This window comes from Diadema antillarum, unplaced genomic scaffold (assembly GCF_040938485.1).
Source record: "Diadema antillarum isolate AM-2024a unplaced genomic scaffold, OU_Dant_1.0 seq00000024_RagTag, whole genome shotgun sequence".
Taxonomy (NCBI): domain Eukaryota; kingdom Metazoa; phylum Echinodermata; class Echinoidea; order Diadematoida; family Diadematidae; genus Diadema; species Diadema antillarum.
Genome location: NW_027271142.1, coordinates 94,964 through 167,052, shown reverse-complemented (window position 1 = coordinate 167,052; position 72,089 = coordinate 94,964). Strand labels below are relative to the sequence as shown.

The following is a 72,089-nucleotide window of genomic DNA, read 5'->3' as shown; positions in this document are numbered from 1 at the left end:
TTAGATTTCTGATACTTAAAATGTCCCGTTTTCTATGCCTGTTTTACTGTCTAAATTGACGTTTAATGTGATATAACAAAAAATCCGCCCATTGAATGAACTCAATGTTATCTATACTATCTCTCACACTTATTCTTTTCAAGAAAATATATTAAGATAAGGAGGCAAATCTGAATTACTTTTATCATCAAAGCTCAAATATCAAAAGTGGAAAAGGGAATAGTTATTGTGGGATTGCCCATATGTGTATCGCAAATCTGATCTGTTGATGCAGGCAGCTTAAGTCATGTATTCCGTATGCAATCCAATTCCCTATTAATTGCATTCATGCATTACTGATTTAACCCATTGAGGACAGACAGATTTTGCTACAACACGCACTTCGCACAACACTTGCCCGAGTATCCTCGGGACTCATCCTCAATTTATTAATTAAATAATGTATTATTAATTTGATTGGGATTGATTTTACCAGTACCTCTCACATTGCCAAATGTGCAAATATGATATCATTCAGCGAGTATACAGTTTATTGAATACAAGATACAGTGTACTTTCTTCCTTATCAGCATACAAAGACGCACACACATACAGTATGTGTTCACAGAGGCAGAGAGCTCTAAAGAGCAGAAAGCTTGTATTTCAAATGAAATTTATAGCTATATATTTCAGAAAGTTTATTCAGTAAAATTCTAGCAAATACTTGTAGTACAGAATGCAGAATTGTTCATATGTGGTTTTATCAATTTTGCTTTGTTAATTATCAATGTGTACAATCTCTTTTGAAGTATTTTTGTTGATGTTTTTGCACCTTTTCATACTTTATATTCATTTTATGTTTTTGTTTCAGGTCAAATGTGCCTTTTCTTGCTCAATAGTTGATAAAGTTATAGCGTCATATCATATTACCGTTGTATTTCTCTTTAAAAGTGAAGAAATAGGTTGAGGTTTAGAATGAAGTACAGGGGAGCTTTGTTATAAGGAGCTGTTTGGGACCACTTGAATTTCCTTGTTATATCAGGAATCTCATTTAAGCAGGGCTTAAAAACAAAGAATTAAAGAGGATTGGGGCCTACAAAAATTACCTTGTTATGTCAGGTATTTCACTATATCCAACCTTGTTAAACCAGGTTCCATAGTACTACTGAATTAACCCTTTCATTACCAGTGTAATTCCAGTTTGTGCATTTAGTGTCGGTGGCTTATTGAGATGTTGGTTGGTTTGCATTGTAATGATTAATTAGCAATTTCTATGGTGGCATTAAAAATCGCCCCCTCAGACACATGCAAAGTGTGTGTACGTCTTACTGTTGAAGCAGGATAAGAAAATTACCGAGAGAAAATGATAAAAATAGCCCAAAGTGTAGACCACACGTTGCCCTACCTGATGCAGAAAGCTGAATACTTTGAAAATTCCTTTTATTATCTTTTATACTCTTTTGTGTGTTACTGAACATGAATGCCTCAGCTACTTGTGAAATGTACTACGTGAATTTGGGTGTACACCAACAATGAAACACTGTTTGTGCAAGCAGCCATGCCTTGCGATACAATGGAGCAAGAACCTTGTTGTTTAAAACTGAAGTCAACTCTTGCAAGTTAAAGGAGACCTCCGGATGATTTTCAGACTTTTACATTGGAACAACTATAAATTAGTTCTACCGAGTACAGAGTTTCAAAATTCATAGGGATTGGGATGAAGAATAAGAATGTTTTCACAATTTTGCAATGAACAAGTATGGTGACATGGTAGCCTCACCATAAGAATGCATGAGTTGGGGCTCAAGGAAGCAGAACAAAAGAAGAAGGTGCAGTTTATGCATAGATTCTACACAGGTGAACTTGTCAATCAAGCCATATTGTAATGGAATTGCACTGCTACATTTCTAAAAATAGTGAGCCTCCTTTGTCATCATCATTGTTTAGTGTACTTTTTCAAAGTACCGGGTATTGATTTCTGTGCCCAAGGACCACAATAAATTCCACAAATCAATACATGGAGCTGTCAATTTATGTACTACATGATGTGAAATTATGAAAATCATCTGGAATGCCCCTTTAAGGTTGATTTAAAGAAATGCAAACAGCTGCATCTCCCCCCCCCCCCCCCCATAAAATCTGCCATCGCATTCCCACTTTCCACAGAGAACAATGCATGTTGTGGGTTATAGCCTGCAGTGCTGTGTATTAAACACCTGTGGTTGGATTGTCCTTGGGGAGGATGATGCAAGGCCACCAGTTGTCATCAGTTGCTGGTTTTTTTTCTTTCTTTTTAGAATCTGTCCTATTGTTTCATTGATTTTTTTTTCCCCTTTCATTTCTGGCAGGATAGCGTTTTGTATTGTATTGCTTCTAAGCTGGCTGCAAGGATGGCCTAGTAGCATTCATCATTTTTTTTTTTCCAGATTAGAATGATTCACAACAACTACAACAAAAGGGGGATGTCTTTCAATCTGGTTCTGTTTTGTTTCATTTTGTTTTTCTGATATAGACGAGCAGATTATGGATTTAGTGTAGTGCAATTCTACCTTTAACACTCTCCATACCCCTGGTGTCCACACTGGTGTCCACAATGGGATGTCAACATTGTCTTAAAGCTGTGTGGTGTGGAATGACGGTTAACCACAGAGAGATAACATTGGGCCCCTCCATGTATAATATGCAGACTTACATGGGCTTATTGTGAGGATTGCCTGCTTAAATGGGATTATAAATTGTGAGGATCGGCAGCATTCTATTTATCATATGAAGGGGTTGGTGCAATATAGTGCTAACCCACACTTTTGTCAAAATTGAGTTACATGCATTTTCATGATCCTTATCCTTCACTCTAACCTCCGTGAAAATATCATATTTGAATTCAACCAATAAGATGGTAAAAAATGCACACATTCATGTTTTATTAATGTACAATGTATGGACTTTCCAAACATTCAACAGCGATTATCTCAAAATGACCATTGTGTGGGTTAGCACTATATTGCACCGACCCCTTCATATATCACTGCAGCTCATTCATCCAAAGGTTACCTCAAGAAAAGTCCTTTGACCTTGATGAGAGAATTCCATTGAAACACGTTCAGGCATGTTTCTCTCGGGAGAAGGAATGCAAAATTATTTAGTGTTTTTTTCTTATGTGTGTGTGCGTTATGCTTTACTGCATGATGAATGCACAAACACACTCCTGTTTCGGCACCAACTAATCTCTAGATTTCATTCATTCCAAAAACAAACAACAGGATTCAGTTATCATAATCCCTTACTAGTAAGTAGCTGTGAACTGCTACACCAAATCCATGTGATACGTTCTTGAGTGCGTATGTACTTGGTCCAGTAATTTGCAATCTGTTTATGATTATTAGTTAGCCCCCAAAATGTCCTGCTATGTGATTTCTTGCTTCATTTAATACAAACACTAACATCTGCCTTTGTGAGTTGCCATGTAGCATGAATGAAACTCAAACTTGAAACACTCAACCACACACTTTTACTTTTATAGAAATTATTATTTAGCATATTGTATTAGAATTCAATTGAAAGTATGACAGTTAATGGCTGGTCTGGAAAAGACAAGGTAGTGTTTGGGGGTATTTGGTTGGAGGTACAAAATGTATTGTCCTAGTAGGCTCTTTTGATTTTTATACCGTTTGTATTGTATGTTCTGTAAACATATATGTTTAAAAAAATAAGATTGATATTATATATATTAAAACTGTGGTACATTGTATTTATACTCTGAATCCTTAACCAAGTGTAAATGTGCAGAGAAGTAATTGAAGTCTATGATCTGTATGTGAAACTGATGATGAGATGGTTGCTGCGATTGGGTGACATAATTATTCATCAAAAATTTAGTCTACACTTATTATCACAAAATTACTCAGATACGTTGTGCACTAATATATTTTATTTTTATACCATCCCAGCAAGGCTGGTGTAATTTTGGAATATGGGATTTTATTCCTGGTGTGAAATAGTATTTATACTTTATTTGCAAATTAGGTTGTGTGGTGTCTGGTTATGGTGTTTGTTCAAAACATGTTCACCCATGATGGCAATAATGTACGATAATGTGAACAGGGCTGGATACTCATCTCTTACAATGTGGTTGACAGAAACAGAAAGAAAAGCACAGACCAGGAAATTGCCACTTCATTTTGCCACTGACTTTGATGAGAAGGAAAAAAAAATCAAACTGAGACTCGATAACAATGGAAATAATGGAACTTTTAAAGGTACACCTACACAGATTTGAAGAGGGCACTGGTGGATGCTGGTGTGATGCAGTGCTGTTTATAAAGAGAGCCTGGCCAACTGCTGACAATGGGCGCCATGTTGTTACTTTAATTAGCGTATTACTGGTTAGAGGGATAGCGTGTATGCTCAGACGTCAAAATTAAAACAAGCTAAGGATAAGGAGAGCATAGTTAAAAATATGCACTCTGTTTGGTAACAACATGGCTGCACATAGATCATGAGACCCGCTGTTGACCAATAGCAGGCTCCAAAGTTCATTAGCCGAAAACCGAGTTGGTCAGACTCTCTTAGTATACGACACTGGTGTGATGATCGATGAGAAAGGTCAACTAGGTCAAGCTATATGATTTCAATTGTCAATCAAATTAGATCACATATTTACATACAAGTTTCCACTGCCAGCTAGCTAGTGAGGAAACTGTATGTCTTATGAAGGATACATAATTATGTATGTAGGCGGAGCAAGCCTGGAACAAATGGCCAAATCAAAGAGATGAACTGATCGAGACAGACATAAGTTTTTTTTTCAAACCATTTTCAGCACGTTCACCGTGCAAATCACTGATCAGTGGTGCAAAATCAGTTTATTGAGATGTTTGGAACATGGCAGGTGCCTAAAGATTGGGTCCATGCAATAGCGCCCTCTTGGATGCCCTGTCCATGCTAATGTGCCTTGTTAAAGGGATGCTATAGTTTTGGTTGAGATGAGGATTCTGTTTTGAACTTTTTTGTGAGATAATTAGAAACCATTTATGTGACATGTTAGAGAGCATACAATTCAAGAGGAATTTAAAGTTTCTTTGATGAAAATTGGTTATGAAATGGCTGAGATATATAAAAACAAAGAAGTCCTATTAAAACTTGGGTCCCACCTTTCATCGAGATAACTTTGTTTTGCTTTGTTTTTGATATCTCGGCCATTTCAAAGCCAATTTTCATCAAATTAACTTTGAATTCCTCTTAACATTGTATGCACTTTTATATTTCATATAAGCAGTTTCTAGTTACCTGGCAAAGAGTTAAGATATCAATCGTCATCTCAACCGAAACTATACCATCCCTTTAATGTTTTGGATAGAAGTGGAGCAGCCACAATCACGTGTGTAGGTCAGATAGGGTGATGATGTCATATGAGCTCACAAGTCTATCAATTAGTGCAATATACATAGCTTGCAATATTTTAGCGTGCAATATTTTAGCATGCAATATTTTAGCATGCAATATTTAATCTGTGAAGGTGAACTCTTCCTGAAAGGAAATTGAGCATTCCTCCATTCCAGTATTGAATTAACAACATTGAACAACAACAACAATAACAACAACAAATCAATAGATGTCTAAATGAACAATATCAATACATGGTTTGTGGTATATACTTGTACTCTCAATACCAAACATGAAACATGATGATTAATGTTTAAAATTTATTGAACATTGTTCTGTATTGTTCCTGAATGCATTCTTTTTTATTCGTCTGCAATGTGATAAAAAAGAGAAGAAGGTTGACCTGAATCAGTGGCATTTGAAGGAGTTTAAGGTGAGCTGAGGACATAACATAAAACGAGATGCTGGTAGTAGGCCTACAACTTGCATCACATGCGGAATATAAACATGTTTGAAGTAGTCTTACAATTGAACACTATGCCACTCGCTGCATCTCTGTTTTATTTGTTTGAGACTTGATTACTTAAACAGGGGTGACCTTAATACCTGCCTTTTAATGAGTTCAAGGTTATGGCATATGATTTGCTGGTATCAAAGCTTAAACACAAAAATGCATCCATGTGAAGTACATGAATTGTATCAGACATGTTTAGGGTATAGACTTGAGCATGCAAGGGTTGAAGAGTTCACCTTCCTTGACAAGACACTGGGGCGGGTAGGATTCAAGGTTGCCTAGCAACCAAAAGGTCCTATTATCACAAGGACATTTATTAACTTATTATTTTTTTGTACATAGCAATCATAGTAATGTGTCAACTGCTTAAAAGAATATATTCCTGTCCTCCAACAGTGTAATGATGGTGATTCTTTTTTTGTTATGCACATGAACTTGGTATAGATCCTAAACTTTGGTGAATAAATTCACATTCAAATTACAGTATTTCTATTTTCAAACAGTAATTAGTTTTGTAAGGGAATTACAATACAATCTCAACTAATTTGGAGGACCGTGTGTCGTGTGGAATTGTGACTTTAATACAGCTGTATGCCACTATCTGTATCCATGGTGTGACTATGATAAATCATGGCTGGTGCAATACTTTTTTTTTTTACTTTTTTTTGCTTAAAATATAGGGTCTGACTTGATTTTGTTTGTGCTGCTTCTCAGGCGATGTTGGTAAAGGGTTGCCAGCAAAAACTGTGCAGACCTTTTTTATTTTCTTATTTATTTATCGTTATTATTATTATTATTATCTATTTATTCATTTTTGCTTTTCAGCTGTTGAAAAACCTAGTGCCGCCCCTGCATCATTCTAATGCAACTTATGTTGTTCTCTAACATTTTGCGTGACTACCAACGAGAACACAAAGTCGGATGTCCCTTTAAAATAGCATTCTGAACTTGGCTCCTATCCAATGGTCGTATACATGAGTGTTGACTGCAACTCCTGTCAGCTGCAGCTGCTGCAGAACTTGGGTACCAGCAGATCTGTGGAATAGCGCCAGCTATTGACGGGCAACCAAAGAATGAAACAAGGCTATGTTACTATTTTCGCGGAACATTAATTTTCGCGTATTTCGCGCTATTTCTTGTTAGCGCGAATTCTAAAATCCGCGAAAATATCTTCACAATAATTTATCTGCACATTGTGAACGGGTTGGCGCACAGCGTGAATTCAAGAAATTTTGAGCAGCTCAGCGCGAAAAAAAAAAAAATTAATCACGCGAAAATATTGACGTTTACAGCACATCCAAGGGCAAAATGTAGGCCTATAGGCACTTTGCTGTCAAGTAGAAATGCACTTTAGTATTGCTGCATTAAATTGCTTCCCACCACAGTCCCCCCCCCCCCCCCCACACACACACACACACAGAGTCACATGTCACACATCACCCGTGATGATTATGGTTGGTCACGTGACCGATCAAGAGGCAGAAAGTGAAAGAGGGATAAGAGAGGGAGGGAGAGAGAGAGAGAGATAATTTTTTCTTCTTCATGTGTGTGTGTCTGTCTGTGTGTGTGTGTGTGTGTGTGTGTGTGTGTGTGTCTGTCTGTCTGTCTCTCTGTCTGTCCTTGTCCTATGGTGGCGAACACTGTGTGAGCGAGGGAAGGAGAGAGGGGGAGAGAGAGAGAGAGAGACGCACACACTTTGTGTGGATGTTAGGGTCGATTTAGTTACAAGTAGGTCTACTTTGCAGGACAAAGGCATTTCATGACGTTATGCATGGGCAACAATAAAAAGAAAATTGAATGTGCTTTCATTTTTCTAGCACGTAAAATCACATGACTTATCTTTCAGTAAACAGGGGGAATTGCATAGGATTTCCCAAACATAATGTCACTATCAAAAGGAAGGAATGTGTACTATTCATTGAAGAAAAAAAAAACATTAGAAATTTGAACAGAATGTCTGATTTTCCTCAAACTTTACTGATGTGCTCACTGATATTGCTGCATTAATTTACTCAACACATTACTGTATTGTGTCATAAAAATTATGATCTAGTCAATGAATATAGAGTCATTCTCGGGCGTAACGCCCTCTATCGTCGTGGCTGTATCATCGCATCGTATCCCTCTGCAATTTAGTCCGTGCACGTCCTGGGATACAACCCCGGTCACACAGCGCTTTTATACGGCTTAGGTACGAAGGTGAGCTACGGTCGATTTATAGACGTGGCAGGACGCGGGGGAAAATCTGAACGGCGTCGGACGCGGTAAAATGTTTTGAACTGCTCAAAATTTTATTCCGCGGACAACCGAGGGCGGCACACGTTGTAAAGACGTGCAACACCCGTGAAACACACGTGATAATCCGTGATGTTCCGGCAGTGATCAAAACTTGGGGAGACGCGGTAAAGACGCGAAAGTTCAGCGGTCTGTCACGGGCAAAGCACGGTCATCTGACGCGTGTTACGCGTTGGTATCACGCGAAATAGCGTGTGTTTAGCTGGTTATCGCTGACACTCGATGGACTTTTGGCTGGACGTGGTTAGCAGTGCTAAGGCAGTGCTTCAGCAGTGGAACAGCCGCCAACGGCCATACCCCGTACAAAGCACGGCCAAACGAAAATTGACCAAAAAATTACCACTTATACGACCACGTCCACCACGCAGATTTTCATAACTTTTTGTACGTGATTTGGACATGGCATTGCATGGAGTGCTGTGTGACCGGGGCTTACCGTAGAGTGTGGCATGATGTTACAGGGGCAACCGTTACGGAACTGAATGGGCTGTGGGTGGCTTCAGCTACCCCCCCCCCCCCCCCACACACACACACACACACACATAAACACATTGATTCACACGCCTGCAAACGCTCTTTTTTTCTTTCTTTTTTCTTTTTTTTTTTTTACTGAGATAAACCAGAGAACTGGGACAACCTCCCTAGATAGTTGATGAACAGAAAATCAAGGGGGGGGGGGGGAGGAAAAAATCGGAAGATCGTGCCATAAAACGTAGGATTTGTAGGGCCCTGTCCTATAAGGTTCTTCCCGTCTAAGTAGGGGTGGGGGGGGGGGGGAGGGAGTGTGCCGACCTTTTACCAAACAAACAGCACTATCCCCCTCCTGGAAGGCCGGGGCCGCGGCCGGGGGGGGGGGGGGGGAAATTACCAGGAAAATGCAAGATCACTAAACTACGCATGCACTTTTCTCTCTTTCCGCAGTGGTTTTCCCCCGCATCCTCACCATCAATTTGGGGAAGGGGTTTCCACTACTCAACAACTGTACTTCTTTATCAAAAAGTGCATGTATAGTAAATATAAATTCTATCCTATCCTTCAAACGATTCCTCCTGACATGAATACATCTTGGAGTGGCAGTTATTAACTATTCTTGGGTTTTTGATTTATCAGGGCACAAGGTCAAGGACACAGGACTTAAATCATAATAATAGTAAATTAATGAATTAATTATTATGATAACTTAAATAGAATTATGTTTTCTCTGAAGCTAAACTGATCTGGATTAAGGGTTATGGGGTAAAAGGTCATGGAACTCATTACATATAAAAACAGAAAGGAGGCATCCTTTCTTCTGTGTGAATAATGTTTTTTTAATAATAATGTAATGCATATTATATTGTAATGTATTGTGTGTATTTCTAAGCATATTGCATATATTGTATGTATAGGTTTTCCCGGTCAATTTCATACTTTTGTCACTCAAATTCATTAATGTGCATTCAAATTCACACGGCGCACGCACACGAAAATATTCGGGCATTCAAATTCAGAATCCGAGCGATCAATTTCATTTATGGGCGTTCTATTTCGTTTTTGTGAAATCAAATTCACGATTGGGCATTCAATTTCAAAATGCGAGCACCGACTTTCCTACTCGTGCATTCAAATTCATGCGACAGTCATGTGATAGTCCCAACGAGCTTGTTTGGAGCGTTCAAATTCATTTTTAGGCGATCAAGTTCCTACTTCGTGCGATCAATTTAACGAGGAAAATGGAGTAGACTTTTAAGAAAGGAAAAAGGGCCAACACAACCAATGAAGGCTTGCATACTGTGTAATTATGATTGTTTACAGGTTCTACATTGTTCTCTGTTCATGTATTCTTTGTTTTTCATCTCAATAAATTTCAAATTGTAATGTCCAATCAGCAGTGCATCCAAACAACACAACGACAATTCAATCATATTTCTTGATGATACTGCATGCTGACAACGCACCAACACCAACCACATAATGACAATTCATCAATTTAAAGACAAACTGACACACAATGATCTCACATAGTCCCGCAAAAGTAAATCAATAAGACAGCAATACACAAAAAAACAAGACGTATAAAATGTTCATGTATCAGTTTCAGTATACTAGTCGAAATTGTTTTTGTTTTTTTTTCCCTCGGAAGTGTCAACCAACCCTCCGTATTATGCTCGTCTGTAGGCCTATACAGTGCCTAATGTTTGTTTGTTTCATTTTCCATCAAAGAAGATGGCTGGATAACCCATATTCAGCTGCAATAGCTGGTCTACCATATGGGGTCCAGTTGGATGTTCTGCTCTTTGCGATGAATAAATGAAGTGGGATCTTTTACGTGCATGAGTTGTGACTCTCTCACACATGGGACCTCCATTTTATGTCCAATCCGAGGGACATGTGCCTGTATATTCCTTTTTGCTAAGCGCGAGTTCAAAATTGTCAATGAACAGGTGGACCTATACTGCAAAATAAATAATCATCATAAATCCCAATATGTTCAAAGCCAAATGAGAAACACATGCATACACGGCCCCAAACTAACTAAATTCAGGACTTCTTTTAAATTGAATGCAGTTATTTGGAACATGGTTGCCTATTCACGAATTTGAATGACCGACGAGATTCCGTCGCCAGCTTGACATGAATTTGAATGCTCATTGATGAAATGCGTGCTCCTCTCTTAAATTTGAATGCTCCGATAGTGAATTTGAATGTTCCGATAGTGAATTTGAATGTTCCGATAGTGAATTTGAATGCTCCGACAGTGAATTTGAATGCTCGGTTAGTTAATTCGAATGACCGGATCTTGAATTTGATTGCTGATTCAGTGCTGCGAGCGTGGAATGCGTGAAATCGAATGCTCGGAATAGGAACTTGAATGACAAAAGTATGAAATTGACCGGGAAAACCTATATTATATATATATATTTTCCATCTCTTTTTTTATTCCTTCTAGGCGTGTTTCAATGTTTGTACATTCTAATGATTGTATGTTGTTTTTTTGTAATATATTGTCGGACCCCTGTGAAAAACAGCTCTTAGCTGACCAGGGCTATCCGTCCCATGAGTGGAGAATAGATAAATAAAATAAATAAATACAAGTCATATAAATCAAATTTAAATGGATGGTACTCTCTAAAAAAAAAAATCGAGTGAAAATTTTCACTCTTGAAGGAGTGAATACAAAAAAAGAGTGAATTTAGAGTGAAATTGGAGTGAATTTTGAGTGAAAATGTTCATTTTCACTCGCTTTGGAGTGACGTCAGGGATCACTCCAAAATCTTCGAGTGATCCCTGAGGTCACTCCAAAATGAGTGAAAATGAACATTTTCACTCGAAATTCACTCCAATTTCACTCTAAATTCACTCTTTTTTTGTATTCACTCCTTCAAGTGTGAAAATTTTCACTCGATTGTTTTTAGAGAGTATACCATTGCTTCGGTGGAGATGTGGATTCAGATTTTAGATTTACATGAGAGATAATTCGGAACCACTTCCGGTAACTTGGAAGAAATATTGGAGAGCATGCATAATCATATTCTATATACAAAGTCTACAAGACGAATATAAACGCTATCTTGAAAATTTGTTTTGAAATGTCTGAGATATCCAGAAACAAAGAGATCTTAATAAAACGTAGGACCCACCTTTTGCTAGGACCACTTTGATTTACTTTGTTTCTGAACATCTCAGCCATTTCAAACCAATCTTCCCCTGATTAAGAAATTATAACTTACTTTATTCCTCTTAGAGTTGTATGCTCTTTAACATTTCGTATAATATCAGTGGTTTTTAATTATCTCGCAAAAAAAGTCAAAAATCCCGAGTCACCATCTTAACCAAAACTAAACTTGGACATCCCTCTTGAGGAGTAATTCAGCGGAGCCTTTTTTTATTTATTTTTTTTTTTATATAGGCGCACTGGGCAGGAGGGACACCCCTTAGGCCTCCTTAATAATTTATGAACATTCCGGAAGTGGAATTCATGACGGGAATGCCGAGAAGACTCGTATTTTATGTCGGTTTGTATAACATTTCTGAATTGGATCAGGGATGCGAGTGTAAAATGATTTTGACAGTGAGTTCCTTGTCACGAACAGAATTGCCCCATCCGATGTGTTTGAGTATTTCCATCAGTGCAGTATAGCCTGAAATCACGATGTTTTCATGAGCATTATATTTGCGTGGAGAAAGAGATGCCATGTTATAGAGACCCGGGCAGTCTTGAGTTTGATAGTGTGAAAGTCAAAAGTACCCTAATTTAAAGGTCTTGTGGAATGCAAATGAATATTGACTTGTCTTGATTTAGGCTTACACACACACACACAGACGCACGCACACACACACACACACACACACACACACATATATATTCTTTTATTTGATTTATTTCTGCATTCAATCAAATACAAATTGAATACAATTTCAAAAGCACGAAGACAAAGAATAAGTGCGGTGATATAAAACGATAATATAACAGTTTTCACGAATAGATAAACAAAAGCAAGTTGCATTGAGTAGTATGCATGACATACGCAGAAACATGAATCAAAATACGGTGTGCCATATTATACAGTATATTTTTCAGTAAATAACAGAGATAATCGCATGCAGGAGATCGCCATCGTGAGCGATCAAGCTTGAAATGGATGGGGGCTCATATACACCCTGACCACTTATGTGATTAAAAAAGTAGTCTACCTAACTCAAAACAATTATTATTTGATGGTAGTTATTTTTTTCTTCTATTTTTCTTCAGATTTTACTTGGATTGGAAAAAAAAAGATAATCTTCTAAACCGAGATTTTATTGATGACATCATTCTGTTAATCACTGCTAAAACACTAATATGATTTGATGAACAAAGTATTTTTAACGCATCTTCCCCTGGGCATAACTTGCATGTTGTTCAAATACCATGTTACGAAAGACATTATACATGGAATACATTAATTTTGCCTTTATGGAAAAGAGAAGAGCAAAGGGAGGGAGAGAGAGAGAGAGAGAGAGAGAAGTGAGCAAGTCGACAGGCGAAGTGTTGATGGTATCATCTCTCTATATTCAAATGAGAGTATTATAATACATAATATATAATTATGTATGATTAAAAGTTCATTTTTACAGATTTGTCAGCTTGTTTAAATCTAATCAAAGATTATTCAATCGGTATCTTGATCCATAATTATAGTGGAGACTCTGTTCTTTGAAATATTTTTCTGACACTACGTAGATGATTATTATCAGCAGGATAAATGCTCACGTACACTGCGTTTTGATAAACATTTCGTGGATCAGTTGGAGAATATACGATCGCGTAAATCTTTGTATAGCACATGGACATAAAAATGATATAGCAAGGTGTAAGTGTACACTGTCATAAATATGTAATGTGTTAATAGGCACGTGTTCTTATCCCGATATTGATGACAATAATGAATACCGACGGGGAAAATGATATGAAAGTGATACGTGATTAATATGACGTTGCGCCAATCTCGGGTCGATGGTGCAATAATCATTGAAGAATGTCGCGTGGGTAAACAACGTGTGGAGCTCCGTTCTCTGACAACAGGTTTGTTCAATGAACCGAGTGCTATTGACCTGCATGGTCAGTTTGAGTGCAGTTTTTCAAGCAATGTCTATATTCAACATATTTTTATTCAAGGCATAATTTACCATTTGCAGATTAAACAAAAACCCAGCATTAATGTGCTTCGAAATAGTTCTTAAGTGTGAGTAAGGGATAGAAACAACAAATGTAAAAATATGAAGCAGTATAATCGATATTGAGTATTGTTAGATATACAAAATGTGAACAATAGTTACAATAAAAATGTTTCAAGACTAAACTGTTTTATACACTAGTCTAATGGTTTAATGAGAAAAATAGTGATATATCCTGATAGTTTAAGCTTTATTGCAATATGGTAGGATTTTTGTGATCCCCTACAACTGACCTACACATATGCATCAAAAGTGATATCTTGGAAATTTTTAAAATCATTGCGTACACATTCTCCCAAAGGTAAACAGGACCTTTCACTCATCGATATGGACTTCAGTATATGGCCTATACACTATACTACAATAATCAATTTTTGCACTGGCATAGCGATGCATGGTGCATGTACTTGACTGTTTGCATAATCAATTGAATCATTAATATTTTCTTCATTATCATAGCACCCCTTTTATAGCCGACACTTAACTCAAGTCTAGGTTAGAGTGTTTCAAAACCGAAGAGGTCTTTATGCCTACCTGTACTAGAGGCAATAAAAATGAACTATGAGTATGAAATACTGAGCATGGAGTATACTGACTCGACATGCAAACCCCAATGATGAACAGATATATTTGCACATGTTTGGCGTGGTGTATAGAAACTCAATATTGGAAACATCAGCCGTATATACGTATTACTGTTTAGGGCCTTTGTGATATATTATTGTAGTATGATATTAGGCTTATATATATAAAAAAAAAGTATAGGGCTACTGTAGTATTGTGAGCATGATATGCTTGGCAAGCCAGCTCCTTTTCTGAGCGCCCACAATAACCTCACAATATTACCGATGTTATCATAATAAGAGATCTATACGAGTTCTCTTATATTGTTATATACAGAGTTGCAATTAGCTTATCCGATAGGCGCCGAGCTTTCAGTATGGTAATAATCAATTCGCGAAAATTAATGGAGACTGCGACATAACCAACAGAGAGCAAAGCTCGAAGCTCGGCGCCTATACTGTAAAAGACCAGTGGACATCATAGCGCATTTCGCGCAACCATGTAGAAACTAGCGCGAAAATTACAAGCACGCGAAACTCTTCTTATACTTAGCCGAGCGCGAAAAATTATCCACTTTCCAATATCCACTTTTACAGTATATTGGAGGGAATATTGAACTGGACACTACAAGTATTTTTCCAACCGACATGGGGGGGGGGGGGGGGGGGGGGGTAACTGGATATAAGCTTTATAGAGATCATATAGATCGATAGACAAGGTCAGCAACTTGAATAACCCTTTAAGTCATTAATGTAACCTATAAACAGAGAATTATTGTTGCTTGTGTTGTTATAGGGTCTCTATCTACATTTTGTATATTAATTTCTCTCGATTGTAGGCCCTATTATGTTCTTCTTTTTCCTTTGTGCTCTTTTTCCTTTTTTTAAATTTCATTATTATCTATCATTATTTATCTATCATTTATCTATCATTATTTATCTATCATTTATCTATCATTTATCTATCATTATTTCGGTACTATAGTAATGATTTTATTATATACGGTTTATAATAAAAAGAGTAGTTGTGATAGTTTCGATATATCGAAACTATCACAACTACACTGCAAAAAGTCCGGTGTTAAATAGTGAACACCGAGCTGGTGTTAAATTTTCGGTGCTCATTTATGGTGTTAAATTAACACCTCCGGGTGTCATTTTTAAATATAAAACTGTTTTTTTAAGAGTTTCTTAGTAACTGCAGTTCTTGTTGATTTTTAATTTAAACAAGACGATCAAGAATTTTACATTAAATACTAGATTTTTGAAAAAATGTGAAAATAGATTAACACCACTGTAACACCAGCTGGTGTGGTCTCTTATTTAAACTGGACGGGTGTTAAACCATTGGCATTAACACCAACAAATATCAAATCAACACCATGTGGTGTCATTTTTGAATTAACACCAGTACAGTGTCAAAATAACACCAGGTACAGTGTCAAATTAACACCACGAAGTGTCAGGTGAACACTTTTCAACACCATCACAGTGCATTTTCTACACCTTTGGGTGTGGTCCTCTATTGAAGTTTGATCGGTGTTAGATTTAACACCCATGGTGTTAAATCTAACACCGATGTTTTTACAGTGTACTCTTTTTATTATAAACCGTATATAATAGAATCATTATAGCATCATTGTCATACGTCAAAAGGAGCACTCTAATCATACGCAATATAGAGTTTGTTGATGACAATAAGAACGTGACGATCGGTCAATATTCTAATATTCTTATAACTTTGCTTAAAGGGCTAGTACAGTTTTGGTGGAGATGAGAATTGGGCTTTTAACTTTTTGCGGGATACCAAGAAAACACTTATGATATAGTACAGAACATACCATTTTGAGAGGAATTCAAAGTTTATTTGACGAAAATCGGGTTTGGAAAGACTGAAACATCCAAAAACAAAGTAAAACAAAGCGATCGTAATAAAGTGTGGGTCCCACACTTTATTAGAATCGCTCTTTTTTTATATCTCAGCCATTTCAAAACCAATTTTCATCAAATAAACGTTGAACTCCTCATAGAACTACATGCTCTTTCACATTTTATAAGAGGTTTCTCATCATTTCACCAAAAAATGTTAGAAACCTGGAATTAGGTCTCAACCATAACTGTACGATCCCTTTAAAACAGGGACGGGTCCAGTAATTCCTTTGTAAAGGAGGGGGCCGCCTTAACAAAATTAAAGAGAGGCGCACGCGCCCTCTCTTGCATTTTTTCTCTGTATTTATTTTGTTTTAAAAAATAGAATAAAGGGGGGGGGGGCGGTGCACCCCCACCTGGATCCGCAAACGATAACAATATAATGATATGTTGTTTTCTGTGCTGCCAACAAGTTATACAGCGTTCATTCAATAAAGTTATCCTATACGCATAATGTTAAAATTGCTATCATCATCTTCATTTTTTTTTTTTGGGGGGGGGGGGGGGACATGTAATTTTGTTTGACTTTTCTGAATCATCATTCTGTGTTCTTTTACCAGTGTATCTCTCTCGACATTCCCCGTAATCATTATAAACACTGAGCCCTGAACAATTAAGATTTTTTTCCCCGCCATCGCAGAAGAGATAGGAAAGGCGTAGAGGAACAGAAAGAGTGGGGTTAGATAAAGAAGGAGAACCAAGAGTGTTTATAGAAAGACAGGTAGAAGAAAGAAAGGCCACACCCCCCCCCCCCCCAAGAAGAAGAAGAAAAAAAAGAAGACTTACCGAAATGTATAGTACCCGGTATGCGAAAGGATGCCCACCCATTGGGCCTAAATTGACGAATATGAACATTACCATTTGAAGTCATACATTTGAATATTTCCCAAATGAGGTCATAGAACCGTACGCTTTCCAGTACTTCTATCATCAGGGCTTGCACCATCTGTGAGGTATTGCTGAGGCTACTAGTATTCAATTATTAAATTGAATATAACGGGGAACAAAATTTGCGAGGTCTGTCGCAATCCTCTCCTTTGTCAAACATTTAATTATCATCTTTATGATCACCAAACGGAAGTACTTGAACGTTGCTATCAAGCAATTTACAAAGTATGGAGAGCCTAAACGGCATAATTCCCGTTTGTCGCGCCCTTAAACCATAACTTGGTTTATTCCGCAACTTGCCGTGTAAGCTCTTCATATTATACACCACACAGGCATACACGAATGTGCTGCTTGCCCCAGTGGCTTTTCCGCGCGTACGCACTGGCAGATATTTTATTTCTGGTAGCGTAGGCGGCGAGTTACGGTTTCGAACCTCGACACCCGTTCGATACACGAACACATCTTTACTCCAGTGGGGCATTTCATGACGCATTTTGTCCGACAAAGTTGTCGGACAAATTTGCTCTCAGCCAATCAGATGCAAGGATTTCAGTAGCTTGTAACAGAATGTCACAGAAGAATTTAATATCCGACCAAAATGCTTCATGAAATGCCCCCAGGCATGCGCATGAAATTGCTTAACTTTGCTGGTCAACGTGTGTGGCATAGGCGCGACTGTAGTTCTTTCCTGAAAAGATGTGACTCTTTAGAATGATATAACATCCTTATCTAATGCCCCGTTTTTAGGACTCTTCAACTATTCTTCTGTCTGTCTGATTTTGTACTTACTCTAGTTGAACAAGTTATGCTTTGAGTGCTTGTAAGTCCCGGTGAAGGGACTTTTAGCTCACGTAAATAACATTTTAAAATTGTTATGGTGGAACATACCATCCTGTAATTTTGGGTTGTTCCACGAGCTCTGTGAAGTGAGAACATGTGCTTTCACACTGTGATGTGAGGATTTCCTTGGTAGCAATTCTCACAGCATTACCACTGAGTAGAGCTTATATCTGTACTACAGTTTTTGCGCCACATGCACAATTTGGGATTCTCTTCATTCACCAGTCAACATGATACAACTTACGATTGATTTAGTGAGTAGTTTCATTGACTTCGTGTATTTTTTCTGGAACGATTTTTCATATACACATTCTCCTCTTGTTTCCACCATCTCTTGAAAGAATTTCTGTATATGTATAGAATGAAACATTGCACAGCTAATAATCAAGTACTTTGTGGGTCATCTACACTGTCTGGAAAGCTAGTCAGCTTCCTGAGGTCAAAGTGGGGTCAAGCATGCACACAGTCTTCTGATTGGATCCTGATCAGGGGTGGATCCAGGAATTCCGTAAAGGGGGGGGGGCGCCTTTACAAAATTAAAGGGGGCCCTGTGCGCCCCCATTTTTATTTGTATTTCTTTTGTTTTAACAAAAATAAAGAGGGGTGGTGCGCCCCTACCTGGATCCGCCACTGCTGATGGATTTAGAATCTTTCAGAACAAAATTCATTGTTCATCTCCTGATTTCTTCCTTTTTTTTTTGTTCACAAGAATGTCAATAGTTTGAAGACTTTAATTCAGTATAGGACTACTTAAAATGAATACATTTCTGTCAGAAAAGGCCAATGATGAAAACGGGTTTTGCACTTTTTTATAGGAACTGGTGTTGTGTAAAATTGTATGTGAAAATTTTGAATACAAAAACAGTAAGCTCAATTTTCCATTTGTAAAAAGTAAGGTCATCATCAAAATATAGAACACAAATCTTTTCAATGATCATGCTTTCATTGCACGACAAGAAATAGTTCTTCTTCTTCTTCTTCTTCTGATTAAGTCTGCCTCCTTCAATAGACTGAAGATTCTTGCAGACTGGTGCTATTTACATTATAATACAATTTATTTACAGATATTTACAAGCACATAGAAAATTTGACGAAAATACTAGCCACTGTGATCAACCGTTAGACGGTTTCGAAATGATCCCACAGATGGCGCTGAAACAATTTCTGACGACAGGGAATTCCAGTTTCTTACAGTTCTTGGGAAGAACGAATGGCGATGCGATTCAGTTCTCGAATATGGTACCTGGTAGGAGTGTGGTTGCGAGGCTCTCGTTAACTGAGTAGCCTGTTTGATGATATAGTCCTGTGCTGAAAGAGGAGTGAGATTATTGTGTATTTTGTACATCATAATTAGCCTGTCATTTTCTCTGCGCTGTTCCAGAGTGGTCCAATTAAGTTCTTGTAGCATTTTGGTGACACTCGAGGTGTTATGGTAGCGATTTAAAGTGAATCGCGCAGCTCTTCTCTGGACCATTTCCACTTGGTGGATTAGGTTCTTGGTAGATGGGTCCCAAACTGTGGAAGCATACTCAACAATTGGTCGAACCAACGTTTTGTAAGCTGTGGCTTTAACATCAGATTTTATGCGAAGATTGCGTTTTAGAAATGCAAGCACGTTATTGGCTTTATTGACAGTATTGTTAATGTGTTGGGTCCACTTCAAATCAGAAGTGATGGTTACACCCAAGTACTTCACGGATTCAACAGATTCAAGAGGGGCGTTATTTAGATGATACACGTGTTGCACCTTACTTCTTTTCCTGGATATTGTCAAAACCTTACACTTATCTGTGTTCAAATCCATCATCCATTTTTTCGCCCAGTCACCAATTTTGTTTAGGTCCTCTTGAAGATTTTGCGTATGATGTTGATTGTCGATGGTCATGTAAGAAATTGCATCATCGGCAAAAAGGCGAACCTTTGACGCGAGACCATCAGGCAAGTCATTGATGTAAAGTAGAAAGAGGCAAGGCCCAAGAACCGACCCCTGAGGCACTCCAGATCCTACCGCTACTGAAGAAGATTTAATACCATCCAAAACAACCCTCTGACTTCTTCCATTGAGAAAACTTTGAATCCATTTCAGTTTAGAAGATATTGATTGTTAGAACTATCTCACATGTTTTAATGATTCTCTTTGTTTTCAGCAGCTTTAAATTGATATAATTATCTTGTGTTTGTGTACTTACGGGATTTGTAGAATGCGCTGTTACGTAAACGGGTTGACAATGTACAAATTAGGACTCACTGTATTATTTTGGATTTGAACAGAGAGGGAACTTTTTTGAAAGGAATTTAAAAGAACAAACACAACGCTACACCTTTCAAATTCATTGTTTTTAATGATTTAGTATGGACTTTATCATGCATGTTACTAATAAAGTATATCTTTGAATCATAAAAGAAAATACCAGTGTGACTCTCTTAAAAGATTCCATGTGGATATTATAACTCTCATGTCAGTACTTGTGTCGTAAAACAACAGAATTAGACGATCCTCTGTCACGCCAGGGCAATGTTTGGCATCATAGATTTTGTTCTACAGGGCTTTCCATAGTTCCAGGGAAAAGACGGGCGCGACCTTTATTTGCGCTTTTTATATGACCACCATAAACTCACACAACGCGAAAAACTCAACTGTGGTTGAAGCGGCCGGGCTCATTCAAAAACGACGAATTCCGGGCATGGTGACAGAATTAGAGGCGGTGAGTTCATAATAGTGACATGAACAGTTATTTCTGCTGGCCTGTTGTATGAGTGTATAGAGAGTTTGAGCACAGAATGTCAGTATATCGCATATAAAAGAGAATTGAGGGTGTGATATTTTGACCACGTACAACTCATGAAACTTGCTCCAGCCATGACGGTCAGCCAGCCCCGAGCTCCCCCGGTGCTGCGCAGGCGTAGGCCCCCATGTGCCTACGCGTGCATCAGTCATATAGATAGGGGATCGGATCTGCGTCAGCTGAGGACGTGCGGTGCAGCTTCAATTCAATTTTGCATTTTGTGCATGGCCTGCAAACTACTGTATTTTGTCACAAAATGGGGTACCCGCATTTATCAGGTGTGGGACCGGATTTTCTCTCTGCTAGGCGACTGGAATGGGCGCACAGTCAGTAAACTTTAGATGTTCATCGCCGATTGCCTCCCTGCTGACCATTGCATTGCATTGGATTGCTGACATTAGATTAGTGACAAGGTCAAACATCAAAGATAAAGTCAAAGACATAGAACTTTGCAGAAGTTAGAACAGTCTTAGTATCTAGGCCTAATTATTGTCAGTCATGGAATGGATCGTATCACAGTTAATGACACAGAGTCAGAGATGATATATCAAATCTACATGTCAGGGGCGGATCCAGGAATTCTGTAAAGGGGGGGGGGGGGGGGGGGGGGGGCGTGACTAATATTTCGGGTGCCACTTCCGGGTTTCATTTCATTATTTTTCTTTTTATTTCTTTTGTTTTTTACGAAAAATAAAGGGGGGGGGGGGCGTGCGCCGGTTGCGCCCCCCTCTAGATCCGCCACTGCATGTGATGTAATCATGTATACTGATGTGTGCATGAAATATCAGAAAATGAGAATTTCTCTCGATCAAAAACTTGGCCAGTTTGATGTGAGGTGCTATCGAAGGCTTCAGTAGTACTGTACGCTGAGCTACAGGCCTAGTTGAGATCTAAGAAACCTTCACAAAGGGTTGACCCCCCCCCCCCCCCCCCATGCCAAAATTCGACCACAAGCAAAAGCATACTAAGGTTTTGATGAATTCGTAACCGGCGGTCGAATTTTGGGCAGCTTGTTGAGATATTTTGTGCAAAGAAGAACAAAAGAAAAGTTGGGTGTAGCGTAAGAGCTCATTCATTCCCCACACTGAGTCTTCATAAATAGTGCCATGACATAAACCCGTTGAGGACATGTCCCGAGTACACTCAGACAAGTGTCTAGATTAGATGTTGTACTTGTAGCAAAATCAGCCTGTCCTCAACAGGTTAAAGAGCTTGCTTTACAATCTATTCATGAGTAAACTGAATTAATGTGCTGATGCTTTTATAATAAATGTTTTGTTGATTTATAAGTGTTATTAAATCTATGAGGACATACATAGTATCTCTAGACAATATAAATTTAAGGAAGTATACACTTGCAGTAAAGCCCACCCTTTTGATATAAAAAGTAAACTAGGTCACCCAAAAAGTTGGAAAAAAATGATATCATTACTGTTTGAATAGTACTGAGTTTCTTTGCTTCCCTTTAATACAATGGAAACTTGAAACACATAAACTACAGCTGTACTTGTATATTGTTACCACTGGAGTGCAAAGTACATAATGCCCTGAAATCAGGTGACTTCTAAGAGAAAGTGAGGTTTAAAGGACAAGTTCATCTTCATAAACATAAGGATTGAGAAAATGCAACAATATTAGTAGAACACATCAGTGAAAGTTTGAGGAAAATTGGACAATCGATGCAAAAGTTATGATTTTTTTTAATTTTTGTGTTGGAACCGCTGGATGAGGAGACTACTACAGCTTGTGAGTCATATGCGTACAACAGTATAAAGAAAATATAAAAGAAAATTCAACATATTTTCACTTTTTTCGCATAATAAAAGAGCAATTGACTTGCCTCTTTCTAAGGGCAGGGGGAATAATATTACCCATAACATGTATCGGTAACGAGTCAGGGGAATGTGTACTTTTTTCAAAAGATGGAATTTTGTGAAATTCTCTTTATATTTTCCTTATATTGTTGTACGCATGTGACATCTAAGTTATTCATACACTGCAGTAGTCTTCTCATCCAGCGGGTACTGCACAAAAACTTCAAAAAATCATAACTTTTGAACGGATTGTCTGATTTTCCTCAAACTTTCAATGATGTGTTCTACTAATATTGCTACATTCTCTCAGTCCTTATGTTTATGAAGGTGAACTTGTCCTTTAAGTTTTGTAAGTGGCAACCAGAAGTCTATAAACACCAAAACCGTATCTGAGACAATGTCAGGAAGGAGCTGTTAAAAAAAAAAAAAAAAAAAAAAAAAGAATGAGAGAGAGAAGGGGGGGGGGGGGGGCGTATGAACGGTCATTGCAAGTGCAATTTATGTCGCACAATCTTTGTTTGTGTGTTTTGTCAAGAACACACAACTCTTAATCTATAGCAGTGAAAGGTAAAGATGATGTCAAGTACCGGTATGACTGTACGTTTGTAATTGTGTGTTTTGATACCTATTGTCTTCATATGATCAAAGGCAGAGCACACAAAATTTAGGTCACTACTGAGAATATTGTCAATTCGATGTCTATTGAATGAAAGCCACGTGACATACGAGATCTGTCTGTCATATGTAACCTCCCCTCCTAAAAGGGGAATACTACCCAAGTGGATTGAGTGAATGTAGTGACTGAGCGAGGATAATAAATTTGTGAAATTCAAAAAAAAAAAATTATATGATTGGAAATAAAAGAAATACCGGTATGTATATTATGATAGAATTTGAAATTTTTAATAAATATTGATAATTAAATTATAGGGAAAAATAGATATAGTCTGGCAAAAATAGTCAAAATTATGACTGATTTCCATTAAACCCAAAACAGCAACAACAACAAGTGTAGCTGCAGTGCAATATCATGGAACACATCATAAAGTGTGAGGAATATCAGAAAATTCATTCAAAAGTCAGGAATTTTTACAGTTTTGGTGCGACTGTCACTTGTTGAGAAGACTACAACTGTTTATGATGTTTGAGAAAATAGAAATTATTTTGCAAAGCTGGCAGTTGCTGTGGTTACCTTTTGTGTGTCTGTGTTTGTGTGTGTGCTTAACAAGGAACAAATGTGTACATAGTTTCAGTTGTAACCACAGTTCAAGAATGTATCCAGTGAAAATTTCAGCCTGTAAGACTACACTCATTATCCATACTGTATACAACAATTATTATATCCCTCATGTAAAGCTTCTGGCCATAGGATTGTACAGAGCACGAACATGGTGTAGTTTTACTAGCTAGCTACGAGCAGCTGGATGCGGTGCAATTGGTTACTAGCCAGCGGGATATAGTACTTTTGGGAATCCATGATTTGCACCCAATCGTGATCGTGTAATCGATATCTACATTTCTCACTTAAGAATGTACGCAGTGCGCATAGTAGCGATACTTTTGAGCGACAGTCTAGTCCTGTGGCTTGTAGCTAGCTAGCTAGCGCTAAGAGAGCTGCGCTAGAGCGCGGAGCGCGCGGTGTGCGACAGCATTCAGAAATCTGTGGTGCGATGGCGTGGGTGTGTATTAGTGGACGTGTGATCAATGCATTCAGCTCAATTGACAAAGTGACTGCTTCAAGTAAACGGAACAATGATCGCAAGAGGACACCATATCAGGTACGAATTAGGAATAAACTAAAACCGATTTTGAAGATGATCTGGGTAACGAAGCCGCTTTAGGCCTACTTCTAACGTAGTCCTGGACCTCCTCGATCTTTCGGAGTTTTGCACGCTGTAGTGTAGCTCTGTGTAGGAATCAACAACAGCGCAGCGGTGTCGTTCGCTACGCGCTGCACGCACTGCTGCTGCACTGCTACGGCCTAACGTTAGATTTATCGTTCACAAAACCTGCACACTTTTCCAAAAGGGAACCGTCATTACTCTAGTAAAATGCTCGAGAGGGATATAAAACAAATATCGACTGCTTTCTTTCGGGCCATGGTAAAACTATTTGACCTCGGTGATGTCTCAACAGTGCCATGTCCCTCGACTTCGTCTCGGGACATAGCACTGTTGAGACATCACCTCGGTGCAAATAGTTTTACCATCTCCCTCTGCAGCAGTCAATATTTGTATATTATACAGGTTTTTTGTATTTTGTGAATTTGGCAAGTCAGGCGCAATTCGCACATTTAAAGACACGCAAAAATTCTGACATGAATGTAACATGCATGTAATGTACTCTGCAATTTCGTAAATTTAACTACTCGCAAAATTGTCGGGAAGTCCCAATAAGTGAAAAATTAGACTTGGTACGTGTACCTACATGGGCATCTACACATGTGATTAGGTTCCCATGTTTTGCCCTGAGTCCAATGTCAATTCGTGGCATGCACGCATTGTGTGGATTGCGCAAGTCGCAAGTAACATGAAAATATTTGTTTGTGTAACGTGTACAATGTACATCTTGTACAAGTGTACATGTGCAGTGTATTGAAGACAGCTGTGAATGCATGCATGCAATAATAATTATTGGTGAAGGTCGCTAGTTACGTGTTGGTTGACATTGAGCCTGCGTTCGGTCCAAGGTACATTGTAGACCTAGGGATTGTGGTCACAGTTGTGCTTTTACAGTGTGCTTGACCTGGTTTTAATGTTTCCGATGACATTTAATATCATTTTCATTTTTTTATTTTTTTTTGCAAATAGACATTTGAATACATATTGTAATTATGCAAAGTCATGATTAAGGAATTGTTAAAATTGTTTACAATGTTCAAACTGTGATACACTGAAAGTGTGTCCTGAAAAACCAAAGATGAATAGAAATTGATTGGAAATGGAGGAGACTGCTAATTAAAGGGGTGCTGTTCATTATTCCGAAGGTTCACTATTCCGAAGATTCGTTATTCCGAAAGGTCATTACTCCTAAACACGCATATTTCCTATACCTACAGGTTCGTAAATCCGAAAATGAAATAGGGCTCGTTAATCCAAAAATTTGTGTCGTTATTCCGAAGGTTCGTTATTCCGAAGATTGGTTAATCCGAAAATGAAATTCGGAACAATGAACCTTCGGAATAACGATTCTTAGGAATAAAGAGCCTTCGGAATAAAGAACCTTCGGAATAACGAGCTGTAACCAATTAAAGAGCAGAGCTTATAGTTTGCAGTCTCTAATGTTTAGATTTAAGCCATAATCATAACTTGGTATGTGTGTGTGGGGGGAGGGGGAGCCTTCAGTTTGTGTAGTTGTTGTTGTTGTTATCAGAATTTATTTGGCATTTATCATTCCCCGAAGAATATTTACGCCAATGCTTGCTGTTGTTGTTCTTGTGTTTGAGGCGTGTCATTCACAGATATACCTGTACAGTATGAATATTTGCACAGGTTTTGGCCTCGTAACAGATTCTTGGCTAGTCTTGTGTAAAGACCATCTTAATTCTTTAGCCATCAATATAGTGGGAGGAACTTTGACTATTCAAGACTAGCATGTCTTTTGCAATCTTTTTAGTTCGATTTATAGGAAAATCTTTGTTTCTATTAAAGGCATTCGTAGGATTGTCATTCTGTTTGTTTTCATACACCTTATATGTGTCACCTGCATTTTTAAGGCAAGTGCAGATAGAATGGTTCTGTAATAATGCATTCAGATTTTATTCTGAATGCACTGTTCACAAAAGTTGCCCTTAACAACTGCAAAGCTTGCAGAGGCTTACCCTGCCTAGCAACAAAGTGAATTGCAGCCCATAAGAGACCTTACTTTAATAAAGGGAGGGAGCAGGTGAATGAAATGCTTCGGTACTAGGCAGTAGGACTAGAAACATCCAAAATTGTAATTAAGATTACAGAAGCTGTGTACTCTAAAAGTGGATATTTTCGCGCGACTAATTTTTCGCGCTTGGCCAGGTGAGAAGAGTTTCGCATAATTCCGCGGAATCAAGACATATCACACGGGAACATATGGCAAGCTAAAATATTCACGTGCTTTTATTTTCGCGCTAGTTTCTGATTGCGCGAAATGCGCGAAAATTTCAACACCGCGAAAATTTCCACTTTTACAGTATTTTCATGTTTGATTCATTGTTTGATCTTTGCTAAGAATCGTGTAGCTCCAAAGCGCAATTTGGCAAATTGATTACATTGAGCCTGTTGATGCAGTGCAGTGCACTAATCAGCAAGGCTCATTATCATAGTCATAGTGTACTGTAATGTAGCTTTTCTCATGTGGCCTACACAGAGAAGTGGTAGTGCAGCGTACAAGAACATTGGAATATTTTCACTGCATCGAAACCCTAACACTCATATGTATGGTGCATGTGATTGTCACATGCACCAAATAACAGTGAAACAGAATGCACATTATCTGTTAGAAATTCACGCAATATCATCAAACTGAAGAAAAAAAAACCTAGAACAAATTTTTTGAAACATGGATGTATTTATACCAGCATTAAAGTATTTTCAATGATCTCCCCAAAAATATTAGAATATTAGACAGTCTGTCTTCCTTAAGGAATGCTCTTGATTCAGTCATAAATTTTCATACGAGGTACTCATAGTTCATATTGAAGTGTTTGTTTATTAACCTGAATGAAGACAATCACCTCAGATGATTGTTGGTATTTTGTTATATTGATATTAATATTAGAGTATGTTTCGTCTTTGTTTTGTTGTTGTTGTTGTTGTTTTTTCTTTTTTGATATTTGTATCACCTGTATGTTTGATTTGATTTTGTTTCATTTTGTATCTTTGATTTGTTCTGTTTATAAATGTCAAATACTTTGTTAGTGGCCTCTCTGAAAAATAGCCTCTTGGCTGATTGAGGGCTTTTAACCCCGTGATTAAATAAAACAAACAAACACTAGACTGATTTTGGCCTGTTTGTGTGTAGGTATGTGTATCTGCTGGGCTGTCTAAATGTCTCCTGATAGGGTCCAAGCTGGTCCCAAGAAAGTGAGGGGGGGGGGGGGTGGCGGAATCTACCATGGACAATTTACCTAGAGCTAAATTTCAGAACCGCAGCTGATTTTCAGATTTTTACATTTGAACAACTATAAAATGGTTTTAATACTGGGTACAGGGTTTCAGAATCTGTAGTGATTTGGATAAAGAATAAGAGTGTTTTCAAAATTGATTACAATTCACAATGAACGAGGATGATAACATACAACATGTGTAGCAGCTTCACCATAAGAATGCAGGAATGGGGGCTTGATAAGGAAGCAGAACAACAGGAGATAGCACGATACATAAATACTACAACTGTATACAGGTGACCTTGCTACGATGTATTCCAAAGCAAGCAGTATTGTAATGAATTGCATTGATACATTTGGGAATATGCTAGCCTCCCACTCATGCGTTCTTACGGTGACCCCCACTCATGCATTCTTGTATGGTGAAACTGCTACCTTGTTCAGTGTAATTTGTGTTTATGGGTTTTTCAGAATATTGGTTTCTTTGCTCAAAGACCACAATTGATTCCACAAATGCAAACATGCAGAGCTCTGTCAGTTTGTGTATTACAAGTACATGATACAAAATTATGAAAATCGCCTGGACTTCCCTTTTAACCCATTGAGGACAGGCTGATTCTACTATGACGTATGCATTTCCCATCTATAGACACTTGCCCGAGTATACTCGGGACTCACCCTCAATGGTTAATGGCAAGTCATCGTCTGTTCGCAGAGAGCTCTTTAACAACGCAAAGCACTCTTCAATCTGCAATAAATCTAATGAATTAGGTTTGAGTGCAATTAAAGTATTGACATCAGAGGTAAAAGCATTGTAGAAGCCAGAAATACCAGCAATAATTTCTTTTTAAATAAATTAAGCATGCTTGGTGTGTGGATAACACACAGGTGTAGTGTAAAGCACCAGTAATTGTATGAAGCATTCTCTGATTACCAGCGGCTGATCCTGCCTTGGGTACAGCTCTGTATTTCAGTGCAATGGCACTAGGGTGTTAAAAGAAGTCTGAATTAGGTGTGGGATACTGTGATTGTTATCCTATGAATTTTGTCTCTCCCTTCTTTTCTGTTTCCAACAGTCTTTTGATTTTGAAGTCTACGACCATCTCACTCTGCCTACTGTATCAACGCCCTCTACCGCTGCTGAGGGATCAAATTCTCTGTAACTTCAATCACAGAAAACAGCAGAAATCTGTGTAACGGGCATCTCCAGAGCCACCTGCCAGTAAATCCATGTACCACTAGGTGTTCAACCATGGCAGAAGACAAAGAAAGACTATTCTCCAAGTTCTACGAAGATGAAGAAGAGGGTGAAGGCGACGAGCCCAGTATGAAAGCGCTGCTAGAAAACGTCGACAAGCGGCCGAGTCAAGATTTTGCCCCGCAGACCGTCGATCCCGCACTACCGGGACAGGTTGGTTCCGTGAACGCGCCACAAGCCAACGGTGCGGGGGATGGTTTGCCGAACGGAGGAGGAGGTCAGATGCCGGGGGAACAGCAGGAGGAGGAGGAGCAGAAGCCTCGTAAGATTACGTTACGACAGAAGCTAACGTTCGCAGGGATCGCCATCACGTACATGTCTACGCTCATGTCATTCTCGGTACTAGCGCCGTTTTTCCCCAACGAGGTGAGTGACCTTTCATTGGAGAATCTTGCATAAATCTAAGTTTAGTATAAAGCCAGTTTGTAATATGGCTCGTGAGCACATTCTATTAAAATGACCTTGCTTTTTTTATCAGTTGGTCAACCACTTTATTCATATCACAATTTAATGGCACACTGTATAACGGTGGACATTTTGAAATTATGTCAAATTAACAAGAATGGTCTATCAAACTTTTCTTGCGATCACACTCCTTGTATATATTTTAAACTACAGTTGTAGAAATAAGATTACCACGGGCCAGAATGAATTGTCACCTCAGCATTAAAGAAATTGTGTTTGTACTCCATCATTTAATTATTGCAGGGATTCACGCTAACCCATTTTTATGCCTCCGCCACGAAGTGGTGCCGGAGGCATTATGTTTTCGGGTTGTCCGTCCGTCCGTCCGTCCGTCCGTCCGTAATGAATTTTGTGGACAGCGTAACTAAAAAACCTTTTGAGGTATCCTAATGAAACTTGGCATGTATGTGTATTAGGGGGTGAAGTTGTGCCTATTACTTTTGGGTGCACATGCTCAAGGTCAAGGGTCAAAAGGTCAAGGTCAAATACGTAAAATTTCACTATTTCCACCATAACTATGCAATGCTTGAAGATATTTTCTTGAAACTTAGTGTATACATGTATTACCCAATTAAGATTCTCTGGTGAAAGTTTGGGGTCATGAGGTCAAAGGTCAAAGGTCAAAAGGTCAAGTAAAAATATTAAAACTTCACTTTTTTCTCCGTATCTTGGAAATTGTTCAAGGTATCTTCATGGAACATAGTATATATACATGTACTGACTGGCAGTGATTATCTAGGGAATTTAGGGTTCATGGGTCAAAGGTCAGGGGTGAAAGGTCAAGGGCAACACTTCGAAATTTTACTATTTCCCTCATATTTATGCAATGCCAGCAGGATTATTTTTTTTTTACACTTTGTGTATGCATGTATAACCTAATAGAGATTCTCTGGAAACTTTCTTTTTTCTTCTTTTTTTTTTTTGTTTGCCTCAAAGGTCAAAAGGTCAAAGATCGAGGGAAAGTGCTGAACTAACTTTTTCCTCCATATCTCAGAAGTGGCTCAAGTTATCTTGAAACTTACTACATATTTATGCATGTTGTGCCTGACAGTGATTATCCTATGAATTTTAGGGTCAAAGGCCAGATGAAAATGGTAACAATGAACTTTTCAATGCAGAAATTGCACTTTTTCTCCATACCTTGAAAATTACTCAATGCATTATAAACTTATGAATGGGTCAAAGTCAAGTTAAAGTCCTTAAATCCCCAAATACATGCTCTCCTATTCATCCAATTAAACCTACAAATGTAGATCAAGGAAGGTGAATATTCAACATATTTGTGACAAACTTGTCATTTTAATATTTTGCCAATTTTGTGACAATGTAATCACACATTGTCTACATGTACTATAGACCTATTAGGAGAATCATGCATTATGGCGGAGGCATACCAGTCGCCTTAGCGACATTTCTAGTTCCTAACTGGTCCAGCCTGCCTGTTGGACCAATCACCCAGTTTTTCCCTGTGTTACTCCTCCATTCCTAAAAAATTTACTGCTGCGACAGCGATTTTTACCTGTCCTAGACCGTTGAACCGTTGCCAGTGTGCGGCGTTTGTTACTTGATTTGTTTTTCCCCCCCTTCCAAACTTCTTCTCCAGGCCAAGAAGAAGGATGTCAATTCTACCGAGACTGGCCTGGTGTTCGGCTTCTTCGCCCTCATCAATTTTATCTCTGCACCTATTTTAGGCAAATATGTAAGTTTTCTGTCATCAGTATTCCATTATAGTGCCTTGTATTTTATCAAACATAGCCACTGGCATGTATTATGTTTTTGTTTCGTCTGCTAATATTAACCTGTTGAGGACGAGCTGATTTCGCAAAAACACACATTTTCCATAGACACTTGTCCAAGTATACTCGGGACTCCTCCTCAACGGGTTAAAGCACTTGAATATGAAATATGCATTAATGATTATAAAATACAATTCTGACAGTTGCTATCTTACAAGCCAATTTGTAATTACCTCATGTGCATATTGTACTTGAAATGACCTTTTCTTTTTTCAGTTGGTTAGACATTTAATACTTTTTAAACACCTAATATAACCACTTGTGGAATTCATATTTAGAATACAAAAAGAACACATGGGGAATCACCAATTTCTCTGTTTCTTATTGAATGCTTTAAAGTAACAAACTCTTTCTATTATCATCACCAAGCATTAGGCTTTGTTGCTGGCTGGTTGATGTGCTGGCAAGCAGCATTTCTATTAAGGATGACATAAATGACCATTACATCACGGATGCTAAAGTAGGTGAATTTCAAAACAAACATGCTTGTTAGTACAAATGACCTTTTTCTGCTCATACACAAAGAGGAACAACGAACTGGCTTAAAAATGAGGATGATCTTTAATTGGACATCTGTTGCAGCATTTTAAATATCACCGTAGCTGTGTTAAAGAGATGGTATGGTATTGGTGGAGATGAGGATTGGGCTTCTAACTTTTTGCAAGATATCAAGAAACCACTGATAAAATAGCATCAAGCATACCATTTTAGGAGGAATTCAAAGTTCATTTGATGAAAATCGATTTTGGAATGGCTGAGACATCCAAAAGACAAAGTAAAACAAAGTGGTTGGAATAAAAGGTGGGTCCCACCTTTTATTAGGATTGCTCTGTTTTTGATATCTCGGCCATTTCCAAACCAATTTTCATCAAATAAATGTTAAATTCCTCTTGCAGAATCACTTGCTCTTTCATATTTCATGGGAGGTTTCTCATTATAAATCTCTCCAAAAAATGTTAGAAACCTGAAGTTAGGTCTCAGCCATATCTGTATGATCCCTTTGAACTACCATCAGTGATGAAAGTTATTTTGTTGTTGTGTTGTTTTGTTTTGTTTTTTGAAGAAATTATTAAATCACAAGCCAACTGAAGAGCATACACTGTACCTAGTCACTGCCATTCACTGTATGTTGGCGGAGAAAGATTTAATTCATTATATGTGACCCTGCACCTCAAAACAAACAAAAAGTCGCCAGACATGAATTTTTAGTTAAGACCATATTCTGAAAGAGCAGACTATAAGCTTTGAAATGATGTATAACTCAAATCAAATGGACTCTCCTAACCTATCTAAATATTGGAAAGAAAGCACAAACTCAGGAAAAGTGTGAACTGAGAAAAGAGGCTCTGAAGTACAGTGTCTATTCAAGCGCTTAATCTTTACCAAACCTTGCTGGCTGTGCGATGAATGGGACAAAAAACATGAAGTAAACCACCAGAGTAACAACAATAAAGGAATTATCAGATTAAACTGAAATTGAGCATGCCTCATTAACACATTCTGTCCATAATTAATGCCAACTTTTAAAGCAGTAGCACTATCCTTTCAAAAGTTATTAGAGTTGAAAGTGAAGAGTGTGTACAAGGATTTTCAGAAATGAAAAAGGGATTCTAAAGACACACCTAATCACACTATTCTACCAAAAATGTTCGAGATAAACTGCTAAAAAACACACTTTCCTGCCCGTTTTATGATACTAAATTTTATCATAATGTAAAAGAAGACCCGCTCTTTCAGAAAATATGAAAAACTAAAGTTCGGCTAGGTTGACCCATTTCACTTATTTTCAGTCCTCACGCAAAATCAGTGTGTGCGACTTTATGTTCGTTTTGAGGTGCACGGTCACATATTATGTAGGTGGAGATCAAGGTACAGTACACAGAATGTTTTTTATTTTTATGACTCTGTATGTCCCCAGGCATTGGTTGTAACTTGCTCATCTTCCCCCGCCCCCCCTTTTTTTTTGCCAGTATTCAATTAATCCACTCCAAACTTGACCTAATTGTAACAGTAGCAAACCCACTCAGGCATACACTGTGTGTAGTGCGGTTTAAAAACTTATAGCCCAGGGAACAGGTAGTTCATTTGCATAGTTTGCCTACAGGTACAGTGTAGTACATGTACAACCTGGTACTGAGCAAACACAGCATATGTATACAGAACCAATCCTGAAAAGTCTGTGTATGATGGTATGAATCCATTGATTACCAAGTACACATTTCTCTTCATCCAGTAGAGTGAATGAGCAAATAATAAAAATAAAAGTGTGGTGATAGTTTAAGTTCTCTGTTTAGTCTACATGCAGGTACTTGTACACAAATATTGATGCAAGTTCTGTTTAAAGGTCCTGTTTAACTTTGGGAGCAGTGATTTAAAAAATGTTCAAGATATCACTTTCGATGCATATGTGTAGGTCAGTTGTATCACAAAACATCCTACATGTACCATATAAAAAAATTTGCAGTAAAACCTAAAATATAAGGAGCTATCACGATTTTTCTCATTAAACCATAACTGTAGACGGTTTAGTCTGGAAACATTTTTATTATAACTATTGTTCACATGTTGTATATTAAACAATACTTAACATCAATTATACTGGCCAAATGTTTACATTGGTTGTTTCTATCTCTAACTCACATTTTAGTTCACTATTTTGAAGCACTAATGCTGGGTTTTTGTTTCATCTGTAAATGGTAAATTATGCCTTTAATAGACTTGCCAGGTACATTGTAGATTGGTTGAGTTCTTTTTCTGCAGGGTATGCCGGTACCTGTGCAAACTGATTAAAAGCCCTGCATTTAGATGCTGTTGCAAGCTTTTAAGTTTTAATCTATTAATGGGTCAAAGGTCAATTACAAGAGCTACAATTTGTTACAAGTACATGTTTGGCTACTGTATACACTATATATTTAGCGAGTCTATAATTATTTTCTTTTTACAAATTAAAACTTCCCATCAACGTCATGAGTGGCTAAATTTGCCATCTTGGAGCAGTGTTATGTATTTTACGCAAACATCATGAGTGTGAAGAGCAAATCTCTTTTGGCTGGTTCCAGGGCCCACTTAAAGAGTTGTGGAAAGTTTTGTTTTTATTGATGCTCTCTGGTGCTGTCCTAATTCTTGTTATTTTTCTTCAGACTACTTGGATCTCCAAAAAAAAAAAAGAAAAAGAGAAAGAAATCTCTCAAACCAAGACTCAGTTGATGATATTACCTGCCAATCACTGCTAAATTACTAATATTTTTATGATTTACAAAAGACTTTGGAATGCATCTTGCACTATTCAGCTTAGCATGACTTGCATGTTTCCATATTACTATTATGTTTGATGAAAGACATTCTATGGAAATATGCAAGCAGAAAAATTATTATGGAATAGATTCAGATATTCTGGTGGCCACATAAGTGATAATGAGGGTATAATAGATAAACACAAGTCAACATGCATTTGCATTGCATTTAAGTGAAAAAATTCTGATATTTTGGATATCATATTCCTCTCCCTTTGATCTCCATGTCGAAATTTCTATCTGTCTCTCTATCTACGTGGTGTATATCACCCTGTGTTTCTTTGATCTCTCTCCCTCTCCCCCTCTCTCTGTATCTGTATAAATTATACATCTACTGTATTTCCAGTCTCTCTCTCTCTCTCTTTATATCGTTCTTTCTATCTCTCTCTTTCTTGTTCATCGCTGTATATATCTCTTCTCTATTTATCTCTCTATTTATCTATCTCTTTGATCTATTTGCTGTATCTCTCACCCTGTCTTTCTTTTTACATATATCTCTCCATCTCTCTCCCTCCTTCTCTTTCTGTGTCTGTTTCTATGTATCTATATCCCTGTCTCTTTTTATATGTTTCTCTCTCCTTCTATCTCTGTCTTTCTATATATCTCTTCTCTATTTATCTCTCTATTTATCTATCTCTTTAATCTATTTGATGTATCTCTTGCCTGTCTTTCTTTTTGTATATTATATATCTCTCCATCTCTCCCTCCTTCTCTTTCTGTGTCTGTTTCTATCTATCCCCCCCCCCCCCACCCCTCTCTCTCTCTTTTTATATGTTTCTCTCTCCTTCTATCTCTGTCTCTCTATATATCTCTTCTCTGTTTGGATCTGTCTATTTATCTTTTTATCTCTTTTGTTCTCCTTTTTTCCAGTTGCCTGTTTTGGGAGCAAAGTTCATGTTCCTCAGTGGCTCCTTTCTCAGCGCAGGATGTAATGTACTCTTTGGGTAAGTCTTGTAGTGAAAAAAAAGGCATCTACAAGGTACTCTGTGTGTGTGTGTGTGTGTGTGTGTGTGTGTGTGGGTGGATGGGTGAATTTTAGCTGCCAGTTAACGGTGGGCACAGTTTACTTTAATTATCTACAATACAGATATTAATTGGAAGTACCAGATACTGTTGCGTTTAATTTTGAAATCCTTGCATAGAATATTGGTGGGTCTAAGGTTCAAGGTAAAGTGGGGCGGGGGCGGGTGGGGGGGGGGGGGGATGAGGATGTACTGTAATCCTGTTGGAATCCTTGACATTTGTAAGTACCGCATTCAAGGTTACAATGTAGATTCTTAATGCATGCACAGACAAACACACAAGCACACACACACACACACACACACATGGAGGCATGTACACAATACGCACACAGTTGGGTGTTTACATTAGGCACAATGTGTTTTATTCAGAACCTTTGTGAACATGTACTGGCCTTGTTAAAATGTCAATGAAAACACAAAAAGGCAAGGTAAACAAAACCACTTCTGGTGACCGCAAGATGGCCAATTGTAAATTTAACTCCCAACCACTTCACAAGTCTGTACACTACATACTTGGTACATGATGTTGATAAACTAGAAAACTTTCTGCTGCATCAGTTATGAAAAAAGAAAATGCCCATTATGACTATTGGACTTCCACAATATTTGAAAGAAAAATGGGATTACAATATGTTTTGATCATATGAAGCAGTTGTGGTGAAAGGAATTGATCTCAATGACTGGTGTATGTATGCATGATGGTTTAACCAAAAGTAAAAAGTATGTAACTTTCATACTTGTGGTCAATTTGGTATGCATGACATACTCTGACAGTAATTGCAAAGATACTTATGTACTATGGATAACAGCGGTACTAAACTGTGTCATGCACAAATACAATGCATGGGATCTTGTTCTTTCATTTTTTTTTTTTTTTTTTTGGGGGGGGGGGGACTGGTGGTGATTGCTGTTTTCTTCGACAATGTACCTACCTGTACGTATGTCTGTATGTCAGTATTGTGTGTCCATCACTCTGTGTATGAAAGACTTTCAGACATCATTATCTGTCAACCCCTTTCATCAAAACTGACATGTCTTTTCTATTCAAGCGAGAGTGACAGTCATAAATACTTTCAATCTAAATTACAGCCTCTTTGCTTTCCATGAATACAGCTGTACAGTTGTACATGCATTCTTTTCTAAAGTGCCAAAATGCTATAAATAGCAATGGCAATCTATTCATACTTTATCACATGATGTACATACACTTATATACAGGCACACATATACATGACATACACACAGACACACACATTGTCAGTATATGCATCTATATACATTCATACATACACACATACATACATACATACATCAGATTATTTCATACATACATTTTATAGATGTTTACATACATGCATATGATACATACATTTAATGCATGCAATATTCATGTAACCTGAGACTGCGTTCTCATGGTCGTTTCATGTTAATAGTTTATACATCTACGTGTGTAGTCTTGTGATCACTTCCCCAGATTTTTGGACGAGCTCCATGGCAAGACAATTTTCCTCACGTACTGCTTCATCATACGAGCCGTGGAAGCGTTGGGTTCGGCCGCTACGATAACGGCGGGCATGGCCATCTGTGCTAGCGCATTTCCTGATAACGTGGCTCAGATGAGTGTAAGTCCTGTACATTCGACTCCCGATAAACTGTATAAGCTGTTTAATTTTCACGAATTTCACAAGTCACAGTTGAATCGCAAATTTAACAACACATGAAAATGTCGCCATGCGCTAGGGTAAGATAGTGCGTTTACGTTAGCGTCGGCATCAGTTTGCTCAAGCAACATCTCACAAAAATTGTCTATGACCTCATTCGCGAAAATATCTGCACGCGAAAATAACAGTGTATACAGTAACAGAGTCCTCAGTTTTCTTTAATTACACCGTATCATGACACTGTATGCATGTCAAACTTTAACCAAACAAATATAAAGCAGTAAAACACATCAGCAGAAAATGTTGTGGCCTGAATTTTTCCTTCATTGTAACTAGAATTTCATTATACAGTGGACTCCTGTTATAACGAAGTCCTCGGGACTAACCGTTTTCTTGGCACTGTACTGTAATTGCTGTGAATTTGCAAACCCTACATTTTCTTATCTCACAGTTGCTCACCTTCTTCTTCATGCTGAACTGGATGTGTACTCCATCTAGTTTGCGGGCTTTTTTATCTTCCCGAATTTCTTGAATAGATTGCTAATCTATGATTTTCACAACACACGAAAATAGTAACTCTGATCCCGGCATGAATGCGATGTGTATGTGTACATTCCTCTTTTCATTAGTATACTCCATGGTTGTGAATGTTGGCTCAGTAAAGTAAAGCGGCTGCCTCACAGTCGGGAGGTCGTGGGTTCAAACCCCGGTCGCGTCATACCAAAAGATGTTAAAAGATGGGAGTTGCTGCTACCTTGTTTGCTGTTCAACAGTTGAAAAGGTTCGAGCAACGTCGATCTGGCGCTGCTCAGTGGCTGCCGGGCCCACGATCAATCGGGCAAAAAAGAATTTCCATTTTCGGACAATAAAATTTGGAGTTTATATCCAAAACAACTATTAATCACTCATAGAATTGTCGGGAAGTCCTGATTCATGAAAACTTTGCTAAATGGCTTAATATATAGTAGTAGTTTCTCCTACTCCTGCTCTTCATTTTCTTCATCTGTTCTTGTTTTCTCTTTTCTCAGTTGCCATTACTCCTCATGTATCTTATCTCCATTTCACTTCTTGAAAAGTTCTGTTTACCATTGAGAGCAGTGATTTAAGATCTGTTCGAGTTATCACATTTGATGCGTATGTGTAGGTCAGTTGTATCACAAAACATCATACCATTTATAAAAATTTCCCAAGAAAGCATGAAATATAAGGAGATGTCATTATTTTTCTGTATAAACCACAATTGTAGACAATTAATTCCAGAAACAATTCTATGAAAACTGCTTTTCACATTTTGCATATTCAACGCTACTTTAATAACATTGATTTTATACACTGTTTAACATTTTTACATTGGTTGTTTCTATCCCTAACTGATATTTTAGAACCATTTGGAGGCACTAAAACTGGGTTTTTGTTTCATCTTGCAAATGGTAAATAATGCCTTTGAGTGAGAAATCATCAGATTGTGTCTTTGTTTCTCTTCTAGGGAATGCTGGAAATGTTTAGTGGGCTCGGTTTTGCCGTTGGACCACCGCTTGGCAGTTTGTTCTATGGGGTAAGGAATTAAAGGGATGGTATAGTATTGGTGGAGATGAGGATTTGGCTCTTAACTTTTTGTGAGATACCAGGGATATGAAATAATGCAGAGTGTGCCATTCTAAAAGGAATTCAAAGTTTATCAGAAGAAAATCGGTCTAAGAATGGCTGAGATATCCAAAACAAAGTAAAACAAAGCGATCCTAATAAAAGTTGGGTCCCACCTTTTATTGTCCCCGCCGAACGAGTTCGAGCAGGGGACTATGAAACGGGCTCCGTACATGTGTGTGTCCATGTGTGTGTATGTGTGTGCGTCCGTGTGTGATCAAAATGTTCAATTTGCTACTTCTCTCTCATTTATAAGCCAATTTTGATTCTGTTTGCTTTATATGATAGCACTACATGGGAGCTTTGAAACTTCTACACAGAATTTCAGTTGTGACCTTTGACCTATATTGTACATTTTGCTACAAAATGCTACTCCTTCGCCATTTGTTACCCGATTTCAATTCCGTTTTCTTTATGTGATGGCACTAGGTGAGGGCTTCAAAACTTGTACACAGAATTTTGACCTTTGACTTCTTTGACCTTTGACCTTGATTTTTGACCTGTATTGTACATTTTGCTACAAAATGCTACTCCTTCGCCATTTCTAACCCGATTTCGATTCCGTTTGCTTTATGTGATGGCACTAGATGAGGGCTTCAAAACTTCTACACAGAATTTTGACCTTTGACTTCTTTGACCTTCGACCTTGATTTTTGACCTGTATTGTACATTTTGCTACAAAATGCTACTCCTTCACCATTTCTAACCCGATTTCGATTCCGTTTGCTTTATGTGATGGCACTAGGTGAGGGCTTCAAAACTTCTACACAGAATTTTGACCTTTGACTTTTTGACCTTTGACCTTTGACCTTGATTTTTGACCTATAGTATATTTTGCTACAAAATGCTACTTCCGGCGGGGACATATATTACACACCGCGTAATTTCTACTTTTCCTTGTTGGAATTGCTTTGTTTTCGATATCTCTGCCATTTCAAAACCAATTTTCATCAAATAAATGTTGAATCCTTCTTGGAATTACATGCTCTTTCATATTTCATAGGCGGTTTCTCATTATCTCGCCAAAAAATGTTAGAAACCTGAAATTATGTCTCAACCAAAGCTATACTATCTTTACTATCTTTTTAATCATGGAAAACAGGTGTATAGCAATTAGAGAATTACCACAAGGTAAAAACCCTGAAGATTGGTCACTCTCTCAAAGATCAAGATATAGTATGTTACACGTGATTTGTTTATTTCTGATGAAGGTGATCATCATGATGATTATTATAATCATTACAAACAAATATAGAAATATAACATCGCTTGATCGACAAGACCTTGTATCTACAAAATGTCAAACATTCAGGAGAGCAAAATACAAAAAAAAAAAAAACAAACAAACAAACAACAAAACATGGCAGCCAAAGCACAGAAATCTTTCCTTTGACATGCCATGGTGGCCTCATTTTTGGGGTAAGACAGCTAGGATTTGAACAGGACATCACTTAACTGATTATCTGACCATTAATCCAAAAAAGTCACTTTCATCAGAATTTCAGATACGAGGTCTTGTCGCCCCAGCGACAATAAAGATTTTTGGAAATATTCCACCTGTTCCCTCTATTGTAGCTTGTGGTAGAAGTTCACATGATTTGGTATTCAGTGTTTCCATGCCAAGGAACAAACCAGAAAACGTGTGGTATGAAACTTTTGCTAAATGGAGCCGACGGCTTTTTCTCGCAGCGTGAAACTTTTGCAAATTGGCACTGGCATTCAATGCACTGTGTAGACAAAAACTTTCATGTACATTTTTTACTTTTGCGAAATCTTGGCTCCTTGCGAAATTCCATGAAAGTTTCACGCATGCAAAAATTTGTGGTTTTTACAGCATATTGATTGCATCACACAAAATATTCAGAATGAATTTAGCTGACATGCAAACGCTGAAGATTGGCAGCAGATATTTGGCAAGGCATTGTGTCCTCGATCTCAAATGCATCCGTCGAGTAGCCGCATTAGACGTTATTCAAATGATTGTTCCTCTTTCTGTTTATGTTCTTTTCTTACTGGTTTGCAGATCGGAGGCTACAAGTTGCCGTTCATTGTCCTAGGAAGTTTTGCCATCTTCATGTCTATCGTCAATGTCTTCATCATGCCTAATCCCGGTAAGCCGATCATCGATATACAGTTGAACCTCTCTTATCCGGCCTCCCTTTATCCGGATCTCTCTATTATACGGATGCAATCTCACCGTGATTTTTTTTCAAACAATTACGGGAGGAAAGGGGGATTCCCAACTCCTTGAGAACTCCTACGCAAACACACATGAATTTCATATTAATTCCAACATGATTAACATACATTACATCAAATTTCCTTCCCAATTGCATACCTTCAGACATTTTAACACCCCCAAACATCCCCAAATCATCGCAAGAACATGGACAGATTATGCACTCGAGTCCTCTCATATCGCATTGCCACATATAGGTCCATACACAGCCGTCGATATGACTAGATAGACATGCATTGTTTCGAGTCATTGGCTGAGCAACGAATGACATTGAACACTCAAAAATTGTTCACACACAAAGAGAGAGAGGGAGACCATCTAACAATGGCGACCCACAGTCGACTTTGCCGAGCCGTGATGATCGAATTTTGAAACGTAGTTTCGTCGACTCGTACTGTTTATTTTCAAGATCTACTTGATACATTTCTTAATAATGATTTAGATAAATCATCCCAAGAATTTATAAAAGAAAATGATTTCATTCTTGCAAACACGAACCTCTATTTTGGGGTCTGTTACTGAGTGTAACAATGAAAAGGTTGCAGTATACACATTACTACATGTGGTACTACAATGGGCTAAATCAGTACATGTGTATGTATATGTACATGTATAAAGCATTGAGTCTCCCGTATCCGGCCAAATCCCTTATCCGGATGAGCCCCGGTCCCGACTTGTCCGGATACGAGAGGTTCAACTGTATATCTACTGGATCAGTGCCGTATATAAAGAGACTCTGGCCAACTCGGTTTTCGGCTTATGAGTTTTGAAGCCTGTGATTGGTCAAAAGTGGTCCCGTGATCTATGCGGAGCCATGTCGTTACCAAAGTGTGCTCATACGTAGGGCCCATTGTTCACTACCCGGGCTGTACGTCTGAGCATACACGCTATCCCTGTAACGCGTAATACGCTGGGCAACGACATGGCGTCCAATTTAGTAGTTGGCCAGACTCTCTTTATATATGGCACTGTACTGGATCAGTGCCATATATATAGAGAATCTGGCCAACTCAGTTTTCGACTTATGAGTTTTGAAGCCTGTGATAGGTCAGAATTGGTCCTGTGATCTTTGTGGAGCTATGTCATAACTAAAGTGTGCTCATACGCAGTGCCCATTGTTAACTACCGGTACCCCTTATTTGGCTTGGTTATTTTGTTACGTCTGAGCATACACACTAACCCTGTAACACGTAATACGCGTGGTAACGACATGGTGTCCAATTTAGCAGTTGGCCAGACTCTCTTTATACACGGCACTGTACTGGATATAGCAACAGCGCCCTCATCATGTAGCCAGGGACAGTGTCAAAAAGTATTTTCAAGAAGCAAGGCTGTTCCAGTCACTTGCGTGTTAGCTTGCATGCGTATGGATGCGTGTCATTTGTGCGCTGTGGTAATCAATTAGGTTCACTCATTTCCAAAACATGTAAACAGTATGTCCACATGTGCAAAGAATGGGAGTATTCTTTAGCGAATTATTATTAATGGTATCTTTATTCAACAAATCATTTTCATTCATTTTCATTCATTTATTTTTCATTTCCAACAAAAACATATAAATATATTACAAAAATTGAATACAGTGCATAAATTTCATCATACAAAGTAAAGGATAAATTTACAGAAAACTTGTAGGTATAGGAAAATGTTGGAAATGGGGAGGAATGCTAAAAAGCTGAGCTTGTAGGCTGCATTCCCCCCACACGTAATACAAGAAATTATATGATCGATAGACTGATAAGCATTGAAAATGGATGAAACAAAGAAACTAAGACAAAAAGACCTATAACCTAACTTATCCGAAACAAAAACCCTGAACAAATCCCTACACTACACTAAGTCGCTGTCATGCCGGAAAAGAGAGGAGAGAAACAAAATAGTATGTGTGTGTGTGTGTGTGTGTGTGAGTGTGTGTGTGTGTGTATATGAGAGAGAGGGGGGGAGAAAGCAGCTTAATGCGTGGTGTGAAGATAAGAGACAAAAAAAATAGGACACGAGAGGTAGTGGATGGATGGAGCCGCTTAGCTGTAATTCCAATAGAATATAAGGTTGGATTTTACACTTCTTTGCAACCAATAAAGAATCAACAATTCTTATAACTGTTCAAAATATTTTTCTTCAGATTACTCTTAAAGAAACTTAAACTTGGAGATGTCCTCAAACTGTTAGAAAGGTTGTTCCAATATTTAGGTCCAGCAAATGTAAATATAGAATGTGTAAACATTGTTCTAGTTAAAGGCAGATGGAATTCATCTGAGTGACGAGTTGGATATTTATGGAACGAGCGGTTTCTCGCAAACATGCTTGTGAAGACAGACGGCAACAAATTATTAGAAAGTTTATACATAAATTGGCCAAGACAATAATAATAAATATCAGTTATCTTTAAAATTTTGTTTTCAGAAAATAAAACATCGGTGTGGGCTCTCCAAGAAACATGACAAATTATTCGAAGAGCTTTTTTCTGGAGACGGGACAGTCTGTCGAGATATGATGGATGTGTGTTCCCCCAAGCTATGATGCCATAATTCAAATAAGGTAAAATCAAAGCTGAATATAACATTAAAAGGGTGGGAATAGAAAAATAATATTTAACTCTATTAATAACACCAATATTTCGAGATATTGTGTGACAAATACTATCAATATGTGACTTCCATGAAAGTTTATTGTCAATAACCAAACCTAAAAACTTCATTGATGCAACTTCATCTATAACTATATCATCTATTTTTATATTATTAGGAAGATTATTTAAAGTATTACTAAATAATATACATTTAGTTTTAAGAAGATTTATAGACAACTTATTTGACCTTATCCAACATAACAATCTCTTTAATTCAGAATTTAACAAATCCACCAAAATATGAGGATCTGAATGAGAAAGAAAAACATTAGAGTCATCAGCAAAAAGTACAAAAGATAAAATATTAGAAGCATTTATTATATCATTTATATACAAAATGAATAAAAGAGGTCCCAGTAAACTACCCTGAGGTACACCACAGGTGACAGATTGGTTGCAGGAGTTTTGACCAGATAGAAAAACATACTGTTTACGATCAGAGAGGTAACTCCTGAACCACTCCAAGGCCTTGCCACGTATACCATAGTGACATAATTTATGAAGTAATATTTTATGATCAATGGTATCGAAGGCCTTGGAGAGGTCCAGGAAGACACCCACTGTGTGATGAGCCCTATCTACTGCTTTGGCTACTTTTTCAATAAAGGAGAGAATTGCTTGAGAAGTGCTATGTCCTTTGCGGAAACCAAATTGTGAATCAGAAATGATATCATAAAAATCAAGAAATTTAAGGAGTCTAGAATAAACAACTTTTTCTAACAGTTTTGAAAACGATGACAACAATGAAATTGGTCTATAATTACTAATATCTTCCTTATTACCTTTCTTATAAATTGGGATTACTTTAGCAATTTTCATTCGTAGCGGAACAACACCACTGCTTAATGACAAATTAAAAATGTAAGTTAAAGGTTCAACAATATTCTCAGCTATATTTTTCAAAATAACGTTATCAATACAATCAGGTCCCGAGCTTCTTTTACTTTCCAAACTCATAATGATATCTTTTACTTCATAACTAATAATCGGATCAAAAAAGAATGAATTTGAGTTGGGTAATTTAAGAAATTCATAGAAATTTTTTTGACAAGCAGGAGTTTTATTAGCAAGATCATGTCCAATCTGCGAAAAGTAAAGGTTAAATGCATCTGCAATCATCACAGGGTCTGTTATTTCCTTGTCACCAGAAACAACTCTTGTAACACAAAACTTATCATTTTCTTTATTTATAGCACTGTTTATTATTTTCCAAGTTTTACTCATGTCATGCTTACAAAAGGATATCTGATCCGCGTAATACTTCTTTTTTTCATAACGCAATATTCTTGTAAGAGTGTTTTTATACATAATATATTTACGATGAGATTGTTCAGTACGTTTAATTTTGTCTGCATAATACAAATTGTTTTTCCGGTTTATAGATCGTAGAAGAGATTTTGTTATCCATGGTGATCTAGGATACTTTTTGTAATCACGTTTAACTTCTACCAAAGGAACATATTTCTCTAAATGAGAATTCAAAATATTCATAAAAACATCAAATGATAAATCCGTATCATGAGTGCTATATACTTCTCTCCAGGTTTCTTCATTTAGACTATTCTTCAAATTCTGTAAATTATCCGGTGTGACTTTTCTAAATACTTCTCTAGTGGGACTAATTGGTTTCGTGGTGACTGGGATGGATGTGAAAATTGGAAAGTGGTCTGATATATCTGCTAAAATGATATTCGATTTAGGAGTAGGCGTAATATTACAAAATATATTATCAATAAGTGAAGCTGTATTATCTGTCACTCGGGTGGGTTTAGTAATAAGTGGTAAAAAAGAAGCTGAAAACATACTATCAAGTAAATTCTGAGAGGTATTTACTGTGTGGCATTTCAATATATCTATATTGAAATCGCCCATAACAAAGCATTTTTTATTAACAAAAATTGGGTTATGGATGAGATCCTGTAAGGCTTCTAGAAATAATGCACTGCTGGAGTTTGGAGGTCTATATATCAATGTAATCAAAATATTCCTAGACTTTGGGATATTTATTTCAACAACCAAAGATTCTAAAATTTCATTCATGGAGTTAAGTTCGGTGTGTACAAAATAATCAAAATGTTGTTTAATATAAAATGCAACCCCTCCTCCTACCTTGTTAGTTCTATTATTCGTAATAAAATCATAACCAGAAAATGCAAAAGAATTAGGGGAATATTTAGTAAGCCACGTCTCAGTGAGCCCAATAACAGAAAATGAATTCTGGGTAGGATTTTCTAGTAAAGATTGTAAATGTTCGAAGTTGCTATTTAAACTTCGGACATTTAGATGCATCAATGAAAAACTATCATTCGATATCTCTAAAGACTGAAATTGATTAATCGTTAGATAATCAGAACCTTGATGTAATATATTTTCCTCATTCACATTCAAATTATCAAAGATAGAATTAATGGTATCTGCTGCACGGTATTCATATCTAAATGGGTTATTTTCACTTTGTTGATCCTTTTGATTGATTCCAAAAAGGTTAATCAAATCTTCATTCCCTAGAGAATGAAAAGCAAAACTATCTATCTGCGCCATCATTAACAACCAAAATTAAGTATTAGATATGGAGCGTAAGCTCCTAATTGGAGAATAGCAAACTTTACATAAGCCGAGCGGGACCCAACCATGGATTGGAAATAGATTAACAGCTGATTGTGAACACGAGAGATAGCATGACAAGCGACAACATAAACAAGTAAACATAAACAACAAAACATAAACAAAACAACAAAAGCACACATATTGCTCAGAACATAACTAAACCTGATAGACATCAAGCAAGGCGGAGCTCCCGGCGTGCTTGAAAACACACGAGTTAAAAAAAAAAAAAACCACTCATGAATGGTATAGATCTATGGCTTACGTATAAGATAAACCAACAACGCCATAGTAATCGCAGACAACTGCGGTTAAACCAGCTAATAATCAACACCAGTTTAGATCTCAGTTTTATGTATTATAAGAGACAATATTACAAAAAAAAAAATGGAATGCCGTGTGGAGAGAGCAGTGGATAATAACAATGAACAGGACATTGAAAGATGCTAAACTGTCACTGAATACATTCAAAATGTACAGTATAGCGTCATACTCGACGGACCCTGCACACATTTTCCAATACACATTAATTAAACCCATATATTACAACACTTTTGGTACTTCATGATAATAATATCACAAAAAATAATTCATGTCGGGTTACTTTTTTTTACAGTGATACACAGAAAAAGAAATAAGATGGTTAATACACTTTTCCTCTTCCTCTTGCTATCGTCCTTCTTGACACAAATTAGAGAGTATCAATTTTGACATATCGGTGCATGACATTTCTATGATTATACAAAAGAGGGGGAAATTGATACTGCAGAAATAAATGCAAAAGAAAAAAAAAAGATTGTATTGACCTATTGGAAATAAATGAATGATTCGGCAACCATGGCAACGTCGATTGTTAGTGATGCTGCAAATGACGGGTATGTGAACGGATAAAAGTGAAAAATGGCTTAATACATCAAATAGCATCGTTCTATAATGTTGCCATAGTGTCATGACCAGTGCAGCGGTCTTATAAAATTGCATACCATAATTATCAAAAGTAAAGATGCAGCGAGGTAAATTTGATAAATCAGATTGAAGACCAGCTGCTGAAATACATTATTAACCAGGATTAGGTCACAGTGTCCATCGGTTTAACAGTTTGACTTGGTATTCAATTACATAAGAGAGGAACAAAGTGACGACAAGAAAAAAAAAGAAGAAGAAAGAAAATAGCGAATTACAAAAGGTCCCATATCATTCCTGGAAAAGCTAACAAAAAACCAGGATCAAATTTCTACTCGTATAGTTACTCTAGCAACAATTAAGTTGCTTTGGGTCATACACCGCAGCCGTTCATCATGATAAGCAGATGACTCAGACAAGAACACAACAATAAGAAAAAACAAGCCCAGGTTCATCATTCAACCACGTTGCGGTTGACCCTCAGCCGCCAAGTTCATTCACAGAGAAAAAGACAAAAATCGGGTTACACAAAACTTGTTTGTGCACATAATTGGTATATGGTTATCTGGTACAAGGCATAACTTAGATATCGCGTGTACTGTGTGAGGGTAGAGAGGAACAAAAGGACCAAGGAATAAACATCTGAATTTGGGTTCACGTGACGCCTCAGCGTACATCTTCCATACATTTATGGTACACTTTCCACAAACCCTTGTCATTTACAACACTGTATCATTTGTACTCCCGAAACAAATAATACAAACTCTTTTCTTATTTGGGGAAAACAAGAGAATTCAACCGGCGGCTTATCATTAAGGAACTTGTAGTTACTCCAGCGGCAAATAATCAGCTTTCAGTAAGTTGCTTTAAGTAAAACGCCGCAGCCCCATCATGATAAGCTGATGACGCCACCAAAAAAAATAATAAATATAACAAACAGGGTTCATCATTCGTACATGCTGCGGTTGATCCTCAGCCCCCAAGTTCATTTACAGGAGGAAGAAAAAAAAACGAAAATCGGGTTACATAATACTTGTTTGTGCACATCATTAACGAACTCATAGTTATTCCAGCAAGAAATAATCAGCTGTCAGTAAGTTACTTTGAGTAGAACACCGCAGCCCCATCATGATAAGCTGATGACGCCACCGCAAACAGAACAATAACATAAAAAACAGGCAATGACAGGTTTCATCATTCGTACATGCTGCGGTTGATCCTCAGCCGCCAAGTTCATTTACAGAGAAAAAAAAACCGAAAATCGGGTTACATAATACTTGTTTGTGCACATATTCGGGATGGTTGCCTGGTAACAGGCATAACTCAGATACCGCGTGCACTGTGTGACAGTAGAGAGGAACAAAAAAGAGTAAGGAGTACAAACATCTGAAACCGAGTTCATGTGACGCCTCAGTGTACGTCTTCCATTCATTTACGAAACCATTTCCACAAATCTTTATCATTTACAACACTGTATAATTTGTGCTTCCAAAACAAATAATGCAAACTCTTTTCTTATTTGGGGAAAACAAGAAAATTCAACCGACGGCTTATCATTAACGAACTCATAGTTACTCCAGCGACAAGTGATCAGCTTTCAGTAAGTTGCTTTGAGTAAAACGCCGCGGCCCCATCATGATGATAAGCTGATGACGCCACCAAAAACATAATAATATAAGAAACGGGGGTTCATCATTCGTACATGCTGCGGTTGACCCTCAGCCGCAAAGTTCTTTTACAGAGAAAAAAAAAAGAAGGAAAATCGGGTTACATAATACTTGTTTGTGCACATATTCGGGATGGTTGCCTGGTAACAGGCATAACTCAGATACCGCGTGCACTGTGTGACAGTAGAGAGGAACAAAAAAGAGCAAGGAATAAACATCTGAAATCGAGTTCATGTGACGCCTCGGCGTACATCTTCCATACATTTATGATACACTTTCCACAAACCCTTGTCATTTACAACACTGTATAAGTTGTACTAAAAAAAACTGAATAAATAAACCAATGGCTTATTATTTGTAGTGCGCTTTCTTATACCTTATTCTGCTTTGCCCTTGACACATGCCAAAATGTGTCCAATTTCATCATTAGTACACCAAGCTCATTTACAGAAAAAGGGAGACCAAAAGAGGTTTCATAGTACACTGTACTTGTTTGTGCACATAAATGAAATCATTACCAGGTATCAGGCATAACTTTAGAAGTGCCGCATAATGTGAATGTATTAAACTTTTAAAGGAAGAACAAAATGACCGTTGAATAAAAAATCTTGGGCTGAATTAGTGTAACGTCTCAGCGTATATCCTCCGTACATTTAGTATACACTTTCAGCAGACCTTGGCTTTATCATTTGCAACACATTGTAATCTGGGTGTACTCCCAAAGCGAATAATGTAAAGTAAATCCATATATGGGGAAATACAAAATAATTACCAGCAACTTATTATTATACTTATTATATAGAGACTCATTTTTACTGTTACGCCCCTGACACATACCAAAATTTCAGGACTATATTAAGACCCCACAAAAAAGGAAAAGTTAATACATCGGTATACAAGCCGGTGTTTTGTTTTTGTTTTGGAAATATTTCACAATGACACCGTTATTGATACTACAGATTGCTGAATATTGAAAAAGAAAGTGCATGTAGAACATGTACTTGATAGCATTAAAATGCTAGTAGAACCTGTGGAACCTGTACTTGATAACATTAAAATGCTAATAAATTTAATATCTTTAGATCGACATTGACGGTCACAAGATAGGTTATGTTAATGAAGATAAAATAAAGTGGATTAAATATATTCAGACATGTTATATAAACCTATGTAACTTAAATTGTGGGGAATCTAATATTGACCAAGATTATAACATCATATCATTCACTCTGGTGACCGCTTTTGGACAAACAAGAACAAATAGAAAAGAAGTAGGAACTGCACTGTTCCGTCTGGAACGATTGATTTCAGCAACACAAACGATCTCTGTTAATGAATAGGGGCTTTTATAGTATAATTAAAACAAAATCAAAATCAATGAAGCTTCAATCCGATAGCTTACTTGCAAAGAGATCATTGGGGCGTTTCCTGCCATGCAGTCCAAGCCGACGGCGGCCCGTTGGGACTAGTGACGGCTCTGGTCTGCAGAATGACCCTCGTACCATTGACTATTATCCTAGTTGCTATGTTGGCGCGCTCCTTCCTTAGGTTGTAGGCAATGGTAGCAAGCCTGCCACGTTCCCGCTTCATGGCTGGTGGTAAGTCGGTACGAATAGTGATGCCGGGGTTTGTTGTCGCTGTTGTGGAGGGTGGCTGACGCGGGCGTTGTTGAGAAGCGCGTAGAATCCTATCGCGATCCAGCATACGGCCAAAACGGACGATAATGGGGTCGGACTGTACATCAGACCCGGTGCTCCCCGCCGGGACCCTTCTAGGAAGCCTGTGGGCGTTGACCAGGGGAATAGTGTGCTTGGCCTCTTCCGTTGAAATTCTCAGTAAGATGGAGAAAATGGAGAAACATTCACCGTACACATCCTCGTTTGTAGTTTTAGGTCTCCCGTAGATTAGAAGATTCAACTTGCGCTCATGAATCTCGAAGAGAGTGAGCTTTTCATCCAGTTCACTTTTCACCTTCTCCATTTTCTTTATCAAATCAGGGATTTGGGTATTTTCAATATCGCCAATCCGGTCCGAAGCATCGGTAGCAAAGTTCTCTAGCTCATTCACAGACTGCTTGACACCTGAAAGTTCAGTTTTTAGGGAGCAAACGTCAGAAAGAAGGGTGTCCAACTTCGAGTTCAGCTGCGAGTAGTTAGCCTCAGTTGCCGTTTTCATGCTAGTTATCAATACAGCTAGGTCGGCATTCGATGGCGCCGCGGGCGTGTCCAAAACTGGAGACACGTGGGCTGGTTCTGGATTCGGAGCGGCTTCGCTGTCGTTGGTTGTGTCTAGCGAAGTTTCACACATGGGCGTATTTTTCCCGACAGATTTCGACGTTTTGTTTCCAGTTTTTGCGCGGGTATTCATGTTGGTAGTTTGTCCTTTCTAGCAGGATGACATTCGAAGGTTCAAGCATTAACTTCGTCAATACAGAACTTTGAGATATGGTGGGAGTAAGGTGGTTAGGAAAAAATACCGGGAGCTCACGTTACTGACGTCCGTCTATTCCGCCATCTTCTGATTTTATGGATCGCAGCCTGAGGCTGAATTACAAATGATTTTACAAAAGTGAGAATATATATACACAGTATTACATAAATATACAAATGTAAAATTACAAAATCAAAATGACACGCAGGCTCACACAAAACAAGAACAATTCGAACAAGAAAGAAACTCTCAGACACTGCATACACAAGAAATAATGAAAATTTGAATTGACATGGATCATTGACCCAAAAGTTTCCAAGATAATCACTGCCAATCAGTACATGAATATTCATGAAATTCCATAAAATTACATTATACCTTAAACCATTTCCGGGTATGAGACAAAAAGGAAAAAAAAAATTATCACATTTTCACTTTATATTTCACCTTTAACCATAATATTTCCAAAACGATTTCTGCCCACCAATACAAACATATTCATTTAATTCCATGAAAGTTCCTTGAACCATTTCCCAAATGTATATAAACAAAATTATTTTCACTTGGCGTTTGACATTTGACCTCAAGCCCCCCCCCCCCCCCCCCCCCCCCCCCCCCCCGGAAAAAAAAAAACATTAAGTAATACAAATACACACTAAGTTTCACAATATACCCTCCAGCATTGCACAAGCATGGGAAAAACAAAGAAGAAGAAATGCACATTTGGCCTTCATCTTTAACCCTAAAATTTCAAATATATATAACATAACCTAAACATAAATATTCATTAAGTTACATGAATGTACATTGTACCTTAAACCATTTCCGGGTATGAGGGGAAAAAAATTATAACATTTTCACTTTATGTTTGACCTTTAACCTTGATATTTCCAAAACAATTTTTGCCCATCAATACATACATATTCACTTAGTTCAATGAAAATTCCTTGCACCATTTCCCAGATATATATAAAAATATATATATATATATATATATATATATATTCACTTGACGTTTAACCTTTGACCTTTGACTTCACGGCCCGAAATATTCTCTCAAATAACATAATTAAACCTCAGGTCATTGATATACATAACAGGTTTGAAATCAATTTAAAAAAAAAAAGAATGTTTACCATGACAATGCTTTTCGTGACCAACACAATAATCATACCTTTCACATTCATATTTCAATACCGCAATGTACACCAACTTTAATTTCAGTTACTTCACAATTGCCTATAAAAAAAAGAAAAAAAAAATCTCATACAACTATTTCCCTATTTATTGTGAAGCATTCAATAACCCAATAAGATATGGAATTGGGCTTCTCTTGTACCTTTCTGTTCTACACCTCACAGTGGGATATTGTGTTGACCTTCTTAAAGATGAAGAGTACCTGGTCTGTCGAGGTGCTGGTAACCAGTGCCTGAATTGTTGTGACTTTAGCAGTGACTTGGCAAATTTGCGGCATACATCATGCCTGCGAGCCTCAAGAGACTGGAGTTGTGTTATCTCGAGAGCATTGAGATATGTGCCGTAGGATTCGCCTAAGATCACTCGTAGGGCTCGTTTTTGCACCCTTTCAATTTGGAGTGACAGCTGTTGTGTAAGACCCGGATGCCACACCGGGACAGCGTATTCAACCAGAGGTCTGATGTAACCTGTGTACACTTTTAACAAATCTTTCATTGGAAGTTTAAAAGATTTCAATGATCTTAACATAAACAATCTCTTACTAACCTTTGACAGCATGGCACTCACGTAGCTGTCCCACTTGAGGTTAGACTGCACAAGTACACCTAGGATTTTTACCACATCCACTTCAGCCAAAGTCTGGCCATTTAGACTACATTGTGTAGAAGGCAACTGGGTTTTACCAAAATCAACCCTCATTACATGACATTTAGAAGCATTCAGTTGCATGTTATTTGTAGTGCACCATCTGTCTAATTTCTGAAGGGTACCTTGCATTTCACCGACCAATCCTCGTTGTGTTGCTTCGTTGAATTCCGTTGGCTTCAACATAGTGCATGCGGCAATGCACACCTTGCTTTATCCAGTGGGTATATTGATGAAGCTGATGCATTAGACATACACACACACCAAACTTTTGAACTCCTTATGTGCCATGATGTGTAACCCTCTATGTGCCACATTACTCTTTGATTGCTACACGTTAATTCTTTAGGGAAACATTCTGGGGGTTCTTTTAAGCCATGTAACTTTCTTATAGTTCAAGCATTATGTCAGAAATCCAAGTCAGCAAAGTTGCAGAGGTATCCATTGTAACATCTATGACAAATCTATGGCTATGACGCCTTCAATGTGCCATAGCATAACAGGTGCTTTATTGGTCGATCTGTGCGCAGTTGTGCATTTGAAGAAGGTGTCATGCGAATTTGGCGAACCGTGGACTGAGGAGGACATGCCAATGTGGCGAACAATGAGTTAACCTGTAATGTATACAGGTGCTAAGCTTGACTTGCTGAGCTTTTTTGTCAGCAGTCAGTTATTTTCCATTCAAATGTGACCTAGTCCTAGATTAGGAATGCCCGCTGAGGTGTAGCAATGTGGCTAAGTCCAACAGAAAGGCCATGGTGACACAATAGGGTTAAGGGGATTAGGCTAAATCTCTATTCATCGACACATTGTTTCCAGACGTCTGTGCCAGTCGGATAGGTAAAGAAAATGCTGTATCGTGCCTGCCAGTCTGCTATTAAAAGAACATTAAGGGTGAAATGGTCACAATTTGGAGAAGATTTTGTACATTTTACTTTAAACCATTGAGGACGGTTTGATTTTGTTACAACCCGCATTTCCCATAGACACCTGCCCGAGTATACTCGGGACTCGTCCTCAATGGGTTAAGTTGCTATGGCTTTTTTGACTCCTACAAAATAAACTGCAACAACTTTTGCCATTTGCTACTATAGCCATTATATTTTCAGCTACCACTTCTGCTACTGCTATTGATAATGCCACTACACTATAATATTGTTAAAGTGACCATTATTGCGCAAGTGATTCACATGTTTTTAAATTTACAGATGATCATGACAATGAACGAGCACTTCAGACAACTGGCAGCTACCATGGGCTTGGGAAGCGTTATATTAGGAAAACTTTGAAAGAAATCTTCCATAGGAGAAAACATGTTTGACATTTTGCTACGGGGCAATTCCGCGGTTAGTAACGTTACATTTAAAGAAATTTAGATATTTATTTTTACTACTAAATCACCATTTATTCATTTCAAGTCAAAATCATCGTAAAACATGTTCATCCTTCCCAGGTCTATGATATAGAAAAGAATGAATACAGTCCAATAAATATTAGAATTGCTATGGCAACTAAAAGGGCTGGTTAGTAACGTTACGAAAAAAGGACATGACAAAAAAATCAATGTCTTGTAACAAAAAGTGTGCAAAATTTAAAGTTACTTCAAACAAAGTGTTGCATTAATTTCAATTATTGCATCATGACAAATGTTCACGCAAATATTTTTAGCAGTTCGACCGATAATTTATTAGCTAGACCCCCAAATGCATGGTTAGTAACGTTACGGTTAGTAACGTTACATTTGTCCGGAGTAATTCCGCTGGTCATTTCACCCTTTTGTAATTGACAAAATGTCACATGACTTCTAGAGTATTTAAGTATATTCATCTTTTACCTTTTAGCAAAAATTTCAGGAAAAAATTTCAAAGCAACCCACTGTAATTGGCATTTAAGTGAATTTCAGCATCCCCAGTCCCACATGTACATTTTAAATGATGGTTTTAGATCTCGCAAAATCAATAAATATGAAAAATAATATCTACTGAATTTGAAAGACCTTAGTGATTGGTGAACATCCAATGCATTAGTTGATACCTAAGTTAAAGAGTAAGATAAAGAGGCACATTTCTTTTATCCATGTCATGTCCACCTAACTGCGGAATTGCCCTACGACAGATTTTTGTCAGTTGTCTCTCTTTGTACAAATGCATCAGTAAGATCGCAACAGTGGTGCTTATCTATGATTTTAACAAACATGTTGGGAAAAACAGGAACCAGTGGGACTCGAACCTGTCATCTACTGCTTTACGGGCAGCGACAATGCCACTATCCCTGGTTGCCGACATTCATGTTTGACATTGTTAGCCGTCCTTTTCTACTTTTTGTTTGATTTAAATATTATTTTTTTTGTAATCAGTAATCTTCATTGTTGTTATTGTATTTAGTTCCAAGATCGAGTGATGAGAAAACTGGTTCTCTGTTGAGCGTTGCTAGGATACCAGCTGTCTGGATCATCTTGATTGTCTGTATGTGGGGGAGCGCATCACTAGGGTTCAGCGACCCCACCCTATCAGTCCATCTCACAAGTGTAAGTATCATATGGCTGTGTTCACTTCTCATCTAGTCATGCTCTTCCCATTAACCCAGTGAGGACTAGCTGATTTTGCTATAACACGCATTTCTCATAGACACCTGTTCAAGTATACTTGGGACTCGTCCTCAGCGGGTTAAACATACATCATCGGCTTAGACCAGCTCAGTTTGGCAAATCATCCCTTGGATGACAAGACCTCATATCTCATCTCAAAAAACTTCCTTACTCATTTTTGGAGAAAAAGAAATTGTATGAAAAATACTGATATTGGTTTTGCAACATGATAATCATTAGTTGATGTTATTGTGAAACAGTGTGTCTATATTATTTGACCTCAACTTTGGTGTTATTGTGCAAAAATGTTGTAAAGGTGATAACTTTATTTTTGCTCTCCTGAAAATTCAAGTTTATTGAGATACGAGATTTTGTCACCCCATGGGATGAGAATGACTTGTCATAGGGTGGCAGAGTCCATAATGCATTGGCGTTAGTTTGAGTCCTTGTGCCTCAGCTAAGGGATAATGTGTGTTATCCTGTACTCCTTGCTAGTGAGAGACGAATACATTCTATTTGAGAGAGTCAAGACTCTTTGTGGGTAAACGATCCGCCCTTGTTTTGTCATAAAAACGACAGAGTGCAAACCTGATAATGTGTCCCGTCCCCCCAAACACACACACACAGCAGAAAATGAGTGAGTAATAGAAACAAAATCCCTAGCAAGAGTAAGCAAACAGTGTCAAACTAATTTCCTTTTGATTGTGTCAGCCATGAGGGGACGTCGCCACATTACGCCTAATGATATCACAGACATTGTTTTGTGCCAAAAAACTGCAAAATTCTAAAGTGATTTGAGTAAATAATGAAGGATGTCATATTTGCCGACTCCACAATAAATCAAACATCAGATATCATGACTTGCACACGTCTGGTCAAAGTCTAAAAATATCTTCAAATGAAAAAAAAAAAGAAGATATTTTGGTTTCTCCAACTTAATAGCCTGATGTGCTTAAATAACATGATCTTCTGCATGTGGAACTTCGAATCTTGTCGCCGGCATTCTGTGGCCAGTATCAGGAAATAAAGTGGGACAAATGATATGTGGTGCTTGTCAAGTTATCTGTATAAAGTTGGATATCATAGAAGTAAGAATGATAGGCCAATTTTATAGTAATGGGAAATAAGACAATATTTTAGAGTTAAAATTTGCTGTAAGCATGTCGAATGCCATCTTGAAACTATATGAGGATGCTTGCCATTTGTAGAACGAAGTGTAAAAAGTTACTAATTGAAAGATAAAGTATAAGTTTCATCTTTTGTCTTTTTATGTGTAACTCAACCTCTTTTTAAACATTTTTTATATACACACACATCCACACACACATGCTCACACACAAACACACATTGAGAAATTTTGTGCTGTAGTTATTTTTATGTCGTACATAATGGGTGTATCTACCTGTCAAGCCTCAGGCTTTTACTGATACATCCTATTTCATTTTTCTTTATTATAATGCACTCTGTTTGTTCTACTGTATTTGTTTGCTGAAATATCTTTAAAAACATTTTTATACCTGTATATAGTATGAATGCCTGTTACAATGTATCTTACAATCTTTATCTGAAGAATGAAATAAAACGAATGAATGAATGAATTAATGAATGAGTGAATGAATGAATGTATGAATGAATGAATGAATGAATGAATGGACGAATGAATGAATGAATGAATGAATGAATGGATGAATGAATGGATGGATGAATGAATGGATGAATGAATGAATGAATGAATGGATGGATGGATGGATGAATGAATGAATGAATGTATGTATGTATGTATGTATGAATGAATGAATGAATGCATGCATCCATGAATGAATGAATGAATGAATGAATGAATGCATCCATGAATGAATGAATGAATGAATGGATGAATGAATGGATGAATGAATGAATGGATGGATGGATGAATGAATGAATGAATGAATGAATGAATGGATGGATGAATGCATCCATGAATGAATGAATGAATGAATGAATGAATGAATGAATAGATGAATGAATGAATGAATGAATGGATGAATGAATGAATGGATGGATGGATGAATGAATGAATGGATGGATGAATGAATGAATGAATGAATGAATGAATGAATGGATGGATGAATGCATCCATGAATGAATGAATGAATGAATGAATGAATGAATGGATGAATGAATGAATGAATGAATGAATGAATGATTGGATGAATGAATGAATGAATGGATGAATGAATGAATGAATGAATGAATGGATGAATGAATGAATGAATGAATGAATGGATGAATGAATGAATGAATGAATGAATGAATGGATGGATGGATGAATGAATGAATGAATGAATGAATGAATGAATGAATGAATGAATGAATGAATGAATGAATGGATGAATGAATGCATCCATGAATGAATGAATGAATGAATGAAGTCCTTTGTGTCATCATGTTTCATCTGATCTCATCTTCCTCTTCTCCTCCTCAGCCTCCCCTGAAAATCAAAGATTCCCTCGTTGGAGTTCTCTTCCTACTCATTGGGGGAACATACGGAGCAACGGCTCCCATCTGGGGCTATATAGCTGATAAGAAGGTAAGAAGAGCGCACTGAGTATATATGTGACCTTGCATCACAAAACCAACAAAAAGCTGTTAAAAAAGCTGTTATTTTCACAAACAGATATTGTCGCAGATGAGGAGGTCACAGACCTTTTCGCGAGATGTGTTCTTGATTTTGACATCAAGGCTGTCATAGGTGCACTAATGCCAAATTTAGATAATTTCACTTGTTATTAAATTTGCGGTCTGACTGTGATTTGCGAAATTTGTGAAAATCAAATTCTTGAAAAAAATAACAGCCTTCCATAGAAACATTTCATGTTTTGACCAAGAATACAATTTTGCAGTGTATGTTTTGAAAACTGTTCATACACAAGAAAAATAGCCGTAGCTTTGTCATGAAATTTACATCACAGCAAAGCTTGTAATATTTTTCTACAACTTTGCTGTACTGCATTTCTAGCATAGACGCTTGGAACTATAAAGAGTTACATGGCTTTGAAATACATAATGTTTTCAAAAGCGTTCATGCTTTCCACACATGGGTTTTACACTGTGGTGCACAAAAAGTTTAATATACCCTTCAAATAAAATACTGGTAGTTCAACCACAAGACATCTAAAGGGCTTGATGTTGAACTCTGGCATTTCTTGTCATTTACTGCAGAAAACGACGCGGATCATGATGGCGTTAGGTTTCTACCTCTCTGGTTTGTCCTTCATGCTGATTGGTCCAAGTCCACTTCTAAATCTACCCAGGTAAGACCGATTGTCCATCCAACCATACTGAATATGCTATAATTAGCCGGTCTTCATTTTCACGAATCGGGACTACGCGACGATTTTGCGAGTGGTTAAATTCGTGATCGTGGAGTACTGTACTGAACGGAGAAACTTAAGATTATACTTGTTCGTTACATTCAAATCGGGATCAGAATCATTATTTTTGCGTGTCTTTAATTTTCGCGAATAGCACCTGACTGGTGAAATTTCGCAAATATAGAAACTTCGTGAAATTTGGCGTATACAGTCAGGTTCAGTTATTAATCCCGACTGCAAATTAAGATCAGCCAGTGTCTCACTTCACAGTATTACAAATTACCTTTTTTTTTTTCTCTTGTAACCTACAGATGTTAAGAATAATGTTTCTAACAGTTCTATTCTCATTTCTTGAACTGCACCCTAGTGATGTAGACTACCCATTCAGGCTTTGTTGCATAAAAGATGATATCAGATTTAAGTCAGAAAATCATAAGACATAAGTCTCAGAGTACTCAATGCTGACAGACTGATACATGTACCTGACTAATGTTTGATTTCAAGCATCTTTTTATGCAACAGGTCCATGCAGTCCCAGGAAAGACATCTCCTTCTTAGTGACATCTGATTGCTTTCAGAGCAGAAGATAATAATAAGCCAACCTGAGTTGGGAATTATTTTGCCCATTAATATGCATGTAAGACACAATTACCAGATACACATTTATATCCTGATTTTGAAGTTTAAATATTGGCAGCCCTGAGATGGTTACAATATTTTACAAGACTATGGCATGTCACATTTGATGTAGGCTGTAGAATTTGATATGGGGTGGGACTGTTACAATCCATAATTATACCAGTATCATTTTATGACTTATGTAAGTTTGATGCAAGCTACAGAATATGATATCTGTACTTTTGTCTTTAAATGTTTGTATTCACAGCGTGATTTTGAAATACATGGAACTGTTACAATCCATGTACGAGAAATTAATGTCATAATCGTAATGTCATAATCTTCTTTCTTTCCTACAGTAAAGTATAGATTGTCATTATAGGTTTGATATGCAACTGTAGGCCACAGAATGTGATGTACATACATTTGTCTTAAAATTTTTTATTGTAGTTTGTTTTTTTTGTAATTGCAGCATAATTTGCAATACATGGGACTGTTACAATTTCTGTACCATCATATGCTTCAATGTCTTGGTCCTTTTTCTCTCTTTCCGACAGTAAACTTTGGATTGTCATCGTAGCGTTGAGTCTCATGGGACTCTCAATAGGTGTGGCCCTCATGCCAGCTTTCCTCGACCTGCTTATGTCAGCTAAGTAAGTTCACAGTCCACAAAAAACAACAGCAGCAACAACAAAAACAAGAGTAATCCCTTTTTTTTTCTTGTTTAGTTCGACGGTCAAGCTTGTAAGAGTTGTGTAGTCCTGCTCATGTCCACTCAGTAAGTTGAAACCACATGGACAACACGGGCGGATCCAGGAATTTCATAAAGGAGAGGGGGCGCAAACAATATTTCTGGTGCTACTTCCGGAGTTTCATCCCACTTTTTTTCTTTTTCTTTCTTTTGCTTTAACAACAAATAAAGAGGGGGCGTGCACCCGGGGGCCTCCCTCTGGATCCGCCACTGAACAAATGTTTGCGCGCCTTTGAGTAATTCTATAACAGATATATGGCATTATACATATGATGTGGATAATCATCATCATCATCATCAAAGCAAAACAAAGTGATAAAAAGAGATGGCAATAAGCGTAACAATCTTTTTTCTTGTCTAGTCTGTCAGCCAATCTTGCAGAGTTGTGTGATCCAGCTCATATGTGTGCTAAGTAGTAAAGTTGGCAAACCACAAACAAATCAAACAAAATGATGAAAGAAATTTGCAATAAGAGTAAACCATTCCCCCCCCCTTCCCCCTTGTCTAGACCAAGAGTCAGTCTGTATGTGACCCGCTACAACAAAAGGATCCTAAAGTCGCTGATGGGCGAGCCAATCATGGCCCAGAAAAATGCTATTTTCAGGCCTTTCCTTTTATCATTTAGCTTCGAAATTTTGGCAGATGATAGAAGATACATTAGACTACAAAATTATGTTGAAAACAGAAATCCAAACGTTTTGACAGATTTTGGTGATCTGACTTCAACTTTTCCTTTTGTTGTAGCGGGTCACATATGTTCTGAGTAATCCTGCTTATATTGGCTATGAAAGTTTGCAAACTACAGACAAATTAAAATGAAATAATAAAAGTCAACAGCCAGATCAAGGCACAACAAAGAACAACACATTTTTTTTTTTCACGAGATGTACTGTACACTTGTTGAGAGAATAGTGCTTCATAGGAGAGTTCATTTCATTTTTTCATTTCATTTCATTTATTTCATTTCCAACAACATTTTCATACACAAAATAACACAACATCAATACATTGTAGTAACAAAGAAAAATATGTGAAGTTGACAATACTACACATCACAAAAGCAAAGTAAACAATGAAAATTGAATTAAAACTGAAGTTGCAGGAAATCGAGGAGACATGTTAAAAAGCTGAGCTTGTATTTTGCAGTCTCCTCGTGGACAAAAAGACTAAATAACATCAAAAAGCAATTAGCTAGACATAATATAAAAGGTGTACAACACATACAGACCTATACATACATTGTACAAACAAACAAACAAACACAAGCAACCTCTCTTGTTAAAAAAAAAGAGAGAGAGAGAAAAACAAAGAAAAAGAAAGAGAAAAACAAAGAGAAAAACAAGGAAAAACAAAGAGAAAAACAAAGAAAAACAAAGAGAGATAAACAAAGAAAAATAAAGAAAGAAAAACAAAGAAAGAGAAAAACAAAGTAAAACAAAGAGAGAAAAACAAAGAAAAACAACAAACAAAGTGAGTTATACCAGTCGCTATAGTGACATATCTAGGTTTTACTTGTCACGTCTGGCAGTCAGTTTTGCAGGCTCTGTGTAGACCGTCAGACCACAGCAAGTAATAAAAGGCACTTTGCCTAATACTTGCTAAGCTTTTTTCATCGGCATCAGCATCCCATCGAGATTTGGCCTTGTGTGGGTTAGTCAGCCCACTGAGGTGTAGCAATGTGCCCTAGTCCTACACTACGGCCATGGTAACACAATGGGGATTAGGGGATTAGTTAGTCTGTGCTCATTGACAACATTATGTATTAGATTCAAGACATTGTCAACAGTTGGCAAAGAGAGCACTTTTGTCAGATAGTGAGCAAGGCTCAGTATTCGAGATTAATGAATTGTTTATGTTTAAAATGCATGTTCATATATTTGAAAAGCAGTCAAATCTTTTCATTTCAGTCAATCATATAAGCCCAGCTGAACCATAGATAAAGATATATTCAGTGTCGTATCATTAAAGCTTTCATCATACTGTATTTGTATCCTGTTTGTTGTTCAGGTGGTACGGCTTGCCGGACAATCTTGCTACACACGGAGTTATATCTGGTGTATTCAGCGGAGCGTTTTCTCTAGGGTAAGCCATGACCTGGGCACCGTTTCTTGATAAAACTTGTTATCCATGACAAGTTACAATAGCTGTTATAAGCTACTGAAATCCTTGCATCAGATTGGTTGAGAGCAAATTTGTCATAGAAATGCAGCAGTTGTTACTGCTATAAGTTTTATGAAACGGGACCCTGGTGTTCAATTCATGTATGGAGAAGAACTGATCAGTTTGAAATGTAGCTGCCATTTTGAATGCCATCATGGAAATTAAAGAGAGACTTCCTCAACTCGATGCTGCGCTCCTGTCGAAAGGACAGAAATAAAATGCGAGGATAGGTTTTGTAATGTCTTACATTTATTATTAGAAAAATATTGATGCAAATCAAAGAAAGATTGATATAACCAGACAGAGGAATTAGTGTATAGCCCTTATGAAGTCACTGATTTTTTTTTTTTTTTTTTGGTGATGTTACAACTTTTAGCTCAACTTAGCTATTGGCTCCAGTAAGGTACAGTGCACTCCCGTTATAATGAACATGGTTATAACAAAATTCTGGTTACAACAAAGTAAAAATTCAGGCCCCAACATCATCCACTCTTTTTCCTGTATTGTTAATTTTTTCGGTTATAAGAAAATTTTGATATAATGAAAGAAAACTGCCAGTCCCGAGGATTTCGTTATAACGGGAGTGCACTGTATTGCTATCACTTGTCACTAAGTCTGTTGTTTGTCTTGTGTAAACTTTTTACATTTTAAGCTTTTCTTGAAAATCCTGTGACAGATTTTTCATCAAACCTGGCAGGTTTGTAGCATCCCTAAAGAGTACCAATGGTAAAAGGATCTCAATTTGAACAAATGGGCACCATGCCATCCCTGGGGTTTATGAAGTTCTTGAATACCATACCGGTATGCCAATTCAGATACGAGGTCATGTCACCTTGGAGATACTATAGGCCTGACATATTTGAATGCTTTTAAAACCTTGTTACTGAGTGCATTTTATGCAAGTTTTTCCAGATGCAGTTATATATTGTTTCCCTCCCACCCCCCCCCCCCCCACCTGAAATGCAGAACTTTCATTGGACCAACAATAGCTGGCGCCCTGGTGGATAACTTTGGCTTTGACTGGTCGGCGACGTTATTTGCGGGTGGCAACTTTATAGCAATGATCTTGATTTGTTTATTCGGTGTTTGGGAGTATCAGTGTGGAAAAGGGTGAGTTGTACTTAAATTCCTTGATAAGTTTCTTTACAGATCCTTTATTTTTTTCTTTTCCTTCTCTATCTCCTCTTTTTTTTTCTACTATCTTCTCCCTCTCTATGAATATTGTCATCTCTTATTTTCATCTCTCCCTCTGTCCAACATCATATCTTCATATTTCTCTGGTCTTTTTCTGCCACCTACTTCTCTTATCATATTATGCTGATAGAGATTTGCCCTCTACATTTCAAAACTTTAAAAGTTGAAACATTTGCACAATTAATTTTCATGAGTCAAGTTTGGTTAGCATTGTTTGTAATTATGTAACAATGTGATAAGTACTTTGGCACATCAAAAATTCACATCTTTAAATGTATTGTACAAGTGGTATATTCTTTTATATATATTTTTTTGTTTACAAAGGTTCAGTCTCGTGAAAATATGTCACTTTACGTGATATTTCTATTAAGTTTAAAGTCAAGATACTCATTTACAGATCTTCTAAATGTAGGTGTAGTATTTCAAAGAAAACAATAAGTTGGTGTCTGTGTAGTTTACGCCTGCTGTAATGATTAAAATGGGGGTTGATATTCAATGTGAAATTGATAAATGCAACAGTATGTTGTTTCAGTAAAGCTTGCGAGTTTGAAGTACAGGGGAACTTTGTTATAACAAGCTGCTTGCACACCCTATTTTGATTTTCTGCACATTTTTGCGTTTGTCAAAGAGTACGTACAGTTTGGGTGGTAGAAGGTTTCACGGTGTACCACGTGTTCTTTCTGGAGTATGTGAGTGGCCCTGAAAAGGGCCTACCCATTCCCATACACCAGAAAGAATGCGTGGTGCACCGTGACGCCTTCTACCACCCAACGTTCTACCACCATGGAAGCCTTCAAAGATTTCACTCACAGTTTGGTGACCATCGATGTTTAGATTGACAGCATTGTTGTGTTGTGGAAAGAAGAAATACACTCATTTTAGTGCCAAAACCATGTCACAAATTTTTCTCTCGTCCTCTCTGTTTCTTTCAGGAGGCGGAAACCACCGCATTTGAGGGACAGTCCATACCCGGAAATTGTGGGTAGAGAGTCACCGGCTATAACGGCGTAGCCCAAAGGACAATTTCTGTGCAAGGCATGATTAATTGCCCTGCAGAGTTCAAAAAGAAGGAAGAGACGTCCAGAACTGAAAAAAAGGAGAAGGGAAGAAAATACCCATGGTCATGTCGTGTGACCTCCAAGCTCGCCCGCCATCTCAACTCATCATTTCTCTTGTTCATTTATTTGAGGCGAAACAAAATAAGATGTGACCGCCCAGCTCAAAAGCCACAAAAAGTCACAGATTATGATTATTTGTAATGGATTAAAATATGTCCTTTGGGTTATCAATTTTTTTTTTTTTCAGTTTGTCTTACCTGGGAGAGTAATCCTTTGTCTACATACTGTCAAAAATTTGGCAGCTTAAAACGAAATAAGAATTGAGATTCTAGCAGTTTTTGAGGGCCATATTTTTTTTGACAGATTCTGCTTTCACTTGGAAATTGATACGTCTGCACAGCACCCCTGAGTGACACTAATCTTTAGATAATCTTTTATCCCTTTTGTATGAATCTGCACCTCCCTTATTACTCTCTCTTATTTTAACCCTAAAAGGGCCGGGGGGGGGGGGGGGGGGCGGAATCCGCCCCCCCCCTCGACGTTTCGCGCTATAATTCTGTTACGCGAGAAGGCCTTGTCGCGAGGCTTCTTGACTTTGTTTGGTCAAGTCTCGTGCAACTTTTGAGACCAAATTTGCGACGTCCGCACATACTTTTGCGAAGCCACGCCCATTTTTGTAACGGAATGTCGCCCCAAAACGGGCACAATTTTGTGATTTTGTGTACATTTCCTATGGAAAACAGTGCTCTGTCGTGAAAGTCATAAAAACCTGATTATTTTTACAATTAATCACTTTCATTGATTAGTTTTGTGCTAATTATGGTAGAAAAGTGGTCAGTGACAATTTCCAATGAAAAAACAAAGAAAAAACAAAAGTTGAAAAACACAGAAATACATAAGAAATTCTGAAAACAATAAAACATATAAGAATTGAAATGAATTTTGGAAGTTTTTGTGATGTACAATCGTTGAATATGCTAAAACAGATTTACAGACCAAAAATTAGACTCTCAATGCTTTTAATTGTGACCGTGCACCTCAAAACGAACATAAAGTCGCACACACTGATTTTGCGTGAGGACTGAAAATAAGTGAAATGGGTCAACCTAGCCGAACTTGACTTTTTCATATTTTCTGAAAGAGCGGGTCTTCTATTACATTATGCTAAAATTTGGTATCATAAAACGGGCAGGAAAGTGTGTTTTTTTAGCAGTTTATCTTGAACATTTTTGGTAGAATAGTGTGATTAGGTGTGTCTTTAGAATCCCTTTTTCATTTCTGTAAAACCTTGTCCACACTCTTCATTTTCAACTCTAATAACTTTTGAAAGGATAGTGCTACTGCTTTGAAAGTTGGCATTAATTATGGACAGAATGTGTTTATGAGGCATGCTTAATTTCAGTTTAATCTGATAATCCCTTCATTGTTACTCTGGTGGTTTACTTCCTGTTTTTTGTCCCATTCATCGAATAGCCAGCATGGTTTGGTAAAGATTAAGTGCTTGAATAGACACTGTACTTCAGAGCCTCTTTTCTCAGTTCACACTTTTCCTGAGTTTGTGCTTTCTTTCCAATATTTAGATAGGTTAGGAGAGTCCATTTGATTTGAGTTATACATCATTTTAAAGCTTAAAGTCTGCTCTTTCAGAATATGGTCTTAACTAAAAATTCATGTCTGGCGACTTTTTGTTTGTTTTGAGGTGCAGGGTCACAATTAGGCTAAAATATGATCTTGAGCTTAACTTGCATAATTGAATAATTAAAATTAGAAATTGATTGTTTTAAAAAATCTTATGACATAATCTTGTAGATTATGACGCGGGTCTCACGCATGCAAAATTTCATCGCGATCGCGCCACCGATGGCCGAGATCTCAGGGGGGGGGGGGCGGAATCCATCCCCCCCCCCCCCCCCCCCCCGGCCTGAGCATAGCCAAAAAAGCCCGGCCCCTTTAGGGTTAATCAGTCTTATGAATTAGAGTCAAAATGGGCCAGAGATTTCCATCCTGGCAGAATCTTTGTCATTTTGCCTCTGACGAGAATTCTGCTAGGAATCAGAAGCTCAGGTCCCATTTTGACTCCATTTTACTTTATAGACTTGCCACTATTGGGTAAGTATTTTTTCAGCAGCTTTTTTTGTTACATATTTTAAAGTAGTAATGTTGGTGCAGTTTTAACATGTAATAGTATTTTATAGCTTAGAATTTGCCATACTGTATCAAACTATTGGCCTTTTTTTTGTGGGTTTTGAGCTGGGTAGTCACAAACCAAAAGTAACTTAAAGGCAATCAGTGAGTGTTGTCCAATAAACTCTTTGCTAAGAGTCTCTCTCTTTATGTAGGATGCATGCTGCTGTCGACACCAGAAGTGTACCATTTGTCAAGAATCGACGTGAGGTGTTATTATTTCTTGCCGTGTAAACTTGTATCCCCCTTTCAGCTGTTAACTCAGTATGTGCCACAGTGTAAACCCTGCTGTGTGGCTCTTTATTCTGAGACGGCAACACACTCTTGCTTCAGGAAAGCGTTCTGTTCTTTAAAGCCATATGACTTAACACAGAAATGTTTATAATAGCCATGCAATGAGCAAAGTTGTAGAGAAAATTCCAAGCTTTGCTGTAATATAAATTTTATGGCAAATGTATGATCATCATCAATTTTGTTTCTGTCAAATGGCCAGTAGCTACAGTATTGTCCAGGCAAGAAGGCACAACTTTTGCACAGACACAGTCATGACAGAAAGTAAGAATTTATTGGAAAAGCACCGAAGCTTTCATTGCACTGGGGCATTTGTTGATTTGTCAGTCGGTTTAGATGAGTTTGTGCATCTGAGCGAAATATGCGAACGTGGCACGCCGTCGACTGAGTAAGGCGTGCAAGCCTGGCACATAGAGGGTTACATGTAATGGTAACTCCACAAGCTTCTTGTCATGTATGTAGAAAATCTTGTTAGGTACAGGATAAAATGACACTTTTGAATGAGAATAGATTAGGAGACCCTGTGTATCATTACATACAATCATGATACAGTCAAACCTGTCTAGAGCGGCTACCCAAGGAAGATGAAAAGAGTGACCATTATAGTCGGGTGGCTGCTATAGACAGGTTGTCCAACTTCGTGTGCATTGCCTACATATACATGTATCACTGAACATTGCCCAGGAATGACTGGCTAATTGCTACAAAGCAGAAAAACATGCTGAATTATCAGCCTTGACTACAGCTCCATCGGGTCTGTGGCTGGTATAGACAGGTTAAAATCTACCGCGGGAAACAGAATTTGTGGCCGCTGGCTGCGTTAGACAGGTGGCCGTGGACTGTATTTCATATAATGAAATATATTCTCAATCATTCAACACCAGAGGGAAGTCAGTCTTTGATAAGACTTGTAGGTACGGTCATATCGTGCAAGAAATGCAAATCACATACCTAAACTAGACTTATACGGTGGGTGTCTATCTTGTGCTCTTATAACTGACAAGCTTTATCTCAAGTCTTACAAAATACACACACGAAAAAGAGACAAAAAACGGATATCTAACTAGCAAAAAAAAGAAAAGAAAGAAAAAGCACATTTTGGCACTGTCTTCTTTTTTTTTAGCCAGGGTAAGCCAAAATATATTTACAAATATGCACCCGATCAGATGATTGCAGCATTTCTAGTGACCTCATTAGAACAGAGTTTCTCTGTATTCTGTTATCGATTTGATTTTAGGCCAGTAAGAAGCAACGTTTCGCAGATGATGAATGTTAAAAAAAGAAAAAGAATCTTTTTATATAGAGAATACATTACTCTGAGATACATGTGTCTGACATGGCATGGAGACAATATGTAAAAAAAAAAAAAAATGTGCATAAATATCACTGCAACAACCTCGTATCCTACAGCTCTATAATTATTGTGATTTGCACATTTAACTTCGAAAAAAGACTTTGCTACCTCACAACCACATGCAAAACTGTAATGACTTCAGTTTGTGCTTGTGCAATGTCTTAGGGGCTGCATTTTCAAAAGAATGGCACCAAAAGGGTTTAGATTTTTTGTATATTTTCATATTTTTGTTTAAGTTAAAACAAGATGTGCATTCTTCAGGTGGAATTATTAATTTATTGATTGATTGATCCGGCATTATATTTGTTTCATTGGAAATTTTGAATTTTAAAGTACCCATTTTCCTTTGTACAGAAGCAGCTGATTTTCTATACTCGGGTTGAAGTAAGCTCACCCTCCCCACTATTTTTTAGTTTTTATTAACCCTTTATATGCTCTGAGTGCCGATATTAGCATGAAAAACCCCATATTGCATAGTGTTGCATACACTGACCAAGGACCCTGGAAACGAAAGGGTTGAATAAACTTTCTTACACACCTGGCAGAGTTTGAGGGACAAGGATCCAACACTGAACTTCTTCATGGGAAAAAGAAAATCACAGACATGCAGTGTTTCCATGGAAAATGTCTGCATTTATTCAATTGTGAAAGTTATATTGTAATATTGCTATTCACAGTGTACAGGACAGCTGATCATGACTTTGATTAAAGTTGAATAATTAAAGGACTGGAAAATGTAAAGGTCTTGAACAAGATCATCTGCTGCAGAATGAGAAATTGATAATTTATTATCGCAAACTAAATGCTTTTGTTACAGATTGTATTCAGATGTAGTTATCATGCAGTTGATAGTGAATGAAGGAGAGATAGTGATATGAAATATCATATTCAAAGTGTATCTTAAGATTTAGAAAGATTGTGAGAAGTGTCATTTGCCCCAGTGAGACTATGGGAAGCCACGCGTAGTTTCAATACCTGGTATTTCCCTTTGCGTAGTTTGGCGGTCTGACCGCAAACTTGCCACGAAAGTTACCAGCGAAGCTTCCCCGCAAGACTCCCTGCACGTTCGTAAGAGCGTTCTGGCTTTTCGTGAAACTGCGCATAGTTTGTGTATAGTGTCGCAATGCATGACTCATTATTAAAGTTAGTAACATGATTAAATCGGTGTCATGTTGTTTATGCACATTGTGCAGTATTTTGCTCTCTGATGCAAGTTTGCGTGTTTGATATTCGAAGAGGATGTGCATTTTTAATAACCTTTTTAGAGTTGAGAGACCGAAACTATAGATAGTTTCACATCGCTCAAACTACATGTATGCGTAGTTTGTTTGGTGGTGTGATGGCACGCTCTAACTACAGAAGTAATTGGGAAGCAATTGATGTGTAGTTTTGCATAGTCTGACTGGGGCTATGGTATGTGTGTGTGTTCATATGTATAAGGGAAAATGTTGCATTCATGTTATGACATAAAGCAAGCTGATGTTCTCTGCTATACCACCAACTCCCCCTCTTTTTCTGTAGTACATTGTACATTTAGAATTACAAAAACAAAGTTTCCAGAGATGAGAATTGCTTTGCAATATTGTGAAGAAATTTTTCCAATTTGTAAATATATTCAATATTCATCTCCACACACATGAAAAAGAAAGAAAGAAAAAATTATTTTTTTTCCCCAAAAAGACAACAAACATGAATGTTCCTGTAGTGAATTATTGTTCATTGATAGTAAAAATAACCATGGAAAAATTTGCTCTCAACCATTGATTAAAAAAAAAATGTCCATGCCTTTTTGTCCAAATTTTTTTTGTTTATTTTGATTACTCTTTTGCCCCAAAGCTTAAACAAAAACACTGAAATGATGGCATATTGTGGCTGTATAGAATATTTCTGATGAGATCATATTTTTCGTAGACTAAGAACATTTTGTTTCTGATAGTAATTTCCACTCTTGAATTCATTTTTCCTTTTGCTTGACAAAGTTTTTTTTTTGTTATATATTCCTCACACGCCACTCAGAAATCAAATGATGTGTCAGGTTTTGTACAACATAGAATAGTGATTCTCTCTTTACATTGGAGAAATTGTGTGTTTTATTTTCTTTCAGCAATCACCACTGCATGACTAAAAACTTGTATTCATTGTGTACTATAATCAGTGTTGTGCTCTTTCTTAATAAATTAAGTACGTTTGTATGATTCTCTTTAAACTTTATGGCCCGAATTCATGAAGGTAGTTTAAATGTAAACCACGGCTTATGCAAATTTCTTCTGCATAAGATATGCTTGGCAGATATGCCAACAGACGTGCAGTAACAAAGACCAGTTGATATACGTCTATGTCAAAGGTACGCCTACACTTGTATTTCACACTTACAGCCAACCTTGCTCAAGTCAACCTCGCTTAAGTTGAATAATTGCTCAAGTCGAAAGTCCCTTTCTCTTTACATTCTCCTGATTTTAATTTCTCAAAGTTTAAATATCTCTATATATTAAAAGTCGGAGCTATTTCTTCATTCCAAATAGATTCAACTACCCAAACACTGCTTGTGTCTGTCAAACGACATTATTTCTCTCAACTTTCTTGAGTTTTCTTCATCTTTTTTTTTTTTTAGATTTATCTCAAGATTCATCTACATTTTTCTTTTCTTGTGCACATAACCTCCTTACACTGTACCTAAAACTCTATTGGGAGTCTCTTACATTTTGAAGTCTGCTATTACTCAATGTACGTCACAACCAATCCTAACTCCCCATATGATCAAATATATCTAACATTATGCGAAGAAAGAAAAAAGACAGATAATGACTACAAGCAACTCCCATTTCAATGGAGTCCTTGTGACTGACAGTTCTCTTTCATTATATCAAAATCTCATCAGTGCCGAACAATCAAAGTATAAATATATATATAAATAGTCACTTTTGCACCTGAATTGTGTGTCATGATATATTTTTTTCATAATCATATTTGTGAGAACAGGAGTGTACTGCACATGGATTCTTTACCAATTATCTCCATTAGCTTTGATGAAATATTAATGTGTATATAAAACAAAGAAAAGATACATAAGTTGGTTCTTCAGGACAGTGATAATGATTTTCATTTTTTTTTCTTACCTACTATTTTGCAGAGACAATCCATGATGGACAATATGATGCAAATTATGAATGTTTCTTTCACGGTGTCATCCTTTAGTATGCTCTCAGGCTTAATTTTCAAAATGTTAGCCTTATTAGGTTAATAGAGGAGCAGTCTTAAACCAGGGTAAAACACTACGTCGCTGGGGTGACAAGACCTTGTATCTGCAATTTTGGTG

The 72,089-nt window shown here is 37.5% G+C and overlaps 1 protein-coding gene across 1 annotated transcript; it reads left to right on the top strand.

The window, feature by feature from the left end:
* The first annotated feature begins 20,713 nt into the window (after positions 1-20,713).
* On the top strand, positions 20,714-65,396 carry LOC139725210 (MFS-type transporter SLC18B1-like). Its single transcript, XM_071636301.1, has 14 exons — positions 20,714-20,792; positions 28,844-29,391; positions 31,094-31,189; positions 35,450-35,523; positions 37,079-37,226; positions 38,752-38,820; positions 40,933-41,020; positions 55,608-55,750; positions 58,275-58,379; positions 59,012-59,103; positions 60,339-60,434; positions 62,540-62,614; positions 63,659-63,802; positions 64,819-65,396. The coding sequence occupies exons 2-14, from the start codon at positions 29,020-29,022 to the stop codon at positions 64,895-64,897; spliced, it is 1,581 nt and encodes a 526-aa protein (XP_071492402.1). The 5' UTR covers positions 20,714-20,792; positions 28,844-29,019; the 3' UTR covers positions 64,898-65,396.
* Positions 65,397-72,089: the final 6,693 nt, after the last annotated feature.

What these genes read in the sequence shown, in the direction of transcription:
- LOC139725210 (XM_071636301.1), top strand. Translation starts at nt 29,020, where the DNA reads ATGGCAGAAGACAAAGAAAGACTATTCTCCAAGTTCTACGAAGATGAA. An exon ending in AGCGGAGCGTTTTCTCTAGG is followed by an intron (nt 62,615 to 63,658) that starts GTAAGCCATGAC and finishes CCTGAAATGCAG; the next exon opens with AACTTTCATTGGACCAACAA. An exon ending in GAGTATCAGTGTGGAAAAGG is followed by an intron (nt 63,803 to 64,818) that starts GTGAGTTGTACT and finishes TGTTTCTTTCAG; the next exon opens with GAGGCGGAAACCACCGCATT.